General features: G+C 38.8%; 2 non-coding genes across 2 annotated transcripts; one reads left to right on the forward strand and one right to left on the reverse strand.

Moving 5' to 3' along the window:
* Positions 1-20,523: 20,523 nt before the first annotated feature.
* Positions 20,524-20,631, forward strand: LOC141603356 (small nucleolar RNA R71). Its single transcript, XR_012525237.1, has one exon. It is a non-coding gene; the product is annotated as a small nucleolar RNA R71 (small nucleolar RNA).
* Positions 20,632-28,681: 8,050 nt separating this feature from the next.
* LOC141602937 (small nucleolar RNA R71) lies at positions 28,682-28,788 on the reverse strand. The gene has a single exon (XR_012524840.1). It is a non-coding gene; the product is annotated as a small nucleolar RNA R71 (small nucleolar RNA).
* Between the last annotated feature and the right edge of the window lie 43,301 nt (positions 28,789-72,089).

Consider the following 72,089-nt stretch of genomic DNA (forward strand, 5'->3'; position numbering starts at 1 on the left):
AATTACAATTATCGATAGTTCACCGATTTAGTTCACTAAACGAGATACATAATAAATTGACATGACCTCTCACTAAATTTAAAATTGAGATTAGCCTTACAAATAGTAGGACCCATGAATCCCCGTGACATTTGGGGTAGATTTGGTTTTCCCGGGGTACTTTCATTTTTCATTGGGTAAGTGGGGTAATAAAACGTATTACACACGAAATTTGGTTGGTCTCAACGGGATATTATGACTAGTCTTATGTTCCGGGGCTAGGGATGGGTTTCATGAAATTCATCAACGGAGAGTTCTAAAGTAGAATAAATTAAAGAGTTAATTCACCAAATTTAGATAAGTATGGGATGTATCGGTTTCCTCATGCCCATATTTGTGTAAAGATGGATCTCGGAATCATTTATTATAGTTGGGTAGAGGTAACTATATAAATGCTAAACTTGTGGTTGGTTGTTGTTGTTTGTCTGTGGTTCGCGAGTTGCGCCCTCGGCTGAGTGAAGTCACTTGCGGGAGTGGCTTCACGCCCTTGATTCGCCCCTTGTGGAACCCGCCACAAGAGAGGATGTGCACATTAAGGAACATGGGTTTGCGCTCGGTATTGATGAGCGGGGCTTAGGTGGAAACGACTGCGGTCCCCCACTGGCGGTGTGGATTACTGGTTGCGGCCGTAATCTCGCAGGACTAGATCTTCAGGCTAGTCAGGTGATTGGTGATGTGACAGTGTTGGAGGATTGTATGTATTATTGATACTGCTTTATCTTATATTGTGTAATCAGTAACTGACCCCGTTTAATTGTTTTAAAAACTGTGGTGATCCATTCGCGGATGGTAAGCAGTTATTGAGTAGGTATGATATGGATTCACAAGGGATAGCTGGGATTGAGTCACCACGAGTCATTTAGAGTCTTCCGCTGTGTTATCAAACTTTACATTTGTTGTAGTTGGTTTTGGATTTGGAACAATTGTATCTCTTTTGACAGTTTTGGATTTTGGTTATGTATCACTTTAAACTTATCTATTAAAGTATGTTCTTTTATGGTCAATTTGATATACATTACCTCGGGTAACCGAGATGGTAGCACTTTCATACATTATGTGGTTGATAGGCTATTGTATACCTATGCAAAGATAAATACCCTAGACACAAATTAGTGTAGTAATAGGGGTCGAACACAAGGAGACGGGAATTGCGTTTATGAAATTTTATGGAAAGATTCTTATCAAGGTCGGTTACGTTTGGTTTGATTTGTTGATTGGTTTGATAATTAATAATTATGAAGATGTAAACTATATGATAAAGGGAGTCTAAAGGAGTCGGGTCACACATGCAAAGGTAAATATATGATCATGTTAAACTCGGTAATAACAACATTGTCAATTGTTTAGGCTTAGAGACACCCACCTTACGATATTAGTGTCAACCATAGACCGGGTCCTAGGGAAACTCTTGTTTATGACTAGGTCGTCCTACTACACATGCTTAGTCTAATCCGATTCCGTGCCTCTCGACTTATAGAATGAATTAACAAACTTAATCTACGATTACGGCCAATAACCAAAGATTAAACGTTGAGGTGCAAACATGTGATAGAAACAATTAGACAATATTATATCAACCTAATTTATCATTTTACATATTTGATTTTGCATGGCTTCTCTAGCCCCTAGGCTAAGGGAATTTAGCTACTCATTTTAATTTGTAAACTATAAACTATGTTGAATGAAGTGCTAAACATGATATAAACTAAATGATGGAACATAAAATATGAGATTAAACTATGTGTTATAATGAAAGTACTATCGATGAAATTATGAAAACGTAAATAGAAATGTAAACTAAATAAACATGAATAAGAATTACCGAAATAAGGAATTAGAACTTGAATTGCAAAGAAGAACAAAGTAGAACCAAATGCTTGAATAACTTAGAACCAAATGTTTAACAACATCAACTAAAAGCTTAACAATATTGAAACTAATATGAAAACTTAGAGAGAGTTTTGCTTGAGGCTAGAGTGAAATAGTGTATGAAATGCGTAAGATAAGATATCCCTAATGACGGATTAAGGCCCCTATTTATAAGAAAATAGGGGAATAACGTAAAATTGCAAGAGGGGGTCAACCCCGATCGGGGTTGCCAGCCCCGATCGAGGGCGTAGCATTTCGGGCATTTTGGCTTAACTCCTCGATTAAATGTTGAGGGAATCCAAAGTTCGTGATAAATGTCCCTTAATGCACCCGGGTAAATGCTTAATCTATCAACTTAAGAGCTTCCAAAGAGTATCCTAAGCTTAATCTTTTCCACATGAATTTGGACTTCTCATTGGGCTCTTTGTAGGATCATTTCGCATTGTCTCATACACTCTTGCTTGGGCTTGAAAACACACCTTCCATTGTCATACTTGGTCAATCTTGTTTCCACTTAGCTTAGTAAACTTGGTGCTTGCTAATGTGATAGGAAAAAGCCTCTAAATGCTTAGATTCCTACAAAATATAACAAAAACAAACAATACACCTAGAACACAAGATTAGCTCACAAATATACTAATTAAAGTATGATATACAATAAAAACCGAGCTAAAATGAGGGGTAAAAGTATATATAAAATGAACACATCAAACTCCCCCAAGCTAAACCCTTGCTTGTCCCCAAGCAAGAAACCATATCCCATCAATTGCAATACCCTAAAATAAGCTAAGTATAATGATTCAAAACCCGAAACAACATGGGCAAAGGAATAAAGCAAAACATGGATGAGATTTACATGACGGCTTAACATGAAAAACTTGAAATGAACCTTTAAGCTCTTGCATGATCTTTTGACTTCTGGACTCTCACGGTGCACTCAAACTCTTTTATATGTGAAAGGACATTTTTGTGAATAAACACTCAACTATCCTCGACTTATAATAATGTGCCCGCAATCTAATATGGTAAACATTTCAAAACTAGTAAGCCAAAATAATCAAATGCAAGCATGTAAGAAGCCAAAAAGGGGTAGGAAGAAGGCAATATGTAATGGGTAAGAAAGAGGAACAAATGAAATATTGATATGTGGAGCTAATGTCAAGCTAGCAACAACCAAATGTAAGGATGCTCAATCCCAATTCTAATCCCAAATTACAATATAAATCATAAGTAAACTCTCCAAAATATATGAATAATGCATGAGAGTTTCTCACATCAACTTCTTCTTCTTCTTTCAATTCAAATCATACTTCTTTTTTTTCATGCTTTTTTCATTTCTTCTTTCATTCTTTCTTTCTCATTTTTTTCATTTCAATTCTTCACTTTTTTCCTTTCATTTTTTTTCTCTTTCATTTCTTTCTTGAGCATTAAGACCAAGCTCACATGATATTCCAAACTTTGAACCAAATCCAATTGAGCACCCAAACAAAACCAAACAAAGCTATTAGCACAACAAGGTAGGCAAAGTATAATGTAGCTAGGGATAAATGTTTGAGAAGGGGTCAAAAAGACAAATATAATCATGTGAATGGCTCCAAAATGCTATAACAAATGAATGCATGCTTTTAAAGAGATGAAGTGAAGACTATACTTGTGCGTTTTGATGAAACACACATCATAAGGAGACACCTACACTCACCTAAAGAGGCTCTACCTTACCAATTTTGTAGCTCGCCAATAGTCAAGATCAAGACTATTCGGTTCATTTTCCATCTCCCACCTACTATGTCAAGATATCCCCATGTAGCAATTATCCCATCATAAAAGAGTAAATCATTAGCTATAAGCTATCATTAGGATAAGCAAGAGGGAAAGTAGGCCAAAAGCAAGCAAAAACACAGAAATTTCTCTCAAAATTTTCAAATTTTGTACATGAAAACTATACTATATGCAAATGCAATCCCCCCCCCCCCCAAAGCTAAACACAACATTGTCCTCAATGTGCCAACAATTAAATTACCCAACTAAACCATAAAAATTGCTCAAAGCACAAAAACAAGAAGGACAAGGGGTCATATTTAATGGGTTGCGAGAAATAAACTAGAATACAAAGCAAATAAAACATACTAGACTTGCTAGCCTCCCCCAAGCTAGTATGTATACGGGGGACTTCTTCATCATTCATCTAAGAAAAGGGCCAAAAGTTGAACCCCTTCCTTCCTTTCTTCTTCTTACCACTTCCACTTCCGGATGCTTCACCTTGTTGACCACTTCTACTAGAATCATCCTCATGAAGAGGAGTGACATACTCACCAATGTTTTGGCCACTTCCAAGACAATCACCATAGCTACTATAACCACCATACCCACCATAGCCACCATACCCTCCATATCCTCCATGTAATGCCTCAACTCCATAATCCGAACCACAAAAATATGGACCGGGAGCATGTGTAGTAAAAGTACCAGCATCATTGTTAGGAGGGGGAGAAGGAGGAGGAAATCCACCCGGGGGATAATTATAAAATAAAGGGTGTGGCCCCTCGGGTTGGATTACTTCTTGCCTAGCAAAATGATCATATATGGGATGCAATACAAGTCTTTGGTCATCATGAATTGTATTAACACTTAAGCTTAAGTCTCGCATCATATCCATCATTTCTAGACTAGAGGGTGAATGAATACTAGAGGTGGAATGACGTGCTTGAGAGGGTTGACCTCCATCACGCCGCTCAACGGTGGTACATGTCTCACCCCGTAGAGGCAAATGGTAAATAGGTATAGTAAAAGGGGCACTCCCATGATAGGGCTTGGTGTGAACTAAGGCCTTAATTTCTTTCTTTTCTTCCGGTAGACTAATGGAGTCTTGCCTACGATTTTCCAAACCATGTTAGGGTGAGAATCCCTAAATCAATTGAAAGAAAAGAAATATTCATAATCTAGCCCAACCCCCTTTTCCCTAGAGACAAGCAATGGTCTCAAGTCGGTGTTTTCTTGGTTGAAGCGACACAAGTAGTGAGCAATCTTTGTAACCAAACATCCTAAGACAATACAACTATTCTTTGGGCTACATTGTTTGGTGAAGTGGACCGCAAAGTGATAGGGAATGTTAATCCCCCAATTATCATCACCATTAACATTAAGGAAAGCACCCAAAATCTCCACCTCAACTTTCCTCACCGAGTGAGGCTCAGTTCTCCCAAAAAAGGTCCACCCCATAAACCTTTGCCAAACTCGAATGTCGGGGTAGTGTATGTATTGGTGAGGGCAATGGTCCCAACTTTGAAAAGGGAAGTGAGAAATGACATTCCATGTCAAAACCGGGTTATAAGAGTCGGGTGATTCAATAGGTAAGTCTTTATGAGGCAATTGGAAGATATTAGCGAAGTCCTCTAGGTCCATCTTATGGTCATCATTAAACAATCGAAAAGTCACAAAAAGCACAAAACCGGGTTTTTTCGACCTATGAAACTCAAAAGAGCTTAAGAACTCAAGGGTGAGTTCGGGAAAGGTCTTATAATCCATTGTATAACAATGTTTCACACCAAGGTTCTTAAATAATGTCTTAACATTCTTTTCAATTCCAATATTGTTTAAAGAAGCTTGGTTAATGAATTTAGTCGGTTTCATACCTTTGCTCCTTAGGATGACCCAATTGTCATATTGCTTTTGACAATTGAAAATTACTCCGGGAAAATCCGGATCTTGCCATTCCGGGACCTCTTCCATTTGCACATCCTCCGCAGCCCGGAAGGATTCCGCATCACCTCTTCTCCTCTTAGAAGCACCTTGGGTAGAAGGTCTTCTTGGTGCCATTTTTCTGAAATTTAAGACAAAAATTCATCTTAAGGCAAACCAAAATCCATTCAAATAGACATAATATAACGAATTAGTGAACTAATTCATACTATAAACATGAATAGAGCATTATATAATCAATTTCTAGTACAAATAAGCACAAAATCAAATTCCCCTAATTTGAGTTAGGGTTTGATAAACTTGATGAAATTGATTAAATTGGATGAATGAAAGAGAAAAGGGAAGAAAACATACTTGATGATGTTAAATGATGAATGAATCTTGCAAAATGATGAAGAAATTGATGTTTCCTTGTGATTTTAGTGAAGAAAAAGTGAAGAAAATGAGAGGAGGAGAGTAGAGGAGAGTACCGTCGGGTGTGCTTGAATGATAGAACAAATGTTCTATTTTTTTTTACCCGTGCTAAAAAGCTGCCAGCCAACTACGAAACCACGTCCCCGATCGGGGCTGGCAACCCCGATCGAGGTTGACCAGTCCATGCCGCTTTTGCTTTTACTTCCGTAATTAAATAATTCCGTCCCGTTTTTCGAAAACTACGTCCCCGAACGGGGTTCTTGCATGGGGAAGCGTGGTTCCGTAATTAAATATCCCCTTGAGGCCTCCTTTTCTTAATTTTCACCTATAAATCCCAAAAACAAACATCGTCAAGTCTAGTATTTTATTTCTAATCTATGAAAAACAGTAAATTGCGGAAAATTAAAAACAAGAAATAAATAAAAGCAATTAAAAAGCTTGGGTTGCCTCCCAAGAAGCGCTGGTTTAACGTCCCGCAAGACGAAAAAGCTTGAGTCGGTTTAAGCTTTCTTAAGTAGAGGTTGAACGGTCACTTCCTCTATCACACCAACGATCACATTCTCATGATAGATCTTCAAATGATGGCCATTTGCTTTGAATTTTTCGCCCTTGGTGGTCATCACTTCAACGGAACCGAACTTGTTGACATTTGTGATGGTATACGGACCGGACCACCGTGATCGTAACTTTCCCGGAAATAGCTTGTAACGGGAATTGAATAGCAACACCTTATCACCGATTTGAAATTTCTTGTTCAAGATCTTCTTGTCTTACCATCTCTTTGTTTTCTCCTTGTAAAGACGGGAGCTCTCATAAGCTTGTAAGCGGAATTCATCAAGCTCATTTAGTTGCAACAACCGCTTTTCTCCACTCAACTTTGGATCCATATTAAGCTCCTTAACCGCCCAATAAGCTTTTTGTTCCATCTCAACGGGGAGATGGCACGCCTTTCCATAGACCAACCTATATGGTGAGGTACCAATAGGTGTCTTATATGCGGAAAGGTAGGCCCACAAGGTATCATCGAGCTTCATACTCCAATCCTTTCGTGACTTGGCAACAACTTTATCAAGTATGGACTTGAGCTCACGGTTAGAAACCTCCACTTGGCCACTAGTTTGTGGATGGTAAGCCAAGCCTCTTCTATGATAGACTCCATATTTCTCCAATAAGGCATCAAGTTATTTGTCACCAAAATGAGTACCACGATCACTAATGACCGCTCTTGGAACACCAAATCATGGAAATATGATCTTCTTGAATAAGTTGATCACGGCACGGGCATCATTTGTTGGAGTAGAAATTGCCTCTACCCATTTAGATACATAAACAAGGGAAACCAAAATATACCGATTCCCTTTTGATGAAGGAAACGGTATGTGATAATCAATTCCCCAAACATCGAATACCTCAACTTTCAAGATACCATTTAAAGGCATCTCGTGCCTCCTTGATATGGAACCCGTCCTTTGGTAAGCATCGCAAGCCATCACGAAATTTTTAGCATCTTGGAACATAGCTGGCCAATAGAAGCCGGATTGCAACACCTTTGCAACGGTCATGGATGGTCCATGATGACCACCATAAGGAGAAGAATGGCATCCTTCTAGCACCCCTTTCACATCCCAATGTGGGATACATCTCCGGAATAGCCCGTCGGAGCAATGTTTGAATAAATTTGGATCGTCCCATAGGAAGAACTTGGCATCATGTAAGAACTTCTTCCTTTGTTGATATGAAAGGTTAGGTGGCAACTCTCTTCCAACTAGATAGTTGGCTATGTCGGCATACCAAGGAGTATTGGCTTCCAACATCATCAAAACATCATCAGCGAAGAAATCATCGATAAGTAATTCAATATCTCCATCATTGAACTTCAAACGGGATTGGTGGTTGGCAACAACATTTTCGCCCCCCCTTCTTGTCTTTAATCTCAAGATCAAATTCTTGCAAGAGCAAGATCCATCGTATCAACCTTGGCTTAGGTTCTTGTTTGGCTAGGAGATGCTTTAGTGCGGCATGATCGGTATGAACAATGACTTTTGAACCGATCAAGTAAGAGCGGAATTTGTCTAAGGCATAGACAATGGCAAGTAGCTCTTTATCCGTGGTGGCATAGTTGATTTGAGCCCTATCCATGGTTTTGCTAGCATAGTAGATAGCATGGAGAACCTTGTCCTTTCTTTGTCCTAACACGACACCTACCGCATAGTCACTTGTATCACACATGAGCTCAAATTGCAAGTTCCAATCCGGTGATTGGATGATAGGTGCGGAAATCAAAGCCTTCTTGATCCTATTAAAAGACTCAAGATAATCGTTAGTAAACACAAAGGGAGCATCCGTTAAAAGAAGCTCCGCAAGGAGTTTTGCAATCTTAGAAAAGTCTTTAATAAAACGGTGGTAGAATCCCGCATGGCTTAAGAAACTCCTTACACTCTTCACATTTACCGGTGGGGGTAGTTGCTCAATAACTTATACCTTAGCACGATCCACTTCAATTCCTCTTTCCGAGACAATATGACCAAGCACCCCTCCTTAATTCACCATGAAGTGGCACTTTTAACAATTCAACACTAAGTCAACCTCTTCACAACGCTTCAACACTTTAGGCAAGTTAGCCAAACATGCATAAAAAGAAGAACCATATACACTAAAATCATCCATAAACACCTCCATGATAGACTCGATGAAGTCGGAAAAGATGCTTATCATGCAACGTTGGAAAGTGGCGGGAGCATTACAAAGACCAAAGGGCATTTTACGGTAAGCAAAGGTACCATAGGGACATGTAAATGTGGTCTTCTCTTGGTCATCCGGGTGAATAGGTATTTGAAAGAACCCGGAATAACCATCTAGATATAAAAAATACTTGTGACATGCCAACCGCTCAAACATTTGGTCAATAAAAGGCAATGGGTAGTGGTCTTTCTTGGTGGCTAAATTTAGCCTCCTATAGTCAATACACATTCTCCAACCCATCACAATTCTAGTTGGAATTAGTTCATTTCTATCATTTTTGACTACGGTGGTTCCTCCTTTCTTAGGAGCCACTTGGACCGGACTCACCCATTTAGAATCGGAAATTGCATAAATAATTCCCGCATCCAACCATTTAAGCACTTCCTTTTTGACCACTTCTTGCATGTTAGGATTTAGTGATCTTTGACCTTGGACACATGGTTTATGATATTCTTCAAGATTGATTCTATGCATGCAAAATTCGGGGCTTATGCCCTTTAAATCATCAAGTTTGTATCCAATGGCTTTCTTGTGAGACCTTAAGACATGAAGCAATTTAGACAATTGACACTCATTCAATTTAGCACTAACAATTACCGGACACATCTCCTCATCATTTAGAAAAGCATACCTCAAGTTGGAGGGGAGGGGCTTAAGTTCAGGTTTTTGTACCTCAAGGTCTTGAGGTGTAGCAACTAAACCTATAAAGTGTGAGCTTTCCTCCAATGATAGCTCTTCTCCATCCAATTCATGCTCCAAAACATCTATCTCCTCATTTCTAACCTCATCATCACCTGCAAATGATTCCAATAGCAAGAGTGCCTCCAAGGGATCTTTAGACAAAGATCGAGGTATAGAGTCTTCTATGACAATGTCAACAACATCCAAAATGTCAATAGAATAACAAGACTCTTCTATTATAGGACTCTTCATGGCACTATTCAAATTATATGTGACCTTATCGTCATCCACTTCCAATGTGATTGTACCATTCTTGACATCAATTACCGCACCCGCGGTTTGCAAAAAGGGTCTTCCGAAAATGATTGGGATTTGGACATCTTCGGCCATGTGACACTAGTACATTTTAAGACTCCCATATTAAGCTTAGCACAAATAGAGTACGGTATTACACTCACACTAGCACCTAAATAACATAAAGCTTTATCAATTTGATAGGTGCCAATTGTGCATGGAATAGAAAATCTACCGGGATCCTTTAACTTAGGAGGGGACTTATTTTGAAAAAGAGCACTCACCTCGGCAGTGAGGGATATTGTTTCAACTTCGTCGAAAGTCCTCTTCTTAGTTAAGATGTCTTTCATGAACTTAGTATAAGATGGAATTTGAGTGATTAATTCGGTAAAAGGAACGGTTACCTGGAGATTCTTCACGACTTCTATGAACTTACCGAATTGAGAATTCTTTTGATGCTTTGCCAATCTATGAGGGAATGACACTTTGACTTTTTCCGGCACCTTTGTTTCAACATCCTTCTTTGGAGGAGCATCCTCCACATCCTGTTGGAGTTAGTGTCCTCCACAATAGTGCGTTAACATAATAAATCTCATTAATAGAATATCATCAGATATTTAATTATTTGATCCTCGTCAGTTGATTAACGTAAATCGATAACGGTTGGCTGACTAGAGTTTGACGTTATTGTCGTGAGACGGCGGTGATCAACTGACCCCTTTCGGTCACACTTAAAGGAACGAACCCCAAATGAAAACTAATTAATTGTATGAGATACAATTTGTTTAGTCCCTTGATTTATAGACTAAGAGGTTAGTCGATTATTTTTAGAGAGATTTCGAGTTGCGAACTCGAGGAGCGACAGTTATTATTTAATTATGCGATAATTAAATAATAAGTTTTGGGAAACGGGTTTTAGTTAATTAACTGTTAATTTACTAAAATTGTACTAATTGATTAATGTGATTAATATTAGTACGTAAATAATATGTGTAGTGGTACACGTATATTTACGTAGTGAATTGGACGAATTAATTATGGAAGTATTTAAACATGATACGATGTTTAAAATAAAAATTACACGGATTTGTGCGACAAATATAAGAACCAACATGGACCCGTAAATGGTCAAGTGGACCGTGTAAAATAAGAGTAGTGGATGATTACTCACATAATCATTTCACCTTATTTTGTATACTACCATAATTTATCTTATACAAGATTTTGCATGTGATGTAAGATAAAATTATAAGACAAAAATTGTCCACTTTCACACTCTTCCACCCGCCACTTCCCTTCCCATACACTCCATATATTGTTCACATTTCACTCTACCTCACTAACACACTCTACATATTTTGCATGTGAACATTATTTCTCTATCTCTCTACAATAATAATTCATCACTAGTATACATTAATAATATTACTAAGATTAGTTAGTGATATTACTAATATTTATCAAGGGAACAATATTAACAAGTTCTAGTTCAAAATTTGTTATTATTATTGGGTTAGTTCTTGGGTGCAACAAGAAGGAGATCTTCTTATTGAAGATTTGCAAGGAGGATCTTCCATTTGGTTTAAGCTCAAGAACAAGCTAGTAAGGTGAACAAGTTTGTGCCCTTTTACCACAAATTCAATGTAAGGAAATTGTTTTTCCTTATACTCTCTTTTTATGCTTTTATATTAGCATGCATGTTACATAGATCACCTAAATAACAATTTATGAGATAAATTAATTTTATTAGAGAGTCTACTATGGATCTATGATCTTTCAAGTGGTATCAGAGTTTAGGCTTGTAATTTGCATGTTGATTTTAAGCATTTTAATGAATTATGAGATAATTTGTAAAAACTCAAAAATTGTGTTAGAAGAGGTTTTAGCACGAAATTTTTGGGACATGCATACCTACTGATCTAAAAGGTTTGTGGAATTTTTTGGTGATTTTTGAAGTTATTTTGCTAATTTTACTGTTTTTTGGTAGAAAACCGAGTCAAAATGTCGCATTTTAGTGAAAAATTGACTAAAATTAGTTAAAAGTTGATTCGGTGCATGGATTTTTTTATGGTAGTTCATGCATATTTTCTACTGATTTTATGCAAAAAGTTGAAGGTTGGTTCGAATTTTTGCATGTTTATTGATTTTTTGAGTTAAAAGTCGATAAAAGTCAAATTAATTAATCATAATTTCGAAACTTTTGATTCTGCCCATGATAAATTTATGTACATTTAATAATATTATTTAAATGTCAAAAGTGATTTTTCATGTGTGTTTTCACTTTGTTTTGATGTTTATTGGTTTTAGTGGTTAAAAACCGAAAATATTGATCTTTTTCTTCACAGAATTTATCCGGAATTTTTGGGCAATTTTTCTGACATTTTGGTGTTCTTGGGAGTGTTCCAGAATACTAAAAAAATTTTGTTTCAATTTTTTGGGTAATTTTTCAATTATTTTGGATTTTTACTTAAATATTATGATTTTATCGATTAAATTAGCAAATTATCACCAAATCAAACTAATAATTTGTCATAAAATTAGTGAGGACTAATTTTGAGGTTCAAATCAGTTTGGACAATTAGTTTGGACTTAAATGAGATTTAAGAGTTAATTATTGATTTTTACATGTTAAAAATCGATTAAATCGACAAAAACCGAGATGGATACCAATGAATAATAGATAGGGCGATTTTGGCATCATTTTTACAGCATTTTAAGCATATTTATTTAAGTTGAATGAATGATTGTCATTTATTTAAAGTATTTATCTTATTGTACCTAGTATGGCCTAGTTAATTTTAATCGTTATTACCCGAAATGAATGGGAATATCGATTTGTTTGTAATTAAATACGATCTCGTATCGTCGGTTTGTAATTAATTAATAGTTTTATTTTATTTTATTAATTAATGTATAATAGGAATAGCTATGTAATTCATTTGTAATAGTTATTTTTACCGGCGTTTCCAAAAGACGGATTACAACGAGACGGAGTCTATTTTTGGAAGGTGTTCCAAATCCCACAAGGAAGAGCCACTTATGGAATGAAGAGGCAAGGGACCAAGGAGTTGGTTTCCGAAATGTAATAGACTAGTTTTTATTAACTAGGTGGCCATACTAGGATTTATTCATATGCTTACATGTTTGCTTGTTTTATTTTCGTGCATGCCAAAATCGCCATTCACATGCATTTTATTTTCGCGGTTGTCAATTCACGTCATTTACATTCACCGAATTAATTCACTTATAAGGAATTTATGACTAAATTGACAAGATCTCTCACATAACTAAAATTGAGATTAGCCTTACCAATTAGTAACACCTATGAATCTCTTGTTCATTAGAGCCACGCTCGCCCAAGCGGGGTGTTCTCTTTTTACCTTGGGTAAGTAGGGTGGTAAACGGTTATCACACGCTAAAATTGGTTGGACTCAACGGGATATAAGACGGTCTTGTGTTCCGGGGCTAGTAGATGAATTTGAGGAAATTCGTCGACCAAGAGTTCTAGAGGTAGAATTAGTCAACGTGACTTACCGAATTTACGCAATTATGGGATGTTTCGCCCAAGCGATGCTCATTTTTGTTTAATATTTGGATCTTGGAATCATTTATATAATGTAGTGGGAGGTCATTATATAAATGCTAAAACTTGCTAAACATGTTTTTACAAGTAATTTTTAAAACAATGAATGTTAATTTTTCCTTTTTGTTGTAGTATTTTAATTCGCAATGGCAACTTCATCAACTCCATCGAATACTTCACTAGGCAAAGATTCATGGCTAAGGTCCGTAATGGACAAATGTATTTTAAAAGATGACGGTAGTAACTTTCTTGAATGGGAATCCAACATCAAAAGTGTCGCGTTGTCCGACAATGTGCTCACTTACTTGATGGATGCTCCTCCAATCGAGCCCGGTGCAAGAGCTTCATCGGCGGTGCGGACCGCCTATGATGACTATGTGAGGATGTTGAATGATATCAAGAATGTGTTGATATGGTCAATATCCCCAAAGCTCAAGCTTTCATGCATTTCTTTAAATGCTTACAAGATTTTCACTCGTATGATTACTATATTTTCACAAACACCAAAAGTCCGTCAATACGATGCGGCGGCACGCTTCTTTGAAGCTAATCTTGAGAGGGGCCAAAAGGTTGGTCCCCATGTACTCAAAATGGTCGAATATGTTGACATCCTAGAGCGTCTAGGGTGTAAGATTCCTAAGACTCTTGTGGTGGATCGTATCCTTCACTCACTCCCCATCAAGTTTGCCCACATTAGGGTAAACTACAACATGAATGACATGGATAAGAGTTACCATGAAATTCATGCACTCCTCACCCAAGCGGAGAGGGATATGGAGGCTAGTGGGAGTGAAAAGGGAGATGTTTTAACCATGAAGTTAAAGAACATGTCTCTTGGAGTTAAGAAAGGAAAAGGGAAAGAAAAGTCCCAATTCAAGAAATCGTCAAAGAAACATGACAAGGGAAAGGGGAAGGCCGTTGAGAATGGTAATCCCAAGGCAAAAAGTGTCAAGCTCTCCGAGGCCGAATGTTTCCATTGTAATGGGAAGGGGCATTATAGGAGGAGTTGTCCCAAATACTTGGAGGATCTCAAGGAAGGGGCGTGTGACGCCTATTGGTATGATTTCCTCTCTCTATGTGATAGACGTTAATTATGCTTGTACTTCCACTTGGGTACTTGATACCGGATGTGGCTCTCACCTTTGTAACCATTTGCAGGGTATAAGGGACGTGCAAGCACTAGCAAAAGGTGATGTGGATCTCCGCATGGGCAATGGAGCTAGAGTAGCCGCCGTTGCCGTAGGGACCTATGTGCTCACTTTAGCTAGTGGTCTAGAGTTGTATTTAAATAAGTGTTATTTTGTACCAACTTTAACTAAGAACATCGTCTCCATTTCCGCGTTAGACGCGGAAGGCTTTTGTTTTATGATTAAGCACAAGTGTTGTACTTTTTCTTTTAATGATGTGGTTTATGGCAAGGCCATTTCAATTGGAGGCATTTATGTTTTAAATGATGTTAATGACGTTTATCATATGGAAACTAAAAAGTTCAAAAAGGGTGATCCAAACGAATCCTACCTTTGGCATTGTCGTTTAGGCCACATAAACGAAAGACGCATTAAGAGACTAGCTTCATCAAAAGTGCTCAAACCATTTGGTTTCGAATCTTATGGTACATGCGAGTCTTGCCTTTTAGGCAAGATGACTCGTGCACCTTTTGCGGGAAAAGGGACACGAGCTAGTGAGGTTTTGGCTCTCATACACACGGATGTGTGTGGACCATTAACCATCACCGCTAGAGGAGGTTTTCACTACTTCATTACTTTTACTGATGACTTAAGTAGATATGGGTATGTCTACTTAATGAAGAACAAGAGTGAAGCCTTTGACAAGTTCAAAGAGTTTCAAAAAGAAGTAGAGAACCAATTGGATAAAAAGATAAAGACCCTACGGTCCGACCGTGGTGGTGAGTATCTAAATATTGAATTTGATTCACACCTAAAAGATTGTGGTATAGTATCACAATGGACTCCTCCTTGCACACCGCAATTAAATGGTGTGGCCGAAAGGAGAAACCGAACTTTACTTGATATGGTTCGGTCAATGATGAGTCTAACTGAGCTTCCTAATTCATTTTGGGGTTTTGCCCTCTTGTCTGCAGTATTTTCACTAAATCGAAGCCCGACTAAAGCGGTCGATAAGACTCCATATGAGATATGGACAGAGAAAGTCCCTCATTTGTCATTCATGCGTATTTGGGGTTACGAAGCATACGTTAAGATCAAGTCTGACAATAAGCTTGCACCCAGGTCTGACAAATGTCTTTTTGTAGGATATCCAAGAGAAACACGTGGCTATTACTTCTACAATAAACACGAGAACAAAGTGTTTGTGGCTCGTGATGCTGTCTTCCTAGAAAAGGAGTTTATTTCTAGGAGACAGAGTGGGAGAAAATTTGAACTTGAAGAAGTTCGAGAGCCACAAATCGAGAATGAGGTAGAGGAGAATGTGGAGGATAGCATTCCCTCTTCCTCTGAAACGGTAATTGTTCCTAGAAAGTCAAGTAGGATTTCTAATCCACCTGACCGTTACCTTGGTAACATCGAAGAAGATTATGTTTTGTTACTTTTTGAAAGTGATGAACCTACTACCTACAAATCGGCCATGTCTAGTCCCGACTCCTCACTTTGGCTAGAAGCCATGCGGTCCGAAATGGATTCCATGTACGAGAACCAAGTATGGGACTTGTGGATTTACCTGAGGGAGTGCGACCCCTTCAGTGTAAATGGATATATAAAATTAAGCTCGGCGTGGATAAACATGTGGATGTTTACAAAGCTAGATTGGTGGCAAAAGGTTTCACCCAAGTTCATGGTTTACACTATGACGATTCCTTCGCTCCAGTCGCTATGCTTAGGTCCATTAGGATAATCTTAGCGGTTGCCGCATTTCTTGATTATGAGATTTGGCAAATGGATGTCAAAACCGCCTTCTTGAATGAGATTCTACAAGAAGAGGTGTACATGATACAACCTTAAGGTTTTGTGGATACATCTAACCCTAAGAAGGTGTGTAACTTAAAAAGTCCATCTATGGTCTTAAGCAAGCATCTAGGAGTTGGAATCATCGCTTTGATCATGTTATTAAACAATACAGTTTCACTAGAAGTGTGGAAGAACCGTGTTTATACATGAAGTTTAGTGGGAGTAAGGTTGCATTCCTTGTCCTATATGTGGATGACATATTGCTCATTGGGAATGATGTTCCATCACTCACTTCCGTTAAGGAGTGGCTAGGGAAACACTTCCAAATGAAGGACTTGGGAGAAGCACAACGAATCTTAGGTATCCGGATATATAGGGATAGGTCCAAGAGGATACTAGCATTGAGTCAAGAAGCTTATATTGACAAAGTTATTGACCGGTTCAATATGAAAGACTCCAAGAGAGGATTCCTACCTATGGGCCAAGGGATTACTTTGAGCAAGTCACAGTCTCCCTCCACCACTAAGGAAATTGAACACATGAAGACCGTCCCTTATGCTTCCGCTGTTGGGTCTATCATGTATGCTATGATTTGCACTCATCCCGACGTTGCGTATGCCTTGAGCATGACAAGTCGGTATCAAGCCAAGCCTGCTGAGAGTCACTGGATAGCCGTAAAGAACATCCTTAAGTACTTGAGAAGGACTAAGGATTCGTTCTTAGTGTTTGGAGGAGAAACTGAGTTGCGTGTAAGAGGTTACACGGACGCAAGTTTCCAAACCGATCGGGATGACATGAAATCCCAATCCGGCTATGTGTTTATGCTAAATGGAGGAGCTGTTTGCTTGGAAGAGCTTCAAGCAAAGCGTTATCATGGATTCTATAATCGAGGTGAGTACCTTGCGGCGTCGAGAGGTGCAAGGAAGTCGTTTGGGATTAGGCAATTCATGGAGGGGCTAGGAGTAGTCCATTCCGCCAAAGATCCTATCACTCTATATTGTGATAACAGTGGAGCTATTTTTCAAGCCAAAGAGCCTAAGTCTAGTAACAAATCTAGACACATTGAAAAGAAATACCATGTAATTAGAGATTATGTGGAAAGGAAGGAAATTGACATTTGTAAGGTTGGGACTGATGATAATATTGCTGATCCTTTAACCAAGCCTTTGTCAAAGGCTAAGCATGATGGTCATGTCGTCGCTATGGGATTGAGACGAGTACAAGATTTTCTTTAGATTATGGATGTGTAATAATTGGATAGTGTATCTTTTATTATATATATGATAATCACATTCATTGTTTTCGCATTCATTTCTTTTATGAATCTTTTATTTAGTGTGACTAAATTTTAATACCTTGTTTATCTGAATAAGTTGTGGAGACAATGTTGAACACTATTCAAGTGAATAAGATGAACATTGTATTTTGTCCCTAGTCACTTAATGAGGTGATGTCTCGGAGTGACTAGATTGTAAGTCGATTGATGGTTGTTCAACACCATAAGGTCATATGTGATGACTGGTCGATTACATAGGCAGAGTGTGTGACACTTTGCCGGACAGTGACCATTTAGAGAGTCCCTAAGTTCTATTATAGACGCCTGGTCGTGGCGGGGATCTCTAAGATGTTCTAATGAGTCGATTCTTTTGACTGGAGACTATTATCTGAGCAGGTACAGTTTCCGAGTGACTTTTGTTTTTGTCCTAGGTCGTGCCGTGAAAGGAGGCCAAAAGGGCATTTACTAGGTCATGGTGAGTCAGACAGTGCAATAGGATAGATAGGCCGGGCATACAGAATTGTCCACCCACGTTGGGTAACTATATCTCAAGGCCACTCGAGGAGTTAATGACTACAAATGCGTGGCAACGCTCAGAAGTAATCTGTGAGAGATTTTTCCGGTCAGGTAGTCACACTCCCGATCGAGAAAACCACTCGCGATGTGTTCATGTGCAAGTGCGACCTGAAAGACACCTTGCATTGAGTGGGAGATTAAAACGGATAAGAGAATTGGTAGCGCACACCTTGTGTCGGACAAGTGGGAGATTGTTGGAGTTAGTGTCCTCCACAATAGTGCGTTAACATAATAAATCTCATTAATAGAATATCATCAGATATTTAATTATTTAATCCTCGTCAGTTGATTAACGTAAATCGATAACGGTTGGTTGACTAGAGTTTGACGTTATTGTCGTGAGACGGCGGTGATCAACTGATCCCTTGCGGTCACACCTAAAGGAACGAACCCCAATTGATTACTAATTAATTGTATGAGATACAATTTGTTTAGTCCCTTGATTTATAGACTAAGAGGTTAGTCGATTATTTTTAGAGAGATTTCGAGTTGCGAACTCGAGGAGCGGCAGTTATTATTTAATTATGCGATAATTAAATAATAAGTTTTGGGAAACGGGTTTTAGTTAATTAACTGTTAATTTACTAAAATTGTACTAATTGATTAATGTGATTAATATTAGTACGTAAATAATATGTGTAGTGGTACACGTATATTTACGGAGTGAATTGGACGAATTAATTATGGAAGTATTTAAACATGATACGATGTTTAAAATAAAAATTACACGGATTTGTGCGACAAATATAAGAACCAACATGGACCCGTAAATGGTCAAGTGGACCGTGTAAAATAAGAGTAGTGGATGATTACTCACATAATCATTTCACCTTATTTTGTATACTACTATAATTTATCTTATACAAGATTTTGCATGTGATGTAAGATAAAATTATAAGACAAAAATTGTCCACTTCCACACTCTTCCACCCGCCACTTCCCTTCCCATACACTCCATATATTGTTCACATTTCACTCTACCTCACTAACACACTCTACATATTTTGCATGTGAACATTATTTCTCTATCTCTCTACAATAATAATTCATCACTAGTATACATTAATAATATTACTAAGATTAGTTAGTGATATTACTAATATTTATCAAGGGAACAATATTAACAAGTTCTAGTTCAAAACTTGTTATTATTATTGGGTTAGTTCTTGGGTGCAACAAGAAGGAGATCTTCTTATTGAAGATTTGCAAGGAGGATCTTCCATTTGGTTTAAGCTCAAGAACAAGCTAGTAAGGTGAACTAGTTTGTGCCCTTTTACCACAAATTCAATGTAAGGAAATTGTTTTTCCTTATACTCTCTTTTTATGCTTTCATATTAGCATGCATGTTACATAGATAACCTAAATAACAATTTATGAGATAAATTAATTTTATTAGAGAGTCTAATATGGATCTATGATCTTTCACATCCTTGATTTTATCAACCACAAGTGGATCATCCACCTTCTTTGGAATATCTTCACTTTCCTTACCATTAGGAGATATCTCCAACTCAACAAGTACCTCCTCATCTTCCTTGGGCATGGCCGGTCCATCATATTTCGTACCACTTCTTAAAGAGATATCATTAAGGGTAGTATGGGGTTGCTCACCTTGGGGTGGTAATTGACCCGTTTTCCATGAAGAGCTAGATGAGATTAGTTGAGCCATTTGTTGCTCCAACATCTTTATTGCGGCATTGTGAGCTTGCTCATTCTTTTGGATTTGAGCCAACAATTCTCTTTGCATTTGTACTATCAATCCCTCAAGTTTACTTCCTCCTTGGTTGTTTTGTTGGCCATTTTGAGGTGGTGGCCCTTGATTTTGTTGGTAGTTTTTTTGAGGCGGCCTTTGTTGGTTTTGATAACCCGGTGGGGGATTATACTTTTGTTGTTGAAGGACATAGGCATTTTGTTGTGGTGGGGGTTGAGGGTTAAGCACATTGTTTCTTGTGTAAGACAAGTTCGGATGGAATTTTGAATTCGGGTTATAAGTATTGGAAAAAGTACCCGGTGGATATGAATTTTGTCTAAAATCTTAAAAGGCATTTACCTCCTCAATAGTAGCTCGGCAATGAGCGGTGTAATGACCTGCACCTCCGCAACCGTCGCAAATAATGATTTGACTCGTAGAAGACATGGCGTTGAGTTGTTGAAGAGAATCCCTAGCATCTCGTTCCACCGATTGCTGTTGTAGTAAGGCAATTTGAGCTAACAAGACGGGATTGTCAGAGGATTCTTCTTTACCTTTGAGTGGCACACTTCGAGAATTGACATATTGTGCGTCATGGATCGCCATAGATTCGATCGTGGCATGAGCAATATCGGTGTCAATTTGTTCAAACCGCTCATTGTTGGCGGAATCAAGAATCCTTCGGGACTCGGCACAACATCCATTGTAGAATGTTATATCTAGGAACCAATCATCCAACCTATGATGTGGGCATTGTCTTTGCAAAAATTTGTACCTCTCCCAACCCTCATATAAGCTCTCAAGATCTTATTGACGGAATCCGGTGATTTGACTCCTCAAAGTTTGAGTTTTCTCCGGTGGAAAAAACTTTTGATAGAACGCAAGAGCCAATGTCTCCCAATTTGTGATTCCCATAGCGGTGCGGTCAAGGCTATTGATCCAAAGCTTGGCCTTGTCCTTCAAAGAGAAAGGGAAAAGTATTTACCTTATTTGGGCTTGAGTGACACCCGTTTGTCGAATCATGGAGCAATAATAGCAAAAGTTTTGCACATGCAAATTGGGATCCTCCAAAGGACTTCCCCGAAATTGCTTCCTCTCCACAAGGCTAATAAAATCCGGTTTGATCTCGAAGTCCGGCGCGGTAATTTGAGTAGTTGTAATACCGGCCGGAAGTATGGCCGCGGTGGGCTTTGAATGATCCGAAAGTTTCACCATCTGGTTAGTTGGAGATGGTGGTGGTGGAGATGATGAACTTGAAACCTCCTATTCTTCAAGAGCTTTTAGATCGTCTAGGTAAGACTTTCTAGCACTTTAAACTTGTACGGGAGAAGCGGCTTCTTTCACTTGTTTCCAAAAACGTCATCTTCTCCTAAAGGTTTTCTCGGGCTCGGAATCCGGCGAAAGCAAATCTCCACTATGAGAAGACCTGGGCATAAGGCAATAATTTCTAGAAAATGATAAGTAACGGTCTCAAGGAACAAGTGCTCCCTGGCAACGACGCCAAAATTTGATAGGCTATCGGATACCTATGCAAACATAAATAACCTAGACACAAATTAATGTAGTAATAGGGGTCGAACACAAGGAGACGGGAATTGTGTTTATGAAATGTTATGGATAGATTCTTATCATGGTCGGTTACGTTTGGTTTGATTTGTTGATTGGTTTGATGATTAATAATTATGAAGATGTAAACTATATGATAAAGGGAGTCTAAGGGAGTCGGGTCACACATGCAAAGGTAAATATATGTTCATGTTAAACTCGGTAATAACAACATTGTCAATTGTTTAGGCTTAGAGACATCCACCTTACGACATTAGTGTCAACCATAGACCGGGTCCTAGAGAAACTCTTGTTTATGACTAGGTCATCCTACTAAACATGCTTAGTCTAATCCGATTCCGTGCCTCTCGACTTATAGAATGAATTAACAAACTTAATCTACGATTACGGCCAATAACCAAAGATTAAACGTTGAGGTGCAAACATGTGATAGAAACAATTAGACAATATTATATCAACCTAATTTATCATTTTACATATTTGATTTTGCATGGCTTTCCTAGCCCCTAGACTAAGGGAATTTAGCTACTCAAATTAATTTGTAAACTATAAACTATGTAGAATGAAGTGCTAAACATGATATAAACTAAATGATGGAACATAAAATATGAGATTAAACTATGTGGTATAATGAAAGTACTATCGATGAAATTATGAAAACGTAAATAGAAATGTAAACTAAATAAACAAGAATAAGAATTACCGAAATAAGGAATTAGAACTTGAATTGCAAAGAAGAACAAAGTAAAACCAAATGCTTGAATAACATAGAACCAAATGTTTAACAACATCAACTAAAAGCTTAACAATATTGAAACTAAAATGAAAACTTAGAGAGAGTTTTGCTTGAGGCTAGAGTGAAATAGTGTATGAAATGCTTAAGATAAGATATCCCTAATGACGGATTAAGGCCCCTATTTATAAGAAAATAGGGGCATAACGTAAAATTACAAGAGGGGGTCAACCCCGATCGGGGGCGTAGCATTCCGGGCATTTTGTCTAAACTCCTCGATTAAATGTTGAGGGAATCCAAAGTTCGTGATAAATGTCAATTAATGCACCCGGGTAAATGCTTAATCTATCAACTTAAGAGCTTCCAAAGAGTATCCTAAGCTTGATCTTTTCCACATGAATTTGGACTTCTCATTGGGCTGTTTGTAGGATCATTTTGCATTGTCTCATACACTCTTGCTTGGGCTTGAAAACACACCTTCCATTGTCATACTTGGTCCATCTTGTTTCCACTTAGCTTAGTGAACTTGGTGCTTGCTAATGTGATAGGAAAAACCCTCTAAATGCTTAGATTCCTATAAAATATAACAAAAACAAACAATACACCTAGAACACAAGATTAGCTCATAAATATATTAATTAAAGTATGATATACAATAAAAACCGAGCTAAAATGAGGGGTAAAAGTATTTATAAAATGAACACATCAGTGGTCTTGGTAAGCCACATTAGTGTATGGGGGTGTTACAAAGTGGTATCAGAGCGACGATTTTGGAACCTATAACTAATGAATCTAATGAACCTAGAGAGTCAAACTAAAATGAACCCGCGTAGGAGTTGTTAGGAGCTAATGCAAAGACTTGGGAGATGTCCTAAAGTCGTGAACTCGCCCTACAACTTTGAACCGGTCACTATGGGGTGTCATGGGATCGCTATGTGTTTACTAATGTTCAATTGAATATGTTGGATGAGTATGTAATATGGAAATGTTGGATGAATGATTGTGGTGTAATAGAGAATGTGGTGGGAAAAGGTGAAGTAGATGTATATGGTAATATGTTGTGGATGATCATGTTGCATGATAGATGATTTATAATGTGGCATAATAGTAACATGTGAATAGGGATGTTGGTGTTATATACGTATATTTTTGTTTTTGCGAAAAGTTATTAAGTTAAGGCATGCGGGTAGCTAGAAACGTCAGCATGACTCGATCGAGTAGGGTGGACTCGATCGATTGGGCACAGCTCGATCGAGTGGGTTTATTGCAAATTTGAGCAGTAGCTGCTGTTTTGTGCAACTCGATCGACTAAGATGAGTACTCGATCGAGTAGGTGCTACTCGATCGAGTACGTAAGTGACTCGATCGAGTGCGTTTTTGTGTACGTTCTGGTCAGGTTTTGGAGTTGAGGTACTCGATCGAGTAAGTGGGCATCTCGATCGAGTGACCTCTACTCGATCGAGTGGGTATAGTTACTCGATCGAGTAAGTGCTGTACAGGTCATATATGCTTTGAGATGTAGGCTATGTGCTTAGGTTTATCTCTCCTCCTATAGCTCAAAGATATGCCGCCAAACAGGTCTACCATGTATGCTAGGGCGCAAGAGATGAGTGTGGATGATATTGCCAAGATGCTTGAGCATCAAGATGCGCTTACCGAGGCCCTAAAGAGGTTTAGGAAAGACAAAGATGCCGGGGTAGACTTTGCCAAGATGAGACCTACGATATCTCGCTTCAATCCACAGGAATATATGAGTACTGGTGCGCCAATTTTGCTCGACAATTGGTAGAGGGAGATGGAGAACATCTTGGGAGTGGTTCATTATACCGAGGACTTCAAAGTGGAATAAGCTGCATTCTACTTGAGAGATGCTGCAGGAGAGTGGTGGGACAAGGTAAGGGAGAGTGCCCTAAATCTTTATCTGAAGCAGGGTAAGTCAGCTATAACATGGGTTGAGTTTAAGAGAGCTATGCGTAGAGAGTTTGTTCCAGAACATGTTCGTAGTAAGCTAAGGGAGGAGTTTGATTCTTTTAAGATGACTTCAGATATGACTGTGGCTGAGTATTACCACAAGTTTAATGAGAAATCGAGATATGCAGAGGACATGGGGCTGAGTCAGGAGAACTTGGCACTGCGGTTTAAGAAGGGGTTGACTTATCAGATCATGGAGAAGTTACCGGTTGGGGTCCTTACATATGTTAAGGAAGTTTATGAGAGGGCAGGGAGAGCTGAGAGATTGGTCGAGATGGCCAAAGAGAACAAGAAGAGAGATCCTGAAAAGAGAAAGGCTGAGAGTAAAGGTGGTGGTCAGTCTAGCTACAAGAGGGGTAATCATAACCAGGCATGGGCTTACTCATCGGGATCGTGTTTTAGTGGTGGAGCTTCTTATGGGCGTGGTCGTGGTGGTAGCAGTAGCAGCTGTAGTATCTCTTGTTTCAACTGTGGCGGTATGGGCCACAAGAGGCATGAGTGTACTAGTGCCGGGGGGAGAGGTTTTCAGAAGCCATCGCAGGAGAGCTTTTCGCAGGGTCCGACTCAGAGCTATGCTAACAACCGACCGGCTGGGTCATGGAATAATCAAGGAGGGCACGGTAACAACAACAGTGGGTCCAACCGCAATGGTGGTAATGCTTATCAGAATCCGCTGCTAACCACAATCAGGGCTCAGCTGGCAAGCCATCTACTTCAGCTAGTACAGTTCAAGGAGGTGGGCAAAAGACCAGTGGCAAGTTATTCATGATGCACAAGTAAGCTGCTGAGAATGATGCACACGTGATCACTGGTACCTTTCTTGTTAGTGATATTTCTACCTTTGTTTTGTTTGATTCGGGGGCGTCACAATCTTTTGTATCGTCGGGTCATGCCAGGCTTTTGGGTTTGAGAAAGTTTGAATCTGTAAAAGATGAGGTTTTTATACCGCCAGGTGAGTTAGTGTCTTGTGGGAGGTTGTATAAGGGTGTATCTATGATAGTTGGGCAGGTTGATCTTCCAGTGGATTTGTTAGAATTTCCTATGGATGGTTTTGAGATGATAGTTGGTATGGATTGGTTGGGTAAGTACAAGGCTAGAATAGATTGTCATCAAAAGAAAGTCTCTTTGAGAGTTCCTAAGGGATTTAGTTTGTCTTATCGTGGGCTTGTTTTCAAACTCAAAGTCAAAGTGATTGCAGTAGTGACCTTGAGTCTTACCTGAGGAAGGGGTATCCGTTGATTCTATGCCATGTGAAAGATCATAGTAAGGTTGCACCGACAGCTGATGAGATATCGGTGGTGGGAGAGTTTCCAGATGTTTTTCCAGAGGAGATACCAGGTTTGCCACCGAAGAGGGATATAGATTTCAGTGTGGAATTGAAACTAGGAACAGTACCGATCTCTAAGGCCCCGTACCGCATGGGTCCTAAAGAGTTGGGAGAGCTGAAGAAATAGTTGGATGATTTGATAGATAAGGGATACATTAGACCTAATGTATCGTCGTGGGTAGCACATGCTCTGTTTGTGAAAAAGAAAGATGGGAGCTTGAGGTTGTGTATCGACTACAGGGAGCTGAACAGCGTTACAGTGGAGAACAAGTATCCTTTGCCAAGGATAGATGATCTGTTTGACCAGTTGAGTGGGGCAGGGGTCTTTTCAAATATTGATTTGAGATCAGGTTACCATCAAGCGAGGATTCGGGATGAAGACATACCAAAAACGTTTCGATCGAGGTATGGTCACTATGAATATGTGGTGATGCCGTTTGGGTTGTGTAATGCACCGGCAGTGTTCATGGATTTGATGAACCGGGTCTTCAGTCAGTTTTTGGATCAGTTTGTGGTGGTGTTCATCAATGATATCTTAGTCTATTCCAAAACTAAGGAGGAGCATGAGGAGCACTTGAGGTTGTTGTTGCAAACTCTGCGCGACAACCAGCTGTATGCAAAGTTTTCTAAGTGTGAGTTCTGGCTAGAGGAAGTTGTCTTTCGGGGGCATGTGATTTCTAAAGAGGGTGTATTTGTGGATCCTACCAAGATAGAGGCGTTGTCTAAGTGGAAAGCACCAAAGAATGTGGCAGAGATCAGGAGTTTCTTGGGTTTGGCGGGGTACTATCGTCGGTTCGTGAAAGACTTTTCAAAGATCGCCAGACCTATGTGATGTGACCATAATTGGCGCATATTTAGCCCCCGAATTAGCCTTGTTTCCATGCTTTTTAGTGCTTATTTGGGTCATTTCTTATCTTTAGTTCTTTGTTTTGCATATTCTTTGAGATTTTGATCCCTTGGTAGGAAAGGAGTAAGAATCTTGCATTTTCATGGCAAAACGAGACTAAATTGATCGAATTCAATGACCAAGCATCAAGGAGAGACAAGATTAGAAGGCCTTTGTACATATCATAGTAGAAGAGCAATGTTGAGGAAAGATCCTTGAGTCCCCAAGGAAATCCCCAAGGAATTTATGAAGAAAAGGGAAGAAAAGAAGAAGTTACTATGCTTTGATCGACAATCCGAGCGGATTGTCAACAATCCGCCCGTCCGGCCCCCGCACAATCCGAGCGTCCCCGCGCCGAATCCGCTCGGATTCCCCCTCAACAATCCATCCGGATTCCTCAAAATCCGCTCGGATTCCACCGCCCAAATCCGTCCGTCCCGACCTTATTCCGCCCGGATTTCTTCACAAAGACGGATTGTCTTCTTCAAGCTACGAAAAGAGAAGCCCTTCTCTCGAAAAATACCGGGTCCTCCTTGCTCAACTTAAAAAGTGTAATTACTAGTTTAGCCCTTAGTTAACCCTAATGCATCCTCCCTAATTTTCACTATAAATACCACATTAGGCTAATTAGAGGAGCATGTTCTTCTTATCAATAATTAGTGTAGTTAATATCAATCAAAATCTCTCTTCAATATTGTAATCAAGTATTAATCAAGTTTTAATCCAAGTTTTAGTTCTTTAATCTCTCTTTTGTTCATCCTTTATTTTGGGTAATTGAAGATTATTTGGGTTATTATTGGGAGATTGACAACCTCTCAATCTAGCATTCAAGTACTTCTATTATTCTTGCTTTATTATTGGAATCATTAGTAGGTATAATCTCTTAATCCCTTTTTAATTATTGTTAATTACTTTCATTTATTCATCATGTTTCATATTGTTGGTATGATTGACAACCTTGCTAGCATGATCAACATGATAATGAGTGAGTAGTCTCTTAGCTAGGGTTAATGGGTGATTAGGGAAACCAACATGGGGAATGATTCATGCTTAAATTAATATGCTTTCATGTTTTATTTGCTTGCTTGTTTTGATCTCAACTCATGCACATGTTATATTTGATGAAATGCTAAGCCTATGAATCCTTGCATTTACTATCATCTCCTATCTTTTCAATGAGACTTGTAAGACATAACCCAACTCGAGTCTCATTAGACCATGCATGTTGTTGAGTAGGGAAGATTAAGTCGACTTGTAGGTGTTGTACAATCTAATCGATTCGGCTCCGGACCCAAACTTTCCTAGGATTGTAAGATATAACCCAACTCAATCCATCACAACAATAATTGCTTGCTTATAATTTGAGAACATGTTTGTATGATCATATCCCATGATTCCCCTATGATCCCATGACACCCTAGTGCCTTTAATCAATTGTTTACACCCCTTTAATTCATCTTGCTTGTTTATTTTCATTGTTATTCTAGTTTAGTAACCTTCTACATCAACCCAATTTGTGACACCCCTTAGACACCGCTAGTTACAATAGAAATCTCATTTCAACTCCCGTCCCTTGGGATCCGACCTTTACTTGCCTCTTTACTAATTGTAGAGTTGCTTGTTAAGCTATAAATTGTGTTTTGATTCGACCGTGACCAACGACCACATCTTAATTTGTGAACACTTAGCGGGATCGCATAAAAAATGGCGCCGTTGCCGGGGACGGTGTTTGTTTGATTTAGATTTCTTTTTATTGTTATTAGTTGTGTCTTTCTTCACCTTGAGGAAGTAAAACTCCTCAAGGTTTGTTCTAATTGTTTTTGAGTTGTTTGATATTTTGCATGTCTAGAAGGTTACAAAGTGATTTGTTACCTTTTGACCGTGAAATCGAAAGAACCTTGACGAACAATAGGAGACTTGTTAGGAGGAATTTGAGAGGTGTTGGTGAAGTTGTTCAACCCACTAGTGAGTTTGCCAATCCTTTCGCAATAGAAGGAGAAGAAAACCCATTACACAATACCCCACAAAATCCACCTACAATGCCAAAATTCTCGTCACACTCCGTACCCACCGAGGAGAATCTACCAAATGGTACTCCTACACCACAACATCTCACCGGAAATTTTATTGCCAAGTCCGCCTTCATCCAACTAGTTGAGAGGAGCCAATTTGGGGGGATGCCTAGTGAGGACCCTCATTCTCATATGGAAACCTTTTGCGATTATTGTGATGCTATCTCTCAAACGGGCGTGACTCAAGACCAAATTAGATGGGTCTTATTTCCTTTTTCCTTAATCAGCACCGCAAAGCAATGGTTGAAGGGCCTTGATAAGGCCACCCTTGGAATAGATTCTTGGAAGAAGTTGGCTCTAGCTTTCTACAAAAAATTCTACCCACCGGAAAAGACCAACATGCTAAGAGCTCAAATTACGGGTTTTAAGCAAAGGGATGAAGAGTCTTTGTATGAAGCTTGGGAGCGGTTCAAGGGAATTTGTCGCTCATGTCCTCACCATGGACTTAGCGAATGGTTTTTGGTGCAACAATTTTGGAATGGTTTATATGAAGATTCTAGGAACATTCTCAATATGGGATCAAATGGAATGTTCACCGAAGTTGATGACAATCAAACATGGAACAAGATTGAGGAAATGGCGGTCCATAACTCACAATATAGTAGACCTCGCAAGGCTACTAGAGGAGGAAAGCATGAGGTGGACTCTGTTACTCAATTAGGTGCCCAACTAAGCTCCCATATCGATACAATCAACTTGAAGTTTGAACAAGCTATGGCTAGACTTGAGGAAAACTCAAAATCATCGAAGCATCATGTTAATGCCATGACGGCATCCTCATCAATCCCAAGTGGGATATGTGAGAATTGTGGAACTTTGGGTCATGACCCAAGTGAGTGTAGGGGAACAACCGAACAAGTGAATGCTTTCCAAGCATATAAAAGTGGCACCCCTTATTCAAATTTTTACAATGAAAACACCAAGTTCCATCCAAATCTCTCATACAAAAGCCAAAATGTTCAAAACCCTCAAACAACATACACTCCACCACCCATGAGAAACCAAAATCAAAGACCCTTTTACAATCAAAACCAAGGTTACCAAAATCAAAATCCATACAATCACCAAAATGACCAAGGTTTTGATGTCCAAAAAGCGGTCCTCCAAATGCAAAAGAATCAACAAGAATTTTTCACCCAAATGCAAAAAGATAGCCAAGCAAAAGAAACCACCATCAACAACATTCTAGCTCACACCAAGATGTTGGAAACACAATTGACTCAACTAGCATCTTCGAGCTCACAAAGACAAAAGGGGCAATTACCACCTCAAAGTAATCCCCCTAGACATGAAACGGTTAGTGCCATTCACTTGAGAAGTGGTACAAGGTATGAAGCACCGAAGAAGCAAGTTGAGGATGAAGTTGTGGAAGCTAGTGAAAAGGAAGAAATTGTGCAAAACTCCAAAGATGGAGAATCATCAAAAGAAGAAAGTTCAAATAAAAATGAAGACAAGGCCAAAGAGAAGGAGCCCATTGTGATTAGACTTCCTTTTCCAAGTCGTCAAGCCAAGCCCAAATTTGATGATCAACTTGGAAAGTTCATGGAAATTGTGAAGAATTTAGAAGTCTCAATTCCTTTCACGGAATTAATCAATCACGTTCCGGCCTATGCGAAGTACATGAAAGATATCCTCACAAAGAAGAAGTCGATCCGGAAACTTGAGACTATCGCCTTCACTAAGGTGAGTAGTGCAATACTTCAAGGGAGTTCACCTCCAAAGTTAAAGGACCCGGGAAGCTTCTCAATACCGTGTACCATTGGCGACACGACGATCAACAAAGCCTTATGTGATCTAGGGGCTAGCGTGAGTGTCATGCCGTACTCGGTGAGTAAAAGGTTGGGGATGGGAGAGCTTAAATGCACCAACATCACACTCCAAATGGCCGATAGATCGACGAAGACACCGTTAGGGATATGGGAAGATGTCCCCGTGCGAATTGGGAAGTTTTTCATCCCGGTGGACTTTGTCATTGTTGATATGGAGGAAGATTCCAACATTCCAATCATCCTAGGAAGACCTTTCCTACACACCGCCGGTGCGGTGATTGATGTGAAACATGGTGAGCTCACTCTAGAAGTGGGAGATGAAAGCATAACTTTTAATCTTGACAAGACTATGAGAGCTCCTCGTTTGCATGAGCCATGTTTCATGATTGATCATTATAGCCGAAAAGATGAAAGGAAGAAATCGGAACTCCAACGGAGGAAGAAAATTGAAGATGCTCCATTCAAAGAGCAAGTGAATAGTAACAAGGAGAGCTTGCAAAGCTCATCAAAATCAACCAAGGAAGAAGAGGATGGCCTCATTGGCCAAAAGAAGAAATTGGGAGAGTTGTCTCCATCTAAGCAAGAGATTTTCAATGATCAACTCAATGAAGTTTGTGGTCTTTGGGACGACGAATTTGAAGGGATTTTTAATCCCTACATTGGACATGCCATCGATCATGATCAACAACAAGGGCCACGGTCTATTGAGGACCTCTACCATAATAATGAACAAGCTTTTGATTACTTCTTCAAGGTGTTGAGCAACATCAACAACACCTTGAACATACCCCCTTGACATCTCATCGAGAATGAGATTTTGGTGGAGTCCTCCCTAAACCACCACTTGTAAATATTTCTAACTCCCTAACTTACATTTCAATTCTTGTATTGCATTTTTGTCATCTTTGGATTTTTATTTACTTTGATCAAAATAATTGTCATGTAAGAGAGAAGTGAGGGAGGGACTAACAATTTCAATTGATGTGTAGTGCTTTACCTTAGTGTGGGGATGGCAATTGCCTAGGCTATCCATGCCTTAGTAGTGCCCCCACAATGAAGAACACAAGACTTGAAAGAAAGAATGGAAGAATGATAAAAGGGAATGCACTGTGCACGGGTGGAACTGAATCCGTGTACATAGGGGAAGAATCCGAGCGGATTCCCAAGAATCCGCCCGTCTTATGCAATCCGAGCGTCCTGCAGAAAAGACGCCCGTCTTGAACTGAGCTGAATTTTGAAATTTTCTTGACTGTTAAAGAATCCGAGCGGATTTCTGAAAATCCGCCCGTCCTGAAGAATCCGTCCGTCTTGTGAGAAAGACGCCCGTCTTTGCAAATGAGGAAAACAAGCAAATTTCTCTCGGGCAAAATCCGTCCGTCCTTGAGCAAATCCGCCCGTCCGTGTTCAAGAAATCCGAGCGGATTGTACCAAATCCGCCCGTCTTTAGGCGAGCTTTTGCAAAAGGTAGAAGAAGCGAGAATCGCACGGATTGAGCCTAATCCGCACGGATTGCCCCTGCAGTTTTGAAATTTTCGGTCTCTTTAAAACCCCTCCCACCTTCATTCATTCATTCATAAACACTACCCACAACATCAAAACCCTCATCCTCTCCATCATAAAAACAAAAACCCTCAACAACATTCACCAAAATCAAATCAAACCATCCTTCCAACAACAAATTAATCACTCCATCTTCAACAAAAATCAAAACCAAGAACAAAATCTTCAACCTTTGAATCGATTTTTGTTTTCATAAAGGCAAAGCCTTTCACCTTCAAATCGATTTGGGCATATTACAAATTGAAGATTTTCCACTCTTTTCTTGGTTAAGCTCATCAATGGCAAGGACTAAGGGAGCAACAAAGGCAACAAAGGCACCAAAGGCTAAGGCACTCTCACAAAGGCAAAAGGCTCTTCAAACAAAGAAAGCTTTGGCTATGGTGGTGGCAACACCAAACCTGGAAGTGCAACAACAACAACAACCTTCTATGGGACCATCAACATCTTCTACTCCGGTAATTAATCAACTTTTGCATTATCCGGAGGTAACTTTTATTTCCGATACCCATAGAAATACCTTTGTCAAGTTTGCTATGAAATCAATTCAATCCACCAAATTCATATGTAAAGATGCCTTGGAAAAATTGGGTGTTCTTGAACAAACAAAAGCCTTTTTCAAAGCCATGGGGTTGAAGAAATTGTTTGAAACAAAGGAATTGACATACCCCTCCCTTGTCTTGGAATTTTTAAGTTCTTTGAAAGTCACCAAAGTTGAGAATAGAGAAAATCTCGAGTTTCGTCTAGCTAATGTTAGTAGACGCATTACCTTTATGGAATTAGGTGAAATTTTGGGTCTTAGTGATGAATCGAGTTATCTTAAGCATTATGGAAAGTATGACCCCGAGCCTCTTTGGGAGGCAATCTCCGGGAAGAAATTTGAGGATTTTCATGCATGTCGTGCTCTTTTGGTCCATCATCCGGGCATAAGAGTATGGCACAAGGTTGTGGGAAATACCATAATTGCTAGGAAAGACACCAATCATTTCACAAGACTCGATTTTATTCTCCTTGAATCGGCTTTGAATATCGGAAGAATTCACACCAAGCCTTACAATTCTTTGAGGCTATTGGTTGATAGATGGCTCAATGTTGATAGTGGGAAGAAGGGCACGACCGTTATTGTCAATGGCGGCCTAGTCACGGTCCTAGCTAAGCACTTTGATCCTAATTTCAATAAGGATAAGAAGTACAAAGCAAAGGAAGGTGGCCATCTTATTGATATGCATATTATGATTCACAAGTTCAAGTGGGTTGCCCATAACCCCCTTGACACTAAGTATGGATGGCTAACTAGTGAAGCTAGATCGTTCACCTTGCCCTCGAAGATTTGTCGCCTAAGCGTCCACCGGACCAATTATCTACTTCCCCTTTCCGAAGAAGCCGAGTATATCATTCAACAACAAGGGGTGATCTTGAAATCCCCTCCTCTTCCATTGTCATACCACCTTACCCCTTTAAGTATGAAGAGTTCAAGCCGGAAGGAATTGAAATTGGGAAAGACTATCTGACTCTTCTCATGCAAGCAATGCACAAGCAAGCCCATGAAGATCGGAAAAATGCGTATTTGGCTCAATATCCACCCCTCCTACATCTAGCTAGGCAAGGACTCCTTGATCCATCTTGTCCTTTGCCTAGTTGGGCGGATAGAGAAGTCTTATTTCCGGGTGCATCTAGGGACGTGGTGGGAGACAATGAGGTTGTTGGAAATGATGAAGAAGTTGATGATAATATTAAGGAAGAAGCAAGTGAAGAAGAAAGGGATGGTGAAGATGACGATAAGGAAGAAAGTGAAGAAGCAAATGACAAGGAAAGTGGCAATGTGTCCACTTCTCATGAGGGAAGTGGTGATGATAATAGCATGATGGAAGACTAGCAAGCCTTGGAGACTCCTACACTCCCATGGTTTGTCTATATCTCTTTGTATTTTATTTCATTTTGATCATTGTTGGTTTAGTCCTAGCCCCATCAAAGGACTCACACCTCGGTACCATTGAGGTGTTTTCATTCTATTGTTCCCATTTGTAAAATCCAAAATGACAAATTAGTTTCATGCATAGCATAGTGTGTGCATAAATTATACCCATCCTTGGACATTAGCAATAGTGTCTTACTTGGTTTGGGGAAGTTAATGCATACGCAACGGGAGGTAATCTAAATTATCCTCTCCGTCATAACAAAAACCATGCATCATGTAGTATAGCTTAGTATAGATTGCATTTAGTATAGAAATCATGCATCATCTTTGCATAATTTCCATCATTTTGGCCATTGAGGACAATGCCCATATTAGTGTGGGGATGAGAATTCTAACATTTAACTCTTATTCAAAAAATCCATAAAAATTGAAAAAATTGAAAAACCCAAAAACAAGTTCATTTTCTTTGTATATATTGTCTTGTATATATTGTGTTTGTTTTATCCTTGTTCACATTGATTGACTACGCCACATCCGAGACATGAGGATATTGAAGATCGCATGGTATGATCTTTCCAATCTCCTTTTTCCTCTTTATGTTAATGACTATGTGGCTTTATTTTGATTGATGCGGTATAACAATGTGAATCTAGGAATTGCATTTAGTTTATATGTCATATTAGTAGAATCATTTGCATTAGTATGTTTATATGTAGTTGCATCATGGCATGCAGTTGCATGATTAGAAAAATTTTGTGAAACCGTTTACTTGGGAAGATTGACAAGTGTATATAGGCCCTAGTAGATGCTTTTTATTCTTAAGACTTTGCTTGTTAGAATACTTGTAAAACAACCTAAGATGTGTCATGCAAGTATCCTTTGACCCATGGTTTAAGGCCGAGTCAAGAGTACCTTGTGGTGTGATAACTCCTTGGCTACCGTTTATTCCAAGGTGACCCTTGAAACCATGCAACCATCATTCATCCATGTTCTACCATATATTTTGTCAACAAAGGGAATGGGCACAAAAAGAAATTGTTCAAAAATTTGAGTTCAATGAAATGAAAAGTGAAAGAAAGTTTGCAAAAAAAAAAAAAAAATGCATCAAATGAAAAGAGGAGCAAAAATAGAACTCCTAAGCTTCAAATACAAGGCACCCTCATTACTAATTGGGGTGACTTTGAAAATGTTCAAAAAGAAATGCAAAAAAGTTGTCAAGTATTGAAATGCCAAAAATCAAAAAGAAATGGCAAAAAGAAAGTGTTCTCAAATGTCAAATGCCACAAGAAATTGGGGGGAAAAAACAAAAAACAAAAGCAAACTCCCAAAAGTGAAACTCAAATATCTATTAATCCCTTTATCATTCGTATCCATTTTTGTGCATGGTAGAGAGGGGACGACCCTTCTTCTTGTCTAGGCAAGAGGGGGAATTTCGCGATCCTCCAGTGTTTCTAACACCATAGGGAGTCTACTCTTGACAAAAGCATTTAACGATTGAGGACAAAGGTACCCTAGCTTGACACAACTTGGGGGTGATTTATTGGTATCCTTCTAGGCTTAGTAGTTTGAACAAATTGCATCTATGAAGGATTGTGTACCCTTGAATTGCTTCCCTTGTAGATAATTTCCGCCACTTAGATGAGGAAAGTGGCTATTCTTTTTGTAGATGCATCCATTATGTGTTTTTGTGTGCTTAATGTTTGGATGTGTCGCCATTTTGGCAAGACCCACCTTGCCTTGCAAGAAGGCATCCTACCTCATGGTTGTCTTGTTGTGAGTTGAAGGGGCGGAGTGAGACCCGCTAATTGTCTCATATCGGCTATATTATTAGGATAGGTTAGCTTTGGTCCTAGTCTTTGTCACCTCTTTACTCGGGATGAGCAAAGGTTCGGTTTGGGGATATTTGATGTGACCATAATTGGCGCATATTTAGCCCCCGAATTAGCCTTGTTTCCATGCTTTTTAGTGCTTATTTGGGTCATTTCTTATCTTTAGTTCTTTGTTTTGCATATTCTTTGAGATTTTGATCCCTTGGTAGGAAAGGAGTAAGAATCTTACATTTTCATGGCAAAACGAGACTAAATTGATCGAATTCAATGACCAAGCATCAAGGAGAGACAAGATTAGAAGGCCTTTGTACATATCATAGTAGAAGAGCAATGTTGAGGAAAGATCCTTGAGTCCCCAAGGAAATCCCCAAGGAATTTATGAAGAAAAGGGAAGAAAAGAAGAAGTTACTATGCTTGTCGATCGACAATCCGAGCGGATTGTCAACAATCCGCCCGTCCAGCCCCTGCACAATCCGAGCGTCCCGCGCCAGAATCCGCTCGGATTCCCCCTCAACAATCCGTCCGGATTCCTCAGAATCCGCTCGGATTCCACCGCCCAAATCCGTCCGTCCCGACCTTATTCCTCCCGGATTTCTTCACAGCACGGATTGTCTTCTTCAAGCTACGAAAAGGGAAGCCCTTCTCTCAGAAAATACCGGGTCCTCCTTGCTCAACTTAAAAAGTGTAATTACTAGTTTAGCCCTTAGTTAACCCTAATGCATCCTCCCTAATTTTCACTATAAATACCCCATTAGGCTAATTAGAGGAGCATGTTCTTCTTATCAATAATTAGTGTAGTTAATATCAATCAAAATCTCTCTTCAATATTGTAATCAAGTATTAATCAAGTTTTAATCCAAATTTTAGTTCTTTAATCTCTCTTTTGTTCATCCTTTATTTTGGGTAATTGAAGATTATTTGGGTTATTATTGGGAGATTGACAACCTCTCAATCTAGCATTCAAGTACTTCTATTATTCTTGCTTTATTATTGGAATCATTAGTAGGTATAATCTCTTAATCCCTTTTTAATTATTGTTAATTACTTTCATTTATTCATCATGTTTCATATTGTTGGTATGATTGACAACCTTGCTAGCATGATCAACATGATAATGAGTGAGTAGTCTCTTAGCTAGGGTGAATGGGTGATTAGGGGAAACCAACATGGGGAATGATTCATGCTTAAATTAATATGCTTTCATGTTTTATTTGCTTGCTTGTTTTGATCTCAACTCATGCACATGTTATATTTGATGAAATGCTAAGCCTATGAATCCTTGCATTTACTATCATCTCCTATCTTTTCAATGAGACTTGTAAGACATAACCCAACTCGAGTCTCATTAGGCCATGCATGTTGTTGAGTAGGGAAGATTAAGTCGACTTGTAGGTGTTGTACAATCTAATCGATTCGGCTCCGGGACCCAAACTTTCCTAGGATTGTAAGATATAACCCAACTCAATCCATCACAACAATAATTGCTTGCTTATAATTTGAGAACATGTTTGTATGATCATATCCCATGATTCCCCTATGATCCCATGACACCCTAGTGCCTTTAATCAATTGTTTACACCCCTTTAATTCATCTTGCTTGTTTATTTTCATTGTTATTCTAGTTTAGTAACCTTCTACATCAACCCAATTTGTGACACCCCTTAGACACCGCTAGTTACAATAAAAATCTCATTTCAACTCTCGTCCCTTGGGATCCGACCTTTACTTGCCTCTTTACTAATTGTAGAGTTGCTTGTTAAGCTATAAATTGTGTTTTGATTCGACCGTGACCAACGACCACATCTTAATTTGTGAACACTTAGCGGGATCGCATCACTATGACAACGTTGATGAGGAAAGAGAGCAGGTTTTGAAGGGATGAAAGTTGTGAGACGGCGTTCCAAACATAAAAGGAGCGTTTGACCACAGCTCCGGTCTTAGCATTACCTAAAGGGTGTGAGAACTTTGAGGTGTATACATATGCTTCAAAGAACGGGTTGGTTTGTGTGTTGATGCAGAACGGGAAAGTCATTGCCTATGCTTCTAAGCAATTGAAGCCTTATGAGGAGAACTATCCGCCACATGATCTAGAGTTGAGTTCAGTTGTGTTTGCTCTAAAGATTTGGAGGCACTATCTTTATGGGGCGACCTTTAAGGTGTTTTCAGATCACAAGAGTCTAAAGTACATCTTTACTCAAAAGGAGCTGAATATAAGACAGAGGAGGTGGATGGAGCTTATCGGCGATTATGACATGGATATCATATACCATGAAGGGAAACGAAACGTGGTTGCTGATGCGTTGAGCAGGAAGAGTGTGCATTCCCTATGCACAGCTATGTCTTTGATGAGGTTGAGAGATGAGGTGGGTAAGATGGGAATACATGTGATACAAACAGGGGATGCTAGTGGAGACTTAACAGTAGAGCCGGATCTTTATGATGATATTCGCAGGAAGCAGGCTTTTGATTCTAAGATTTAGGAGTGGAGAGCTGGAGTAGAGAAAGGGACAGTGTCTCGGTTCTCTATTCATTCAGATGGGAGTGTTCGGTTTGATGGGAGATGGTGTGTGCCTAGAGATGAGGAGTTGAAAAAGATAATCATGACAGATGCTCATTGCACACCGTATTCAGTACATCCAGGTGGTGACAAGCTGTCTAGAGATTTGAAGAAGACTTTCTGGTGGCCTGGGATGAAAAAGGGAGACAGCTGAGTTTGTGTGTAACACCCCCATATTCCAAGTGCCTTACCAGGACCATTTAAGGCATGGAAGTGCTACCATCTCGGTTGCCCGAGGCAATGATAATCATAAGACAATAACGAAACAACATTTAAATAGTATAACTTTAGTGAAAGGTTACAATCCAAAACCAAATACCAAAATACGGTTACATGTTCTCAAAACCAACTGTCTACTCAACTAAATGAATTGTTTAAAGAACTACTCAGGCTACAGCGGAAGACTCTATCATCTGAAAGTGGCACATCCCAGCAATCCCATGTAACTCGACTCATACCTGCTCAACAACTGCTCACCATCCCCGAATGGATCACCACAGTTTTTAAAACAATAAACGGGGTCAGTACTAATCACACAATTTATATAATTCAACAACACAAAAAACAAACAAATTTCAATCATCACAGATATCCTCCGAACTCCATTCCCAACTCCACAATACTGACTACACACTAAAGTGTGTAGCCGTGCCAGAGTGCCCATCGCAACAGGTCACTCCACGCCGCCAGTGGGGGACCGCAGCCGTTCCCACCTAATCCCCGTTCATCTCCATTGAGCAATAAACCCAAATTCTTTAATGTGCACATCCCTTCTGTGGCAGGTTCCACAGAAGGCGAATAATGGGCGTGAAGCCACTCCTGCAAGTGACTCCACTCAGCCAGGGACGCGCCCCGAAGAACACAGACAGATACAATCAATCATGACTACTATCAGCAACCAAATCTAACAATCGTCACAATACGAGTATGATAATATTCAACAACCACAAAACACCAACAACACATTATGGGACTAATACTGAGTAGGGAAACCCTACCTGGAAAGCAACACAGTCAGACGATCTCAACAGCTGATATCAAAAGGCTTCTTCTACGAATCCTCCTCCTAACATACAATCATGCAATTACTACCAATCAAGAAACACAACAAAACCCCCAAATCCCCAAATTAGGGTTTAACTAACTTTAACGAAATACCATAAAAACAGTACGTAGATCTTACCCTCGACGCAAGGATCATAAAGGTATAAAGAAAGGTGAAATCCGACCTTCCAAGCTCCGGAATTTGTCAACAATGCGATTGATGCGAAGAACGTAGATTGTTTTCTCATTTGAAAGTGTTTAGGTTTGTAAAGTGTATTAAGAAAGTGACGGAAGTAATTATATACTAAATCGCATTACTCGACAGAGTAATTATATACGCAACTCACCCTTACTCGACAGAGTAAGGCCCACTCGATAGAGTACCCAGAACTCATAAAACCGTAGTATTACAGTCTTCCCTCCTTAAAAAGAACTTCGTCCCCGAAGTTCAAACCACAACAAAGCAAAGACACACACTACTACACTCCCGACTCAACAACCGAAACAAAACTCAACATAAAACATGTTACTAACTCAAACTCAACCCGACTCAACCACAACAACCATACTGACACAACATAAAAAGGTATAAAAAGCTCTTAAAAACTCTTCGCGATCATCTCCTACCCCCTAAAAGAAACAAGGTTACGTCCCCGTAACCATACATACCTGATCAAAAAGGAAAGGGTAACGCTCTCTGATGGCCTCCTCTGCCTCCCATGTAGCTTCCTCAGACTCGTGGTTAGACAAAAGGATCTTAAGCAAAACTGTCTCACCACTCCTAGTCTTCCTAACCTTCCGGTCAAGAATCTGCTTAGGCACCTCAAGATATGAAAATAACTCATCTAGCTCTAAGCTCTCTGCCTCTAACACATGTGACGGATCACTCACATACTTCCGCAGCTGAGATACATGAAACACATTATGCACTCTCTCTAACGCAGCTGGTAAAGCCAGACGATATGCAACCTCTCCATCCCGCTCTAAGATCTCATAAGGCCCTATGAACTTCTGACTCAGCTTGCCTTTCTTCCCAAATCTCATAACCCCACGCATAGGAGACACTTTCAGAAGAACCTTGTCCCCAACCTGAAACTCTATATCCCGACGATGTAGATCGGCATAACTCTTTTGCCTATCCTGAGCTGCTCTCATCCGTTCCCTGATCATCTTAATCTGCTCAACCATCTCATGCACCATCTCTGGTCCTAGAACCACTGCCTCAGCACTGTCGTCCCAACAAATCGGACTCCTACATCTCCTCCCATATAAGGCCTCGAACGGTGCCATACCAATACTAGTATGATAGCTGTTGTTGTAAGAAAACTCTATCAAATCCAACCTCTGTTCCCAGCTACCACCAACGTCCATCACACAAGCTCGCAACATATCCTCAAGAGTCTTGATCGTTCTCTTAGCCTGACCGTCTGTCGCAGGATGAAATGTTGTACTCATCTTCAAAGTTGTTCCCAAAGATTCCTGCAACTCTTTCCAAAACCTTGAGATAAATCTCGCATCTCTGTCAGATACTATGTCCTTAGGGACTCCAAGTAACTTTAGCACATTCTTCCGATAAGCCATAGCTAATTGTGCTTTAGTCCATGTATCTTTCATTGGCACAAAGTGAGCTGACTTGGTCAGTCGATCCACTATTACCCATATCATGTTGTTACCCTTTTGACTCTTTGGCAAACCCACGATAAAATCCATAAAAATGGATTCCCACTTCTACTCAGGTACCTCTAAAGACTGAATCTTACCTTGTGGTCGTCGCTGTTCCCCTTTAACTCTCTGGCATGTCAAACAACGGGCCACAAACTCAGCTGTTTCTTTCTTCATCCAAGGCCACCAGAACGTGTTCTTTAAATCCTTGTACATCTTGTCACCACCTGGATGTACTGAATACGGTGTACAATGTGCCTCTGTCATGATTGTCTTTTTCAGCTCCTCATCATTAGGGACTCACCACCTACCATCAAACCTCAAACTACCATCTGTATGAATAGAGAACCGAGACATTGTCCCTTTCTCTACTCCAGCTCTCCACTCAACCATCTTAGGATCCAACGCCTGTTTACCTCGAATATCATCATAAAGATCAGGCTGCACTGTCAAATCTCCCATGGCATCCCCTCTCTGCATCATATGTATCCCAAACCTCCCCACCTCATCTCTCAACCTCATCAAAGATAGAGCTGTACACAAAGAATGTACACTGTTCCTACTCAAAGCATCTGCAACAACATTGGCTTTCCCTTCATGGTAGATAATATCCATGTCATAATCGCCAATCAGCTCCATCCACCTCCTTTGTCTCATGTTCAACTCCTTTTGAGTGAAGATGTACTTGAGACTCTTGTGATCAGAAAATACCTTAAAGGTCGCCCCATAAAGGTAATGTCTCCATATCTTGAGAGCAAACACCACAGCACCCAACTCTAGATCATGTGTAGGATAGTTCTCCTCATAAGGCTTCAATTGCCTAGAAGCATAGGCAATCACTTTCCCGTTCTGCATCAACACACATCGCAACCCATTCTTTGAGGCATCTGTATATACCTCAAAGTTCTCGATCCCTTCAGGCAATGCTAAGATAGGAGCTGTGGTCAAACGCTCCTTTAATGTTTGGAACGCCGTCTCACAACTCTCATCCCAACGAAACCTGTTCTCTTTCCTCATCAGCGCTGTCACAGGTCTAGCAATCTTGGAGAAATTATTCACGAACCGTCTGTAGTATCCAGCTAAACCCAAGAAACTCCTGATCTCAGCAACATTCTTTGGTGCTTCCCACTTTGTCACTGCCTCAATCTTTGCCGGATCCACAACTTCCCCATCCTTAGAGATCACATGCCCCAGAAAAGAAACTTTCTCTAACCAGAACTCACACTTAGACAGCTAAGCATATAACTCATGCTCCCTCAAGGTCTGTAACACAATCCTCAGGTGCTCCTCATGCTCCTCCTTAGTCTTGGAGTAGACTAAGATGTCATCAATAAACACCACCACAAACTTGTCCAAAAACTGTCTGAAGATTCTGTTCATCAAGTTCATAAACACAGCCGATGCATTAGATAACCCAAACGGCATCACCACATACTCATAATGGCCATACCTCGACGTGAAAGCTGTCTTCGGTATGTCCACCTCTCTAATCTTCACCTGATGGTACCCCGACCTCAAATCAATCTTGGAAAAGATTGATGCACCACTCAACTGATCAAACAGGTCATCTATCCTTGGCAAAGGATACTTGTTCTTCACCGTCACTCGGTTCAGCTCCCTGTAGTCTATGCACAACCTCAAACTCCCATCTTTCTTCTTCACAAAAAGAACTGGTGCTCCCCACGGCGATACACTAGGTCTAATGTATCCCTTCTCTATCAGATCATCTAACTGTTTCTTGAGCTCCTCCATCTCTTTAGGACCCATCCGGTACGGTGCCTTAGAGATTGGCCCCGTCCCCGGTTTCAACTCAACCGTGCAATCTATCTCCCTCTTCGGTGGCAAACCCGGAATCTCCTCTGGAAAGACATATGCAAACTCACCCACCACTGGTATCTGATCAACTGTCGGACTCTCTATCCGGTCATCTCTCACATGGCACAAGATCAAAGGGCATCCCTTCCTCAGATAGGACTTCAAGGTAACAGCTGCAATCAACTTAGCTTTGGGTTTGACCACAAACCCACGATAAGACACACTAACGCCCTTAAGACCTCTCAAAGACACTTTCTTTTGATGGCAGTCTATCTTAGCTTTATACTTTCCCAACCAATCCATCCCGACTATCATCTCAAAACCATCAAAAGGAAACTCTAGCAAGTCTACATGTAGATCAACTTGCCCAACTATCATAGGTACATCCCTATACAACCTCCCACATGATACAGACTCACCCGAAGGTATAAAAACTTTCTCACTTACAGACTCATATACCCTCAAACCCAACCGTTTAACATGACTCGAAGATACAAACGACTGAGACGCCCCCGAATCAAACAAAACAAAGGTATGAATACCGTTAACAAGAAAAGTACCAGTGATAACATGTGCATCGTCCTCAGCTGCTTTCTTGTCCATCATGAACAGCTTTCCACTGGTCTTCTGTCCACCTCCCTGGACAGTACTGGCTGATGTGGTCGGATTAGCACCCGACCCCTGATTGTTGTTGTTGTTCGTAGCTGGTTTATGATAGGAATTACCGCCATTGCGGTTACCTCCAGCCTGGTAGCTCTGACCTCCCCGGTTAGACCATGACTCAGCTGGTCTGTTACTCGCATAACTCTGTGCCGGACCCTGAGAATATCTCGCCTGAGCTGATCTCTGAAAAGCTCCAGGTACACTCGTACACTCATGTCTCTTGTGGCCTACACCGCCACAGCCATAGCAGGTCATCCCCCAACTACCACTACCACTCATACGGCCACGCCCAAAGGAAACCCCAGCACTGAACCCTGACCCAGAAGAAAACGCTCTAGCATGATTGTGGTTGCCTTTCTTGTGACTAGATTGGCCACCACCTTCACTCTCAGCCTTTCTTTTCTCAACTACTCTCTCCTGAGCCATCTCCACCAACCTCTCAGCTCTCCCACCCCTCTTATAAGCTTCCTTAACATCGGTAAGGACTCCTACGGGTAACTTGTCCATGATCTTAGGGGTCAACCCCCTCTCAAATCTCAGCGCTAGGTTCTCCTCACTCAAACCCATGTCCTCAACATACCTAGACTTCTCATTAAACTGCTTGTAGTACTCAGCCACTGACATATCAGATGTCATCCTAAACCCATCAAACTCCTCCCTCAGCTTACTCCTCACATGCTCGGGTACAAACTCTTTCCTCATAGCCCTCCGAAATTCTTTCCAAGGTATAGCGGGTAAGCCTTGATTCGTATACATCTCCCTAACACTCACCTTCACCTTGTCCCACCACTCACCAGCCGCTTCCCTCAAGTAGAACGCAGCTTGTTCCACTCTCATCTCATCAGGACAGTGTACCAGGTCTAGTATGTTCTCCATCTCACGATGGCAGTTGTCAAGAAGATTAGGCTCCCCGGTCCCCTTGTACTCTTTTGGGTTAAACCTCGCTATATAAAGGCTGATCTTAGAGTGATCAACCTCCTTATCCTTTCCCACTCTCTTTAGGGCCTCAGTAAGAGCATCATGATGCTCCAACATCTTAACGACATCATCGATGTTCATGCTCTCAGCTCTCGCATACAAAGCGTTTCTCTTAGGCGGCATCTTGAAACTATATAAGAAAGGGTAGATATAAACATACGCACTATAACCCCAAAACGCGAAGACAGACAGCCCAGAACACACTAGATCGAGTGCCTAAACCTACTCGATCGAGTAGAGGCTACTCGATCGAGTGCCCACCATACTCGATCGAGTGCCCCGACATCAGACCCAAAACAGACCTTCTGATCTCTAACATACTCGACCGAGTAGCACAGCCACTCGATCGAGTGACCCCCTACTCGATCGAGTGCCCTATGTACTCGATCGAGTGCCCAAAAACACGATTCTGGTTATAAAAACGTCAAGTACCCACTCGATCGAGTCAGACCCACTCGACCGAGTACCTCACCTACTCGATCGAGTGCCCCCTACTCGATCGAGTCATGCCGACTCGTATATACTACCCGCATGTCAACTCTCATATCCCAACATACTATACAACTTTATAAACTCAACATTATAATATAGTTAAACATGCAATTCTACACAACTTCTCATATGATCAAAAATTGCACTACTTCATGTTATCAAATGCCACATATTAAACAACCATCATGCTTCTTATACAAACAACATACATATATGTACTTCACTAACTTTTCAATCACCACATCAATCTTCTACTCCCAACATCCATCAATTCAAAACATATATCGTCACATTCTCATACAAGCTAACAAACACCACATACGACCTTGACATATACCCCCCATGTGACCGGTTCAAAATTGTAGGGCGAGTTCGCGACTTTAGGACGTCTCCCAAGTCTTTGCATTAGCTCCTACAACCTTTACCCCGGGTTCATTTTAATTGACTCCCTATATTCATTAGATTCATTGGTTACAGGTTTCAGGATCGTCGCTCTGATACCATTTTGTAACACCCCCATACTCCAAGTGCCTTACCAGGACCACTTAAGGCATGGAAGTGCTACCATCTCGGTTGCCCGAGGCAATGATAATCATAAGACAATAACGAAACAACATTTAAATAGTATAACTTTAGTGAAAGGTTACAATCCAAAACCAAATACCAAAATACGGTTACATGTTCTCAAAACCAACTGTCTACTCAACTAAATAAAATGTTTAAAGAACTACTCAGGCTACAGCGGAAGACTCTATCATCTGAAAGTGGCACATCCCAGCTATCCCATGTAACTCGACTCATACCTGCTCACCATCCCCGAATGGATCACCACAGTTTTTAAAATAATAAACTGGGTCAGTACTAATCACACAATTTATATAATCCAACAACACAGTAAACAAACAGCTCAATCATCACAGATATCCTCCGAACTCCATTCCCAACTCCACAATACTGACTACACACTAAAGTGTGTAGCTTTGCCAGAGTTCCCATCGCAACAGGTCACTCCACGCCGCCAGTGGAGGACCGCAGCCGTTCCCACCTAATCCCCGCTCATCTCCATTGAGCGATTAACCCAAATTCTTTAATGTGCACATCCTTTCTATGGCGGGTTCCACAGAAGGCGAATAATGGGTGTGAAGCCACTCCTGCAAGTGACTCCACTCAGCCAGGGACGCGCCCCGAAGAACACAGACAGATACAATCAATCACGACTACTATCAACAACCAAATCCAACAATCGTCACAATACGAGTATGATAATAGTCAACAACCACAAAACACCAACAACACATTATGGGACTAATAATGAGTAGGGAAACCCTACCTGGAAAGCAACACAGTCAGACGATCTCAACAGCTGATATCAAAAGGCTTCTTCTACGAATCCTCCTCCTAACATACAATCATGCAATTACTACCAATCAAGAAACACAACAAAACCCCCAAATCCCCAAATTAGGGTTTAACTAACTTTAACGAAATACCATAAAAATAGTACGTAGATCTTACCCTCGACGCAAGGATCACAAAGGTATAAAAAAAGGTGAAATCCGACCTTCCAAGCTCTGGAATTTGTCAACAATGCGATTGATGCGAAGAACGTAGATTGTTTTCTCTTTTGAAAGTGTTTAGGTTTGTAAAGTGTATTAAGAAAGTGACGGAAGTAATTATATAATAAATCGCATTATTAACAAAACCCAACAAATCATCCCCCCGTAAACCGGCTACTCGATCGAGTAGCTGACATACTCGATCGAGTGCCTCCTACTCGATCGAGTATCCAGGTTACTCGATCGAGTACCCAACAGGTCAGAAACTATTTTAAAACGCAACACACCCTTACTCGACAGAGCAAGGCACACTCGATAGAGTACCCAGAGACTCATAAAACTGTAGTATTACGTTGTGGCTAGGTGTTTGACATATCAGAGGGTTAAGGGAGAGCAGCGAAGACCACAAGGTAAGATTCAGTCTCTTGAGGTACCTGAGTGGAAATGGGAGTCTATCTCCATGGATTTTATAGTGGGTTTACCGCGGAGCCAGCAGGGTAATAACATGATATGGGTGATCGTTGACCGTTTGACTAAGTCAGCTCACTTTATTCCAATGAAAGATACATGGAGTAAGGTTCAGTTGGCTAATGGGTACAGGAAGCATATGGTGAGGTTACATGGAGTCCCAAAGGACATTGTGTCAGATCGGGATGCGAGGTTCATTTCTCGGTTTTGGCAAGAGTTATAGGAGATTATGGGAACTACCTTGAAGATGAGTACTACGTTTCACCCTGCAACAAATGGGCAGACAGAGAGAATTATCAAGGCTTTGGAGGATATGTTGAGAGCTTGTGTGATGGAGTTTGGTGGTAGTTGGGAAGATAGGTTGGATTTGATCGAGTTTTCTTACAACAACAGCTACCATACGAGTATTAGGATGGCTCCGTTTATAGCTTTATATGGGAGGAGGTGTCGGAGTCTGATTAACTGGGATGATAGAGCTAAGGCAGTGGTTTTAGGACCACATATGGTACAGGAGATGATACACCAAGTGAAAGTGATTAGGCAAAAGATAAAAGCGGCCCAGGATCGACAAAAGAGCTATGCGGACCTACATCGTCGTGACATCGAGTTTCAGATTGGGGATAAGGTTCTTTTGATAGTGTCACCTATGCGTGGGGTTATGCAGTTTGGTAAGAAAGGGAAGTTGAGCCAGAAGTTCATTTTACCGTATTAGATTTTGGATCGTGTAGGAGAGGTTGCTTACCGGTTAGCTTTACCACCAGCTTTGGATCGTGTACATAATGTGTTCCATGTGTCTCAGTTACGAATGTATGTGAGTGATCCTTCCCAGGTGTTAGAGGTGAAGAACATCGAGTTGGTTGAATCCTTGTCTTATCTTGAGGTGCCAAAATAGATTCTTGATCGCAAGGTTCGTAAAACTAGGTCCGGGGAAACAGTGTTGCTTAAGATTCTATGGTCTAATCATGAGGTTAAGGAAGCAACTTGGGAGACGGAAGAGGCTATGAAGGAGCGGTATCCGTCTCTTTTTGATCAGGTATATGTAGTTACGGGGACGTAACAATGTTTCTTTTAGGGGGTAGGAGATGATCGCATAAGGTTTTGGTATGGTTTTATGTTGGTTTTGGTACAATTAGTAGTTGTTTTGAGTCTGTATGAGTTGTGGTATGAGTTGTGGGTGGGTTTTGTTTTTGAGTTTTTGGTTTCTTTGTTGTGTCGTAGTTGAGTTACTATGTTTGTTTTTTAGTATGGGTTTGAACTTCGGGGACAAAGATCATTTTTAAGGAGGGAAGGCGATAATACTACAGTTTTATGTGCTGTTGGGTACTCTATCGAGTAAGTGAGTTTTGCGTACATAGCAATGTTCTGTCTGATGGGTACTCGATCGAGTAGGGGGCACACTTACTCGATCGAGTAAGTCACTTAATCGATCGAGTAAGTGGGTCTTTACCGGTTATTTTGCCGGGTTTTGATAGCAACGTGAGAATGATATAAAAGCATCTTTTGTCAGTTTCTTTTCACTTTTACCTTATTCTAGGTTTCACAAGGATAAAAACAAAGTTACGTTACTCTCATCTCTCTCATTGCTATCAAATCCCAAGGCTTGTGTCGTCGGAATCAAGAGTTCTTTATGCCGTTGAGACCGTCGCGTTGTGGGTAAGATCCTAGTACAGTTTTTATATTGTTTCATTGATTTTGGTTGAAACCCTAATTGGGTAATTTGGAGGTTTTGGGAGTATTTTGATATTAGATGGTGATTGTATGATTGTGTGATTGATAGGAGGTGATTTCGTAGAGGAACGTTTCTTATTCGCTGTTGTGACGATATTGGTGATTTCATTTTTCAGGTAGGGTTTCCCTACTCAGTTATTGTTTACATGTATATTAGATGATAGGTTGATTGGTGATGGTTGATTGATGTCATTGATCCATATCATATTGAATTGGTAATTGTTGATGTTGTGGTTGGTTGTTGTTGTTTGTCTGTGGTTCGCGAGTTGCGCCCTCGGCTGAGTAGAGTCACTTGCGGGAGTGGCTTCACGCCTTTGATTCGCCCCTTGTGGAACCTGCCACAAGAGGGGATGTGCACATTAAGGAACATGGGTTTGCTGTCGGTATTAATGAGCGGGGCTTAGGTGGGAACGAATGCGGTCCCCCACTGGCGGTGTGGATTACTGGCTGCGGCCGTAATCTCGCAGGACTAGACCTTCAGGCTAGTCAGGTGATTGGTGATGTAACGGTGTTGGAGGATTGTACGTATTATTGATATTGCTTTATCTTATATTGTGTTATCAGTAACTGACCCCATTTAATTGTTTTAAAAACTGTGGTGATCCATTCGGGGATGGTAAGCAGTTATTGAGCAGGCATGATATGGATGCGCAAGGGATAGCTAGGATTGAGTCACCACGAGTCGTTTAGAGTTTTCCGCCGTGTTATCAAACTTTACATTTGTTTTAGTTGGTTTTGGATTTGGAACAGTTGTATCTGTTTTGACAGTTTTGGATTTTGGTTATGCATCACTTTAAACTTATCTATTAAAGTATGTTCTTTTATGGTCAATTTGATATACATTGCCTCGGGTAACCGAGATGGTAGCACTTTCATGCATTAGGGGGTCTTGGTAAGGCACTTTGCTGTATGGGGGTGTTACAGTTAGTCCCTCCCTCTTTCAAAAAAAAAAAAAAAAAAAACTATTCCTCCATTAATTTTCCACATCGATTATGTCGTCAAGTTCATCAACTTATAGTGGTTCATATTATTCATCCGCTGATGATGATGATGAAGCATCATTTGAACCTCTTGCAAGACCCCAAATAGAATTATATACGCTAAACCCTTTACGTGCATCATTCATAATCTCCTGTATACAGAGGACGGGCATGGAAAGGTTGTACGAGAAAGGCTATACTCTCGTATAGCCTTGACTGGCTAATAGGTTTGATTCGGTTAGCCGGATTGAATTTGGTTCAAACTATCTACCCGGACAATGATGCGCATGATGGCTTCGGGCGATGCGCCCTCATCGAGTTTGGCGGGGGTGAGGAGCGGGAATGCTTTTGTCAGGCTCGCAAACTTGAGCGTGCATTCTATAACAATGACTCTTTGAGACTCTGGTTTGATCACGATGATCAGCAGGTAGACCCATATTTATGGGTTGCGAATGAATCTTACCGTCTCCTACTACTTCCGATTCTGCACCGCCAAGGTCGCAGTGCCGAGCAAGGGACAGTGCCGTTTGAATGGGAAAACGACTCTGCGGATTGGCCTGAAGGTGAAACAGACATATATGGTGATATTGTCTCTGAATTCCAGAGGACGGGGTAACAAAAAACATACTCCCTCCATTCAACTCCACACTACACATTTGCTTTTTCACGTTTGTCAACGCTTGTTTTACGCGATAAATATCTTTAGCTTGATATTTTTAATGTACTCCTAAAGACCTAAATCATTATAATAAAAGTTAGATATCTTTTTGGTGATATTGTCTCTGAATTCCAGAGGATGGGGTAACAAAAAACGTAACAAAAAACATAAATAATTAAACTTTAATTCAAACCACCACCATAATTCAAATACAAGTTATAATGCCAGATAATAATTAAAGACTTAATTATTAGAATCTGATGAAGTATTAGGATACTCATCATGAATTTCGGTATAGAGTAAGTCGTAGATCAACCCTTCATTATCACCGGAAGCGTTGGTGGAATGGCCTCTTTCTCCCATGACATAGGCACGGTGGCAAGAATGTGATGCCTCCTGTAATGTCTCAGCAGATGATGATCAAGATGGGCTGCAACCTATAGATAAGGGCCTTGTTGTCTATCATCCGAATAGAACTCCTCTTTCCCCGCATCTTCCCCCGCAAATCTAGCCCCTAATTTTCTTGCCTGACGAAAACTATCATGGCAGTTGGCTTCGTCAAACACGATAAAAGCGAAGCCTATAAAACCTTGCTTGTTTGTAGACACATGGTACACTTTTTTAACCGCGGAGAAACCGGAGTCATGAAGCATTTGCGTCAACCACCCAAAATCAGGGTTTAAGCCCTTTCTATTTACATCATAATGAACCAGGAGATTATGGAGAATACAAGTAAAAGGCTATGCGTAACGAGAACATGATTGTAGCTCTGATACACTAGCCATATTTTTTTTAGAGAGAAATTAAAGAGTAAATGTTTGATAATTTAGATTTTGACCTAAAATATTATGAAGACATATTTATAGAATTATTTTGATCAAATTGAATAATATTGGTCAAATTGAATATTTATTATAGTTCCGATAAAGTTTTGAATGCAGTAGTCAAACTGAAAAATCTAATCAAATACTGACAACGGTTGAATTGTAAAACCGTTATTTCATAATAGAAAATAATAACGGCTACAAAAAAACCCGTAGCTATAACATAAAAACGGGTATCACAAACCGTTGCTGGTGTTAATTTAGTAATGGTTTTCGAAATGCTATTTTCTTAAACTGGTAACGGTTGTCTAACAACCGTTGATGATAGTGATTCTATAACGAGTTTTTGGTAACCGTTAAACATTTTTTACAACGGTTTGTTAAACAACCGTTGTCACATTATAATAACAACGGTTTTCAAGGGAAACCGTTGTTCTTATTAGCGCGGTCTAGGTTTCCGCCAATATTTGGAAAACGTTAATATAAGTGTCGTTATTATATGCATTAAACCGTTGTGATAAGCTCGTTTTTGATGGCAAGATTTGGCGTAGTGCTTACACCAACTTATTCTAGATTTAACCTAATAGATTACTTGTGAAAGGGGATACTACGAAGTGGACGACGGCTCATAAGCCTACCGTCTCAATTCGAAACCCTAGAGGAAATATTAATAGATAAATTAGAGTTTAGATATAGATAAATTTGAGAACCCTAGTTAGCATGACAACTCATAAGTTATTTTACTAATCAATAGGATATTCATAAATCTATTTGATCTTATCAATCCCGTATCTCCTTTCTAATATATATACACATATTTTCGAAAAATATATTTAAAGATTTGAACATCAAAAATCGATTTTAAAACGCTAAAATCGTGACTTCATATTGCAGCCTAAAGTTATAGGTCAAAAGACTATAACATTAAGCTTGGTAAGTAAAGTTATAGGTGAAATAGCTATAACTTTACCTTCCCAACATTACTTTCATAAATACCGTTAATGGACAATGTCTTATATTAGCTAATCTTCTTGGAGATCTTCAGTATAAGGATCATCTCTTCATCTTGATCATAAGCTCTTCATCTTTAGTTTCTTAAAGACTTGATCAGGCCTTTTGCTTCAGTAATCATTACTGTCAACAATGCTTTAAGAATCTTCAATGTTATAGCTCAAGCATCTATAACATTACCTTAACGATGCTTCACAAATCTTCAATGTTATAGCCATGAATGCTATAACATCGTGTGCTTATATTGTAATCTTTATTAAATCTAACCAAGACTAAACAAACGATTATGAGCAACAGATATATAATATAAGGCATACTTGTCATTATCAAAACACAACATATAATTATATGGTCCAACAAATTCCTCCTTTTTGATGATGACAAATCTCTTACGATTTGTGACTAAGTACATGTTCCCCCTCAACATAATACTGCAAACATTATAGTCAGTCGAACGCAAGAACAAGCTACTTATATTCATAGTTATTACACCAAGGACTTTAAGAGAAGATTAAAGGTTCTGACAAGGATCAAGCTTAGGCAAATACTTAAGTCACAGTCATTTCTTTTCCCTCTTGACATCATCGAAAAGACGATAACAAGACATAAAACAACTAGAATAATATAGACCGAGGAAAGAAATAAACATGCACACACATATTAGAAGACGAGAAATAGTTCAACGATAAGCATGCATAACATAATATGTCCTAATACAAACCGAAAGTATTAAAGCCTATGGGCCGAATAAACAAAGCATGCCAATGGGCCGAATAAGAGTATAAGCTAAAATGGGCCGAATGGACATAAAAGTTTAAAGGAGCAAAATAAAATTGGACAAGGGGTAGGAATAGGATGGGTTTAAGGAATGTTGTGATTCACAACATTAGGGTTCACATAACCGGGACGAGTCCTAAACTCGAGGGAATCAAGACGATCAAAACAAGACCGCACATGATTTGCTTGTGCCGTGAGACATGTCTCAAAATTAAGCACCTTTAATGACAAAGCTTTTGTCGCCTCGAAAATAAGACCCATCACTTCACGCATAGCTTTCCCTTCCCGCCATATAGCTCCGCCTTGACTTATCAAATTTGCCAATAAATAAGATTGACGGATGCACTCATGAGCCGCCCTATCCGCATCCTTAGCCACCATCTTAACACGTCCTTCTAATCCACGTATGTAAGCTAGGACCTCGGCATTCCCTACATCATTAGAAACCAGAGCCAAAACCTTCTCCTTTGCCATACCCGTCACCAACTCCGCTATTAACTTATTTTGAGCATCCATTTTTTGACAAATACTCGTCATAAACGAGTCCAATTTTTATTCCACGGCCACCAACACATCCGAAGACTTCTTCATCACACTTCCTTTTTACAGAAAAATTAACTCGGGCCCAACCGCGACCACCTTCATCAACTTAAGTGCGTATCACACATCTCATCCTTAACCATCACCCCATAGCTACTCAGCTTAACAACTCCCTTATGTTCCAACAAACGAGAAATCCACATATCATAAAGCAAATCCAAAGTAGTGTAGAATTTGTCCTCGGTTACGAAAATGCTCGTTTGAATAATGCGATGAAAAAAGGCAATGGAAGACTAACCTTTTCACCTTCAAGCCATTTAAACACTAACACCATCTCATAGCTTGATAATTTGTCTCGGCCTCCTCGGCTTGGAACCACCGTGTTCCATAAGAAATTAAGAAAGAATTTCAACTTGGGCGAAAAAGAGCCCACTAACATATTGCTCGAACCCGTAGCACCATCATCAAAAGAATGCTTAATTTGAAGCTTCTCTTCCTCGGTCACATCTCCCCATTCCGCACTCGGGTTTATTTCCACCCCATCATCAGGGACGGAAAACAGAGTGCGAAATTCATCGATAGAGATTGTGACTTCGAACTCATTCATAACCGCATGCAACACATTCTTCTTAATTGAAACCGAAGCATAAAATTGAATTACCTCAACAGGATAAATCGGACCGGTCATGTTACAAATCTTGGTCCATTCTTGGAAGGCCAAGAAATCGGTAAAAAATTGCAAAGCTTCAATCTTTGTATACCATTCTGAGGGATAAGACCATCCTCCATGGATACCGTATCATAAAACACGATTCACCCGATTCCTTTCCTCCTTTATAAACCGAACCTTGTCCAGACCCATAACCATAGCATTCGGAATATGCTCCCGACACAGGGTCCTTTGATGACCATCACGGCTAACCATAACTTCCGCCTCTTCAACCGAGTCCTCTACACCAACAACTTTCTTTTTACCTTTATTAACCTTACGGTGCTTTCCCTCGATGCTAGTTTCAACCCGGTTATGATCATGATTGGTTGGTCTTGGGTTTATTTGAGGTGAGGAAGTGGTTTTGGGTTGATCGGGTTTATTGCATGGCGGTTTTGGTGACCCGGTCTTAGTAGATGACCGAGTTGAGGGTGAGTTGAGTCGGGTTGTTAGAGGAGACATGATGATTGATGGTGAGGTTGAGTGTTTGAGAGTTTTGAGAAATTGAAAATATTGAGGGTTATAATGGTGATGGAGATGTGAGAGAAGTGAGGAGTATAAATAGGTGTGGTAAATAATTGAGTTTTGTTAAGAGTAGGAGAGTAATTATAGGCGGCTAAGATTGTATAAGATTTCCCTTTTTTTTTTTTTTTTATTGGAAATATAATTTTAGGATAAATCTTTTATGTGATATGGCAAATATATGGTTATGATTATATGGTAAGTCACATGGAATAAGTTTTGGTAAAATAATATAGAGATATATGATGAGATTTTGGCCAAAAATATTGTGACGGAGGAATTTGGTTCGTAATTAAACATAAAATATATATGACTAGCAGACGGAATTTTCTCGTAAAATAATATAATATTTAACAGGAATATACTTGCAGTGGAAAATACGGACACAGTCATACAATCTCGTCTATTTCTAGTCAATTATAAAGATTGTAAATATTTGTGACAAGTTTAGTTGCCACCAATTAAACCAATTTCCAACCGTAAAATCTCAAAACCTTCTCTGGCCAAAGCCTTTGTCAAAATATCCGCCCATTGTTTTTCTGTACCACAAAATTCAAGTTTTATATTCCCCTTATCGACATGGTCGCGTAGAAAATGGTGTCGAATATCAATTTGCTTAGTACGAGAGTGCTGTGCTGGATTTTTGGAAATAATTATAACACTCATATTATCACATAAAATAGGAATGCATCCTACATCTATACCATAATCATATAGTTGTTGCTTAAGCCATAAAAGTTGTGAACATACCAAAGCGGCAGCAATATATTCGGCTTCAGCAGTAGATAAGGCAACTGAATTTTGCTTCATTGACCCCTACGTTATAATGCATGGTCCAACAAACGTAGCGATGCCGAAAGTGCTTTTTCTGTCAAGCGAGCAACCTGCATAATCTGCATCTGAATACCCTATGAGATCGAAGTTACACCCAAAAGGATACCACAGATATAATTTAGACGTGCCAATTAAATAACTCAAGATTCTCTTAACTGCTATCATATGTGATTCTTTGGGGCAATATTGAAATCGAGCACACACGCATACAATAAACATAATATCAGGGCGACTAGTAGTTAAATATAGGAGTGAACCAATCATACCTCGATAAGTCATTTCATCGACAGACTTACCATCTTCATCTAATGTCAATTTCTTATCTGTGACCATAGGAGTAGACATAGAATGAGAATTTTCCATTCAAAATTTTCTGATTAGTTCTTTGATGTATTTTTGCTGGTGGATCATAATGCCTTCACTAGTTTGTTGAATTTGAAGTCCAAAGAAGAACTTGAGTTCTCCCATCATGCTCATTTCAAATTCTGAGGTCATCAATTCTGAAAAATGCTTACAGAATTTGTCATTAGTTGAACCAAAGACGATATCATCAACATGAATTTGTACAACTAATAAGTAAGAATCCTCAGATTTTAGGAATAAGGTCTTGTCGACAGATCCTCTCTTAAAATTTCTCTCAAGTAGAAATTTAGATAATCTGTCGTACCAAGCCCTGGGAGCTTGTTTCAAACCATATAAAGCTTTATCTAATTTATAAACTTGGCTTTGAAACTTGTTATCCGGAAATCCAGGGGGTTGCTCTACAAAGACTTCTTTATTCAAATAACCGTTAAGAAATGCAGTCTTAACGTCCATTTGAAATAATCTCATTCCTTTGTGAGTTGCAAAGGCTATTAATAATCTGATAGACTCAAGACGAGCAACGGGAGCAAAGGTCTCGTCATAATCAATCCCTTCTTGTTGATTGTACCCTTGTACAACCAATCTAGCTTTGTTTCGTACAATAACTCCCTTATCATCCAGCTTGTTTCTAAATATCCATCTTGTGCCAATAACAGATCTATCTTTAGGTCTAGGAACCAAGTGCCACACTTTATTTCTTTCGAATTGTTGCAACTCTTCTGCATGGCAACATTCCAATATGATTCAACAAGGGCTTCTTTGATATTTGTAGGTTCAATAGTGGAGAGAAAAGAATAAAAGGAGGAAAAGTTGTTCAATCCTCTATGAGTTTGAACACCTCTACTTAAATTTCCAAGAATGTTCTCCATGGGATGAGAATCTTTCTATTTCCATTTCTTGGAGACTGAAGGCACCTTATTGTCATTTTAACTGGGCTCTCCTTTTTCAAATTATTGGGATCCAAGAATTTCCCCCCCTGAGTTTAACCCTGGAGTTATAGTAGAATCAGGTATAAATCTTGATTCTATTCCTTGGTTTGGATTTGAAGTTATAGCTTCATCGGGTATAACTTTAGTTTTCAAGTTCTTGTTATGAGAGGAAGTTATAGTATCATCAACTACAACTCAGCTTTCTTTCCCTTTTCATTTGAAGGATTTCCACGTTCATCATTCGTGCCTTCAATTTCTTTGTCTTCCTCATCCAACTCTGGAGGATCGCCTCTAGATAGACGGAAATCAGGTTCGTTCATATCTTCTTCATCATCCGGTTCAGTTTTATCAAACATATTATTCTCATCAAAAATAACATGAACACTTTTCTCGATGCATAAAGTCCTTTTATTAAAAACCTTATATGCTTTACTATGATTAGAGTATCCAACGAAAACCACTTCGTCACTTATAGAACAAAACTGGCTTAAACGATTTTTGCCATTGTTATAGACGAAACATTTACTCCCGAAGCAACGAAGATGAGATATATTAGGTTTTCGTCCTCTAAGAAGCTCATAAGGAGTCTTCTTAATGATAGGTCTAATCAAAGCTCGATTATGAACATATCATGCATTGCTAATAGCGTCAGCCTAAAAGTTGCGAGGTAAACCACTACACAATAACATAGTGCGTGCCATATCCTCAAGTTTTCTATTCATACGTTCAACAACACCGTTTTGTTATGGGGTCCGTGGTGCAGAAAAATTGTGACCTACACCGTTTTCCCTACAAAATTCTATGAAAGCATGATTATCAAATTCGGTGCCGTGATCGGTACGTATAGAAACTAATTTTGATTTGTACTTATTTTGGGCAATCTTCATTAGAACTACAAACTCATCGATAGTTTCATCTTTTGAATTCAGAAAGAGAGGCCAAACATACCTGGAGTAGTCATCAACTAGACCAAAAACATACCTGGATCCACCTCTACTTCTTACCTTCATTGGGCCATAGAGATCCATATGTACTAGTTCCAGTGGTTCTTTGGTGCTTATAACTCTCTTAGGTTTGAATGACGATCTCACATATTTGCAACGAGCACACGAGTCACATAGCGTTTCTTAGTCAAATTTGATTGACGGGAACCCTTCAACCAAATCCCATTTCTTGAGTTTATTCAGCATGGTAGAGCTAATGTGAGCTAACCTTTTATGCCACAAACACGGATCGTCTAAAGTAGCTTTCATGCATGTAAACGAGTTAGTAGGAATTGCATTCAAATCAATCATACAGACATTTCTTTTACGATGACCTTCAAGAATAACACTACTTGTTCCTTCAATTATTATACGACAAGTATCTGAATGAAAAACTACTTTATTTCTTTTGTCGCATAACTGAGAAATACTAAGTAAATTATGCTTGAGTCCTCTAACAAGATATATATCACTAATTGCATGAGAAGTAGAAATACCGACCTTACTGTTAGGCCTGGAAATTCGCAGATATTTCAGGATGATATTCTGCCCAGGCCTGACCATCAGGGTGTCATGACGTCAAGCCACCAGGGTACAAGAAGACAGACGCCAGCCATGGAAAGGTCAACGGTCAAAATATAAGGACAATATTTGACCAATTTAATGACAATATTATTGATAATATTCGGACAATAATTGGAGCATTAATGGAGAAGATTTGGTAATAAAAGACAGCAACTAAGAGAGCAATAAAGCGCATTAATCCGAGCAATTAAGGAGGAATATTCAGCATTAAAATAGAAGATCTGGCAGCCGTTCAGCATGGATTATATAAGGAGCACTAGAAGATTATTTGCGACACACAACATATCATATACAAGAGCATATAATATTCTCTATACTTGAACTATATTATCATTCGTGCTAAATACTTAATATCATAGTGAAATCCTCTCCTGGCTTGGTGCCCGTGGTTTTTTCCCATTTAAGGGTATTCCACGTACAAATTCTTTGTCTCATTACTGTTCATTTGTCTTACTTTACTTTTCTAGTTTCGTACCCTACCTTACATATTTATAAATAAGTTCGAGCTAGTTAACCCTGCCTATACCTTGACCTGAGTTCGCTTTACGCAAAATCCATAAAAAACAATTGGCGCCCACCGTGGGGCATCTAGCTCTTTAAAATCCTTTTTCCTTATCTCACAAAAATCCAAATAACCTACAAAAATGGCCCAGCCTACCATCGAAGAACAATTGAACGCACCCCTCCAGCAACTTGCTGAGTTGGAAGACTTGAAAGACAAGGTATCCCAAACTGAGGCTGAAATCCTTCAGTTAAGAGAATCTGAGTCAGCTCTGAAATAAAAATTGGAAAAAACTCAAGGAGCAGGCTCTAGATTCTAGCCAGGAACACCTTTTGCATCAATCATCAAAAACATCGATTTCTCCAGCTTTGGGAGTCCAAGTGGCTCTAAATTTATCAATGTTGATGGTGATGGTGAGCCAAACAATAACAATGAAAAACCTGATGAGTCTACAACAGCCATCATGATGGCAGTAGTCCAGGAAATCAAGAAACTAAATGAAAAATTCGAAAAGATACCTGGAGTTCCTGCCAGCTTGGAGGAAGCTGCCCCTGATAGTTATGTTGATTCGCCTTTTATAGAAGAAATATCAAAAGTGGATCTGCCTAAAAAATTTGTGACTCCATCTATGAAGATTTATGATGGGACCACAGATCCACAGAATCATGTAGCTCTCTATAAACAGAAAATGTTTGCTGCATCTATCCCAGTGAGTTCAGGCAAGTCTGCATGTGTAAGGGATTTGGAACAACCCTGACCGGACCTGCTCTACAATGGTAAATCAACCTTCCAACTGGGAGCATCCATTCTTTTGCCAACCTGATCAACAACTTCAACCAACAGTTTGCAAGAAGCAAGGAGTTGGAAAAGCGGTCCAGTGATCTTTACAGGATTACACAAAAGCAAGAGGAGACTCTTAGGGTATTCCTTGCCAGGTTCAACAAAGAGAAAGTATCTATTCCTAGGTGTGACTTTGGAACGACAGTAGAGGCATTTAGGCAGGGCTTACTACCTCATAGTGACTTGTACAATGAACTCACTAAGTATCCTTGCCATACCTTCGAAGATGTCCAGGCCAAGACCCTTGCATATATCAGGCTGGAAGAAGACAAAAGCTACAAAGTCGGATCATCCAGTGGATCAATGGACTAAGAAAAGCGTAATAGGAAGAGCAACAAAGAAAACAATTACAGACCTACTCCATATTCGAGGCCAGACCATTCAGAAGTCAACCTGGCATATGAGTATCAAGGTAAGGATAAAGTTTTCCCACCTATTTCTGAGCATAACTTCAGTGTTGATATTGCACGCTTAATCCAAAGACTTGACAACATGGGATCAGTAGTCAGATGGCCTAGGAAGGTGGAAAATCCCAACCCTAGGAGAGACAACTCCAAGTGGTGCGAATTCCACATGGACATTGGACATACAACGGATGACTGCTTCACCCTGAGGAAAGAAGTGGCCTACTTGTTGAAATCCGAATATCTAAAGGACCTGATCAGGACGAAGGGCAGGAATGCAGACTAGAGCAAGGAGAACCAGGAGCAAAAGTAGGACCGCAACCTTCCTCCACCACCACCAATCTATGAAGTAAAATTCATATCTGGTGGATCGAAAATTTGTGGCCTGACCAATTTAGCAGCAAAAAAGGATAGCCAGGACGCCAAGGACTACATCACCCTGCAAACCGGATCATGTCCCATTAATCACTTTTAGTGATTGTGACCTGGTAGGAATTCCTGATGTTCATCATGATGGCCTGGTAATTTCTATGCAGATTGGAACCGCTACAGTAAGGAGGATCCTAGCAGATGGAGGCAGCTCAGTAAACCTGATCATGCTTGATGTACTGAAAGCTATGAATATTGGTGAAGATCAAATCACCAAGAAATCCAGCATTTTGGTAGGGTTCAGTGGAGAAACCAAAAGCACATTGGGAGAAATTCATCTTCCAACCTATGTTGAAGGAGTCTCATCCTATGAGAAATTTGGAGTCCTGGACTTCTTGTCGTCCTACAATGCAATCTTGGGCAGGCCATGGATCCATAATGTCAAGGCTGTACCATCAACCTATCATCAATGTATCAAGGTACCAGCAGATTGGGGCATAGCCACAATCAAAGGAGAACACAAAGCAGCCCAAGAATGCTACACAGCGGCCTTAAAGCCTTCCAAGACAGGTAAGTCCCTTGCATAGCAATTACCGTATCCTGTCAGGAGCACTTATATGGCGCCATCCAGGATGGAAACTGATCAGGTAATCCTAGACCCTGAGTATCCTGACAGGTATGTTCTAGTAGGGTCTGACGCCCCAGATTGTGTCAGGCCAGGACTGGTAAAATTTCTAAAAAATAAATCATCTTGGTTTGCTTGGTCTCATTTTGATATGACTGGAATTAGTGCTGATGTAATGACACATAAACTTAACATTGATCAATCTTTTAAGCCTGTGCAACAGAAAAGACGAAAATTTACACCGGAAAGAAATGCAATAATTAATGAAGAAGTGGAAAAACTTTTGGATATGGGAATGATCAGGGAAGTAATGTACCCTGAATGGTTAGCTAACGTGGTTGTTGTGCAGAAAAAGAATGGTAAATGGAGAGTTTGTGTAGATTACACTGACCCGAACAAAGCCTGCCCTAATGATTCATTTCCCCTGCCACATATTGATGCCATGGTAGATGCCACAGCAGGGCATGAGATGCTGACATTCATGGATGCCTCCAGTGGATTCAATCAAATAAAGATGCACCCTGCTGACCAGGAAAGTACTGCATTCATTACAGACCGGGGCATATACTGTTACACAGCCATGCCTTTCGGCCTGAAGAATGCAGGGGCAACGTACCAGTGCCTGGTCAACATGATGTTCAAGAATCAAATAGGTGATATCATGGAAGTCTATATAGATGACATGGTAGTAAAATCTAAGAATGCAGAAGATCATGTGAAGCACTTGGAAATAGCATTTCAGATATTGGAAAAATACAACATGAAACTCAACCCTGCAAAGTGCCACTTTGGAGTCTCTGCAGGTAAGTTCCTTGGATACATGGTGACAAAAAAAGGCATAGAGGCCATCCCTGTGTTGGAGTAAGTGTCCCCGACAATAATGCGATCACAATTGTTGATCATATTGATCACATATTAAATCTCATACCAAGAATACGAAAGGGATGATACATTACATATATAGTCAACTGGTCCACACATATCGGTAATGATTGGCTGGCTAGAGTTTGACATTACTGTCGTGCGACGGTGGTGATCAGTTGATCCCTTGAGGTCACACCTAAAGGACGATTCCCTTAATTGAAAAGGTTAATTAATGTTATGATGATACAGATTAATTAATTCCTTAAAATTGAACAAATTATTATAAGAGAGAAAAATGACATCTTATTATAATGTGATTAAATGAGATTTTATTTAGTAATTTAAGAAGTTATATTACTAAAATTAATCGGTGTTTGCGAAACACGCGAGATGAGAATGATAAGTTAGTTATAATTACAAGATGTTGTGAATTATACTAACTAGTAATTAAATGACCATTTTATGAGAAAGTAATTTTAAATTACTAGTCAATTTGTTAAATATGATTTATTTAATTTGTAAATGATATTTAATTTGTTAAATATGCATTTTAAATTAAAACATGACATAAGACATGTCACATGTCACATGACATACAATTGTACAATTGACAAAAATAAAATGGACTCCATATTACTACATATAAACCGAAATTAGGTGGGCATGCTTAGAAGTTTTGTCTTTTTCCATTTGTCTTATTCATTTGTCCATGACACTTGATAGTGACATGACTATGGACAAAGCCTTACACTAGTTTGTCTTGTGAAGACAAAAAGCAAAATGAAAAGGGCCTAAAACTCCTCCCCACCGGTTTTTGGACATAAAAAAATTTTAGAGAGTTTTTCCCTTAATTTTTCCCATTCTCTCATGTTTAAGAAAAAACATAAACTTCTCTCTCTTGTTCATCATAAAATCAAGTTTGATGAATCTAATTTGTATGAATCAATAACTAATAATACTAGTAGTAGTATATGAGTATTTGTAATCAATTTTAAGATAAACCACATTACAAATATCTAGTACATATTAGTTTGTGGGATTTTGGGATAGTCTTGGGTGCTACTAATGGGAGGGCTTCTATTTTGAAGTCATGAATGTTTATCCATTATTGGAAAGCTCAAGAACTAACAAGAAGGAGATCTTGTTGGTGCCCATATGATGACCGAAATTTAGATGGTGAGAAATCGATTTTCTTATCTTTTCTTATTTAGTTTGCATGCATAAGATCTAAGTTAATTTTATGACTAAATTAATTTGTAACATATAAGAATATGTTAAGTAATGAGATGTAGATTTCTAACAAGCGGTATCATGAGCACAGGGTTATTTGCATGCAAATCGGTTATAGTTTTTCCGAGTTATACGATTAACATATAAAACTTATAAATTTGTGTTTATTATGATATATCACGAAATTTATTATGCATATTAAAGTTTCTGGTCCTAAAATGTATTTAGGATTTTTTGGTTAATTTATGGATTTTTTATTGTTCATTTTATACAATAATGGCATTAAAAATGTGATTTTATGATAAAAATGTCATTTTCGGACTAAAATTAGCTAAACTTCGAATTTTCCAGTGGTTTTTGGATATGTTTTCACATATATTATTTTTAGATGATCTGGAAAGTTTCAGAATTTTTGGAGTTTTTATGCTCGAAATATGGATTTTTCAATATAAAAATCGGATTTAGAAGAAAAATAGGTTAATATAAGATTAATTTCGAATCTGGTCATAGAAATTTAGTATGTTGTCACATGCATTTTTACAAGATGTGTGTAAAATAATAGGCTATATTGAAGTCTTTATGCATGATTTATGAATTTTTGATAAAAAATAGCATAAATAGTGACTTAATTAGTGAATAATTGTTAAAACATACTTCATGACTAAGGAAAAACGTCACATGTTGCATTTTATTATCTTTTTCAGATCTAAAATTGAAAAGTTGATGAATATAATTTTTCGCATGTTTTTATGATTTTAACTGATAAATCCGATAAACCGCAACATTGTTTTTCCCGATAAATTTCGAAATTTATTAACCTAAGTTTTTTGGACATTATGAGTGTCATGGTATTTTTCCAGAATGTTCATGAGTTTAAATTTCAAATTTCAAATTTATTTGAAATTTTTGTGATTTATTTGAAGTTTATAGCATTTTTGGTAATTTTGAGTCCATTAATGAACAATTTTAAGATATATAAGTTAATTATAGTCAAATAGTTAGTGGAGACTAATTTTGAGTCGTAAGTTGGTTAGGGTAATTAACTTGTGCATAAATATGATTTTATGTAATTATTGTGATTTTAAAAGGTTAAATCACGCAAATCCGTAAAAACCGTTTAAATATACGATATTGGCTCTTTAAAGGCAATTTAGCATAAAATTGGGCATGTTCATACATATTATAATGCTGCATTTTATTTATGATTGTCATAATTTTATTTTATGTAATTTTGAATTATGTAATTTTTACTTAGTATGGCCTTAGTTTTTAATTGGTATTACCCGAAATGTATGGGAATATCGATTCGGTTGTAATTTATTGTGATCTCGTATCACCGTATTGTAATTTAATAGATTTATTTTATTTTAAATTACAAATGTATAATTGGAAATTATGTAATTTGTTATGTAATTTATTTATTTCGGAGTTCCTTGAAGACGGCGTCACTCAAGGAAGACGACACATAAAGACGATGTTACCTCGAGATGCGTGCCAAAAACCAATGTTCAAGGGACCAATGGAGTTGGTTTCCGAATATGTAATAGTTAATTAGATTTTCTATTTTAGGAAGGCCATACTAGGATTTATTTTATGCTTTGCATTTTATTTATATGTTGCATGCATCGCTAAATCGCCATAACTAAAACATGCATTGTCATTTTAATCGAGTTTATCGACCGTGTCAATTAGAATTATCGTAGTTCACCGCTTTAGTTCACTTAAAACGTGATAGATAATAAATTGACATGACCTCTCGCTAAAATAATCAATTGAGACATAGCCTTACCAAAAAGTAGAAACCATGAAAACCTATTTCGTGAGGGAGTGCACTCGGCCACACCGGGGTACAAACCTTGTTACGTAGAGGAAGTGGGTGATAAATGTCTATCCACCAAATTTATGTTAATGAAGGGTATTTCAGCACACCGTGCCCTAAGTTGATATGAGTTTGGATCATGGACACATTTATTCGAATTTTGGGTTGAACTCAACGAAAGTATTCACGACGTATTTCCGGATGTGTTTCGGGCTAGAGATAAATATTAATGTAATTTTATCGACCAAGAGTTCTAAAAGTAGAATCGATTAAAGAGTTAATCCACCGAGTTATATTAATAAAGGGTAATTCGGCACACCGTGCCCCAAGTTAATATGAATTTGGATCTTGGAATCATTTATCATAGTTGGGTAGAGGTCACTATGTAAATGCTTTACTTGTTATTTACATGTATTATTATAACGATGAATGTTTTGTTTTCATTATTCCGTTATCATATTGTTCTATTTCTTCACCACAATTCATATACGATATCATTTCGATTTTTGATTCAAATCTCCATTAAAACATCGTAACTAAAGACAAATATGAATTTGCTTCTAAAACCTCAAATGAACCATTGCTAAGGATCTCTTGTAAAGAGTATAGATTAAAGTTATTCATTATCAAACAGGTTTTTGATTCTTGACTAACACATCTACTTACAATGGATTGTTTTTCGTATACTTAATTAAATTAAGTACCTTGAAGCGATAAATTGTTTTGGTAATTAAATTTGTCGGAAATCGTAATAGACCAAAATACCGCAACCACTTCAATGAAAGTTTTAAGACTAAATAAACGAATGAGGAGTAGTCTTCATGAATATAATTTTGCTTCTCAAAGCAAAGACTCATTGAAATAAGTGGGAGCATTCTCTTAAACCGTTAAGAAAGGAATGAGGTTCAAAGAAGTAAAATTAGAATGGAATTGATACAAGGTAATGTTAAAAGTAAAGTTATTGAGAATAACGATACTAAACCTATCAATCCCGACCGATAAAGTTTCCACTGTCTTAAATGTTGGACACTAGAAAGGAAACTACCCCAAATTATTGAAGGATCAACAAGTTAGTTGTGGGACACCTAATGGGACCTTCTTCTTTAAATGTTTATTTGATTAAACATAAATTTTGCTAGTACTACTTCGTCAATATTAGAAACCAGTGGAAGTTTTCATCATTGTATTCGACACATAAGATGATTAGAATATGACGACTAGCAACAATAATGTCGAGAGATAGAGTAATTGTGTACTCAATCTAGTTTTTGGATTTAAAGTTGTACTTAATTGTGACTATTAAGTGCATAAACTCTAAATAAGAATATAAACTTGTTAAGATACAAAAAAAAAGGTTTCACTTTTGTGACTCTATACACCATAATTTGATGTATGGCTAGCCCATTATCAAGGTGATTATATTCTAAACCAAACTAGAATGACACATCATGTAGATGATGTAAGACTCAAATTGGTAACCCAAGATTAAATCTTAAATTTTGGAATGATGAACGCAAAGAGTTATCGAGTACTCTTGAAACCATTAGATTGTTAATGGTATATGCGTATCTTGTATTCAAAGCAAGATGTCTCGTGCCTTTTGGTTGAAAAGGAGATCGAGGTTGTAAATCATTGATCCATAATAGGTTGATCATTTTCTTTTACCAACGATTTAAGTTGATACTAATGTGTTCACTTAATAAGGTAAATAGAGAAATCTTTGAAGAAGTTCAAAGAGTTCAAGGAATCACGATTTAGTCGTGATAAGGGTTATCAAAGTGAAGACTTTGATATAAGCCAAATGAAATATGATATAGTATCACAAGTTAATCTCTCTTAACACGCATTGTGGGATAATGTGTGGTTGGATAAAGAATTCAAACGCTATTCGATATGGTTTGGACTTCAATCAAGTTACCTTGAGTTACTTGATACTTTTGGGGAATTTATCATTTTTGTCTAAATTATTTTCCACTAAATCTAAACGAATCATATGAGATATGAAATGGTAATGTACCATGTTTGTAAGCTTACACAAGAAACAAATGCTCACTTTTCCCTTTCAATTATCACGAGTACAACAAGTTTGTGGCTCGTGAAGCTGTCTTTCTAAAATACAAGATTATTTCTAGAAGACAGAGTGGGAGAAATTATTAAAGAGCCACAAAGAATGTTATGTCGCAAGAAACTGGTCTTTCTTGGCTACATGAGACGTTTTGTGAAAGACGTTGTTTCTTCAAAACCTAGGAGGTTAAAATCATCACTCGTTGAAGATGATGAATTAGTGTTACTTTTAGAAAGTAAATAGATTGTAACTTACAAAGAAATCATTTGATTCAAGTTGATAACTTGTAGAAAGTAATGGACATATGACTTACATGAGAATGTTTAAGTCACAACTCAATACAAGGCTTAGAGCCATGAAAATCCGAAATAAAAGGCTTGATTAGTGTCAAAGGGTTTTGCACTAATAAAGAGAGATTTCAAAGCTTGATTGGTAGCAAAGGGTTTTGCACTAGTTGAAATGCTTAAGTCTATTTGGATCTTCTTAGAGATTGTGTTTCATTATGATGATATACATATAGCAAATGAATCTAAAACCCACTTCTTCAATTAGAAGGAATGTATTCAATACATGTCTTGAGTTTTGTACATTCTTGCAATCCTAAGATAATGTGAAACTTAAGAGAGGGTATTAAGTAGGACATCAATGAGTTGGAATCAATGTTTTGATCATGTTATAAAACTTTTCTCGATAAGTCGAGAAGTTGTGTTTATACATGGAGTTTAGTGGGAGTTACGGAAATTTTAATTAGTCTTATATGTAGATGACATATTGATCATTACGAATGATTTAAGACTTTGGAGAAATATAGTACATCTTTAATATCCGGATTTATGGAGATAAATCTACATGATATTAGCGTCAAATAAGAAGTCTTATGTTTATAAGATTCATGACTAGTTCAATCAAGTTGAACATATTTGATTGATTCCATTCGTTTCTGCTGCCGAATCAATTAAATAGGAAATGATGTATAACACTGCATATACTTTGAGTATGATGAATTGTTTCAAAATCGAAATTTAAGTAGCCATATTAATTACCCTTAAGTGCTTGCAGAAGCATTAAGGATGTAAAGCAAAATGTTTTTGATGTAATTTTGTGTAAGGGTGTTACACAAGTGACAATTGACAATTGAGATTGCGCATGGTTTCCGACAAAACCATAATCAAAACACATTAGGTTGGTTAACATACCATTGTAGGCTATGTTATTTAAGAAATAGATTTTCTAGAATCGTTCTAGGGAATAAAGAACAATGAGAAATATTTGCAACGGAAATTGAGTACACTTGCAATCATGAGATGTGCAAGAAGGATGAGTTCTGAGCACAGTGAAAACAGTGGGAGCTATTCTAAGGCTAGAGGGCCTATGTCTTGATTGGATCTCGACACGTACTCAGAAAGTTTTGTAATGCAAATGTATACATTACAAAAGAAAATGAGTATGTAGTGAGGTTGAGTAAGGTACAAGAAGTTGATAAAACCTACTAACCAAAGCCTTCTCATAGGCTTAACATGATGAGTCATGTCATTTCAATTAAATTGAGATAAACAACTACATTCAAGATCAAACTGGATTATAGAATATGAAGTAGTAATCAGGCATTGATTATTCATATGTGATAATCGCATTTGTCGTTCGAGTTTTACTTTAAAACTCTTTTATTATACTTTGTTACATCCAAACGGGTTATAGAGACAACATTGAACTCCGTTAAAGTGAACCCAGATTAACATGGTATTCGCCCATAGTCACTTGTATGAGGTGACGTCTCGAAGTGACTAGAGTGTGATGTGATTGATGGCAAGTTCAAGTGCCATAGAGTCATGTGAGATGACTAGTCGATCACATAGGCAGACTGTTAGGAACACTTTGTCGTGGCGAGGGCTACTATAGTATTCTAATGAGTCGATTCTTTTGACTAAAGACTGTTCGCCTAAGATGGCACAGTTTCAGATTAACTTTGATTTGTGTTACTACGACCTTCGTAAATGGGGTCAAATGGGCATATTTTGGGTTATGATGGCTGTGGCTAGTCGAAGGGAATAAGTGCGATAGGAATTGTCCACCCCTTTGTCAGGGTTAAAACAATATCTCAGGGCCACTCGAGGAGTAATGAACTGGAAATGCGTGGCCACGCTCGGATGGTATCTATGGTAGATAACTCCGGTCAATCAGTTATTCTCCAGATCGAGGAAACCACTCTCGATATGATCACTTGCAAGTACGACCCGAAAGACACCTTGCATTGAGTGGGAGATAGTAATAGGACAAGAGAATTGGTGACGCACACTTGTCGAGGACAAGTGGGAGATTGTTGGAGTAAGTGTCCCCGACAATAATGCGATCACAATTGTTGATCATATTGATCACATATTAAATCTCATACCAAGAATACGAAAGGGATGATACATTACATATATAGTCAACTGGTCCCCACATATCGATAATGATTGGCTGGCTAGAGTTTGACATTACTGTCGTGCGACGGTGGTGATCAGTTGATCCCTTGAAGTCACACCTAAAGGACGATTCCCTTAATTGAAAAGGTTAATTAATTGTATGACGATACATATTAATTAATTCCTTAAAATTGAACAAATTATTATAAGAGAGAAAAATGACATCTTATTATAATGTGATTAAATGAGATTTTATTTAGTAATTTAAGAAGTTATATTACTAAAATTAATCGGTGTTTGCGAAACACGCGAGATGAGAATGATAAGTTAGTTATAATTACAAGATGTTGTGAATTATACTAACTAGTAATTAAATGACCATTTTATGAGAAAGTAATTTTAAATTACTAGTCAATTTGTTAAATATGATTTATTTAATTTGTAAATGATATTTAATTTGTTAAATATGCATTTTAAATTAAAACATGACATAAGACATGTCACATGTCACATGACATACAATTGTACAATTGACAAAAATAAAATGGGCTCCATATTACAACATATAAACCGAAATTAGGTGGGCATGCTTAGAAGTTTTGTCTTTTTCCATTTGTCTTATTCATTTGTCCATGACACTTGATAGTGACATGACTATGGACAAAGCCTTACACTAGTTTGTCTTGTGAAGACAAAAAGCAAAATGAAAAGGGCCTAAAACTCCTCCCCACCGGTTTTTAGACATAAAAAAATTTTAGAGAGTTTTTCTCTTAATTTTTCCCATTCTCTCATGTTTAAAAAAAACATAAACTTCTCTCTCTTGTTCATCATAAAATCAAGTTTGATGAATCTAATTTGTATGAATCAATAACTAATAATACTAGTAGTAGTATATGAGTATTAGTAATCAATTTTAAGGTAAACCACATTACAAATATCTAGTACATATTAGTTTGTGGGATTTTGGGATAGTCTTGGGTGCTACTAATTGGAGGGCTTCTATTTTGAAGTCATGAATGTTCATCCATTATTGGAAAACTCAAGAACTAACAAGAAGGAGATCTTTTTGGTGCCCATATGCTGACCGAAATTTAGATGGTGAGAAATCGATTTTCTTATCTTTTCTTATTTAGTTTGCATGCATAAGATCTAAGTTAATTTTATGACTAAATTAATTTGTAACATATAAGAATATGTTAAGTAATGAGATGTAGATTTCTAACACCCTGGACAGATAAAAGCCATCCTGGAACTTCAGTCACCCAAGTCTGTCAAAGATATTCAGAAATTGACAGGCCGGGTAGCTGCCCTGAACCGGTTCATATCAAGATCCTCTGAAAGGTGTAAAACATTTTACAACCTGCTCAGAAAAAATACACAGTTCCATTGGACACCTGAGCATGAAGCAGCCTTTCAGGACTTAAAATCGTACCTGTCATCTCCACCTTTACTGGCTAAACCAGAGAAGGGAGAACCCCTGTCAGTATATCTATCTGTCACTGACACAACAGTAAGTGCAGTCCTGGTGAAGGAACTAGAAGGCCAGCAACATCCTGTCTATTACGTAAGTAAAAGCCTGTTAGATGCTGAAATGAGGTATGGATTACTTGAAAGATATGTTTTAGCTTTAATTATGTCGTGTGCTAACCTGCGTCTTTATTTTGAGTGTCACCTATCATAGTCAGGACCAACCTAGCCATAAAATCTGTCCTATGCAAGCCTGAATTCTCAGGTAGGATGGCCAAGTGGTCAGTCCAGCTTAGCACGTATGATATTACCTTTGAACCTATGACAACAATTAAATCACAGGCCTTAGCAGACTTCATGGTTGATTTCAGCCCTAACCTAGAACCTGACCTGAAAAAAAAAAGTTAACCAGTTAGAAAATAAAACCCCAGACTAAGAGTGGACTTTGTTCATAGATGGAGCATCATATGCCAGGGAGACAGGGTTAGGGTTAGTACTAAAATCGCCACACGGAGACATGATAGCTCAGGCTATAAGCCCTGAGTTCAAAGCTACCAATAATAAAGCAGAATATGAAGCCTTGATAGCAGGCCTAAAGGTATGTCTAGACCTCGGTGTTCAAAACATAAAGGTAAAAACAGATTCACTTTTAATTGCTAATCAAATAAAGGGAATTTATAGGGCAAAGGATGCAAAAATGATTTCATATTTAGAATATGCAAAAAACTTGACCGCTAAATTTACTTTATTTGATATAGACCAAATACAAAGAGACCTGAACACCCTGTCAATTAAGATAATAATGCTTGGACCAAACCTTATTATGATTGGTTCCTCCAAGGAATATTACCTCAGGGCAGGCATGAAGCAAGAGCTTTTAGAATCAAAGCTTCAACCTATTCTATTATCAATAACACCTTATTTAAGAGATCGCAGGCTGGACCATATTTGAGATGCTTAAAGCCTGATGAAGCTAAACAAGTACTCCAAGAAATACACGAAGGACATTATGGCAACCATAAAGGAGGAAAGAGCCTGGCAAGTAAAGTACTCAGAACAGGCTACTATTGGCCAACACTAAGGGCTGATTGCTTGGAATATTGTTCAAAATGTGAAGCCTGTCAAATTCATGCACCAATAATACACCAGCCATCTGAACTACTTCACTTAATTTCTGCACCCTGGCCATTAATGAAGTGGGGCATGGATATTGTAGGGAAACTGGTTGTAGCTCCAGGACAGAAAGTATTCATGTTGGCTATGACTGACTATTTCTCCAAATGGATCGAGGCTGATTCTTTCAGGCAAGTAACCGAAAAGGAAGTAATATCATTTATCAGGACGAATATTATCTGCAGATATGGAGTCCCATCAGAGATAGTGTGTGATAACGGGACCCAGTTTGT

Source organism: Silene latifolia, chromosome 9 (assembly GCF_048544455.1).
Source record: "Silene latifolia isolate original U9 population chromosome 9, ASM4854445v1, whole genome shotgun sequence".
Classification (NCBI taxonomy): Eukaryota; Viridiplantae; Streptophyta; class Magnoliopsida; order Caryophyllales; family Caryophyllaceae; genus Silene; species Silene latifolia.